Source organism: Pteropus medius, unplaced genomic scaffold (assembly GCF_902729225.1).
Source record: "Pteropus medius unplaced genomic scaffold, Ma_sr-lr_union100, whole genome shotgun sequence".
NCBI lineage: Eukaryota > Metazoa > Chordata > Mammalia > Chiroptera > Pteropodidae > Pteropus > Pteropus medius.
The window spans coordinates 27,730,464-27,802,552 of record NW_024354500.1 but is presented as its reverse complement, the minus strand read 5'-3'; the positions used below and the strand labels follow the sequence as shown (position 1 = coordinate 27,802,552).

The following is a 72,089-nucleotide window of genomic DNA, read 5'->3' as shown; positions in this document are numbered from 1 at the left end:
AATTCAATAACACATTAATGGTTATACACTATGAGCAATTAGGATTTAACTCTGGGATGCAATGGTTCAACATACACAAACCAATAGAAGGGATACATTACATTAATAAAACAAAAATTATATCAATGATGCACAGAAAGTGCTTGACAAAATACATCATCCTTTCATGATATATATATATATATATATATATATATATATATATATATATATATATATAAAATACTCAACAAATTTGGTACAGAAGGAACATACCTCAACTTATAAAGGCCATGTATGGCAAACTCACAGCCAACATCATACTCAATGGTGAAAGGTTGAAAACTTCCTCTAAGATCATGTACAGGACAAGGGTACCATCTCTTACCACTCTTATTCAACATAGTATTGAAAGTCCTAACTAGAGCAATTAGGCAAGATAAAAAATAAAAGGCATCCTAATTGGAAAGGAAGAAGCAAAATCATTAATTTCAGATGCTATGATCTTATGTATAGAAATCCTATCGACTCGACCAAAAAAACCGTTGGAACTAACCATCAAATTCATAAAGTTGCAGTATGTAGAATCAACACACAGAAACCAGTGGTGTTTCTATATACACACAATAAAACATCAGAAAAAGGAATAAAGAAAACGATCCCATTCACCATAATATCAAAATAAAATAGGAGTAAATTTAATGAAGTAAATGAAAACTATAAGGCTTTGATGAAAGAAATTAAAGAAGACACAAATAGAAAGGTATTCCATGTTTGTGGATGAGAAAAAATATTATAAAATGTCCATACTACCTCGAGTCACCTATAGATTCAATGCAATCTTTATCAAAATTCCAATAGCATTTTTCACAGAAATAGAAAAAAATCATCTAAAATTTGTATGGAACTACATAAGACCCTTAATAACCAAAGCATTCTTGAGAAAGAACATTCTTGAGAAAGAACAAACTATACTACAAAGCTATAGTAATTTAAAAAGCATGATGTTGGCATAAAAATAGACCAATGAAACAATACAGAGAGCTCAGAAATAAACTTCCATATACATGGTCGACTACAATTTGTCAAGGGAACCAAGAACACTCAATGGGGAAAGGATAGTCTCTTCAAAAAACTGATGACAGAAAAACTGGAAAACTACATGCAGAAAAATAAAATTGGACCACTGTCTTACACCACTCACAAAATTACTCAAAATAGATTAAAGACTTAAAGGTAAGAACTGATAGTGTAAAACTCCTAGAAGACTTAGGGGGTAAGCTCCTTGGCATTGGTCTTGTCAATGATTTTTGGATATAACACCAAAAACACGAGGAACAAAAGCAAAAATAAACTAGTGGGACTACATTGACTAAAAAGCTTCTGCACAGCAAAAGAAACAATAAAAAGTCAATCTATGAAATGGGAATAAATATTTACAAACCACATAAAGGGTAAATATCTAAAATAAGAACTCATACAACCCAATAGCAAATAAACAAACAATGCAACTCAAAAATGGGCAGAGGAACTGAATAAACATTTTTCCAAAGAAGATATCCAAATGGCAAACAGGTACATGAAAAGGTTCTCAACATCACTAATCATCAGGGAAATGCAGACTACAATAAGATATCACCTCACACGTTAGAATGGTTATTATCAAAAAGACAAGAGATGACAAATATTGGTGAGGATGTGGAGAAAAGGGGAGTCTTGTACACTTTTGATGGGAATGTAAATTGGTACAGCCACTGTGGAAAATGGTATATAGATCCCTCAGAAAAGTTATAAAAACTATTAATACATGGGATCTAGCAATCCCACTTTTGGGTATAAATCAAAAATGAAAATAGGATATCAAAGAGATATCTGCACTCCATGTTTCTTGCAGCATTATTCACAATAGCTAAGATGTAGAAACAACCTACATGCCCATCAGTGGATAAATGGCTAAAGATGCAATATACATATAAAATGGAATATTACTCAACCATAAGAGAAGGAAATCCTGCCATTTGTGACAACATGGATGGACCTTGAAGGCATTATGCTAAATGAAATAAGCCAGACAAAGACAAATACTATCATTGTATAGTATACAATGATATATATAATGATACATTACATGGTATCATTATATGTGGAATCTTTAAAAAAAAAATAAGTCAACAGAGTGTAGGAAAGTGGTTGTCTGGGGCTGGGGTTGGAAGAAATAGGGAGAGGTTGGTATAAGGGTACAATTTTCAGTTATAAGATTTACGAGGATGTAAAGTGACTATAGTTGATAACATTGTATTGTATAAATGAAATTTGCTAAGAAAGTAGAACTTAAATGTTCTCACCATATACATATATATATGAGGTGTGTGTGTGTGTGTGTGTGTGTGTGTGTGTGTGTGTGTAGAGAGAGAGAGAGTGAGTGATGAGTGTGTTAATTAGCTAGATGGTGTGGGGGGATCTTTCCAAAATATAAATGTATATCAAATCACAATGTACCCTTTAAATATCTTACAATTTTGTCACTTATGCCTCAGTAAGTTGAAAAACATAGTAACATAAGAGAAACTAGGGAGTGGGAGGAAGGCTAGGTTTCAGTCTTTGTGAAGACTATCCTTTACTGGTTTATTTTATTCAAAGGTATGGCTTTTGAGGAGTCTAGAATGACAGTTCCAGTTGTTTAAGAGGACCCTTTATCTTCTTGGGCTTTGAAAGGTTGACTAACTTCTTCCAGTTTGGGACTTGCCCAGTTTTAGCACTAAAAGTCCTGAATCCTGAGAAACTCCTCAGTTCCAGAGAAACTGGGACAGTAGTCACTCTAGCTTTGAACTCCACTTTCTATGTCATGATGTCGCTGAAAGCTCTGCTCAGCTTCTCAGTCTTTTGACTGGTTGTTGTGAGTCAGTAAATGCCTGAAGGATTAAAAGGATGCAGTGTTCCCGTATACATCAAGATCATTTCCGTGGTCAGGATTTTGAATTTGCGTTTCCCTCGCCTGCTGTCCTCTTCTGCTCAATCTTCTAGCAACTATCATCATTCAGGGCTCAGCTCAAATATCACCCCCCAAAAATGATTTAATGTACAGTGGCCCTATTCTCAGGGCACTCTCTATATTACTTATAGCACTTATCACTATCTCAAATTATTAATTTGTTTGATTACATGTTTATTGTGTGGCTTATCCTCATCTAAGCATTATATTCAAGGAAATAAGCTTCTTTATAGCAGAGACTTTGTCCATCTTGTTCTAGATACTCAGTATCTAGAACACTCTTTGCAATTAGCAGGTCCTAAGGAAATACTTATTGAATGAATCAATACATGAATGTCTCCTACTGAGTTGCATTTCCAAAGTTTTTCAAGACCTTAAGGCTGCCTCACTGTGAGTTGCCACAGTAAACAAATCCTTACCTATTTGTCCACCTCCTCCAGTAGAATGAAATGGAATTATTTAATGGAGTCCACTTACCCAATTGGTTTTTCACGGTTAAATCAAGGAACACGATACAAGACCCAGGAGTTTAACTTAGAATAATTTAAATTCTCTAAGAAATTCACAGCTCAACTGTCCATGAACATATTCATATGTCCTTCAGAAAGTCATGCAGAAATGGCTTTATGTTAATGATCAGTCTGTCACAGCAAAATGCAAATGATTACGAGTCACTTTGTTGAGTGAGTGTACTTGTGCTGTGGACTGTTGATGAGCTCAAAGGAAGAGGTCGTGCACCAGGGAACTCATGCTCTTGTGAAGATTCTCTCATCAGTGCTGTATCTCTGAGAGCTCTTAATAGCCAATGAGGCTCTAAAGGAAAAATAAGGAAAACCAGAACTGGGGGCTGGTTTGGGAGAAGATTATGCTGCTGTTGCGATGTTCTTTACAAAGTACATCTTTGACAATAAATAAGATTCCTAAAATACAATTTCCTTGGAATACACACACACACACACACACACACACACACATACATGTGTATATACATATAACACATATATACATATGTACATGTATATATATGTGTATACACATATATATACGCACATGTATACATATGTATTTATTAAGATGCAGAGTATTTTATCCACAGAGCAGTTGATATGGGGATCTGATGGTGGGCAAAACATTTTTAATTGAGTGCTCACAGAAGCCAGGTTAAGAAAGAAAGAAATATAGACATAATAATTATAGCTGTCATTTATTGGGTGAACCAAAATCCTTGGAGTCACCTTCAACTCCTTCTTTTCACACTCTACATTCAATCATTCTGCATATCTGGTTGCTTCTATCATCAAAATAAATGCCGAATATGACCATTTCCCACCACCTCTACTGTTCTGACCCTGTTTCAAGGTCTTACCAATTCTTGCCTGAATTGTTGCAATGACCTTTAACTGGTATAGCCTATTCTTAAATTTGTTGAACATTTAATGAAAGCTTGAACAAAGACAATATATTTTGTTTATGAATAGCAAGTTGAATAAAATTTAAATAGCTGTTTTTCTAAGCTTTTGCATGGTGAAAGGAAAAGCTATTGGGAATGGGGGATTGGGAGAGGCAGACTATGACCAGCCAGCCAAATCCTTGCATTTTTTTTTTGTAAATAAAGTTTTTGGAACACAATCATGCCTATTCATTTGCATATTAGGTATGGCTGCTCGCACTACAATGGCAGGGTTGAACAGACCAGAGACCATATGACATGCAAAGCTTAAAACATTTACTCTTTGAAAAAAACATAAACACCAAATTCACAGGAAAAAGAGATCAGATTTGTGGTTACCAGAGGCAGGGAGTGAGGGAAGGTGGTAGTGGGTAAAGGTCAAACTTTCAGTTGTATGTAAGTACTAAGAGTGTAATGTACATGATGACTGAAGGTAACACAGCTGGATGATATACAAGAATACTGTTAAGAGAATAGTTCCTAAGAGTTCTCATCACTAAGAGAAATATTTTCTTGTCTTTTTGTTGTATCTATATGAGGTGGTGGATATTAACTAAACCTATTGTGGTAATCATTTCATAACATATGTAAATCAAACCATCATGTTGTATACCCTAAACTTATACAGTAAAGAATGTCAATTATTTCTCAAAGGCTGAAAAAATATTTACTCTTTTGGCCTTTAATCAAAAAGCCTGCCAATCTCTGACCTATAGTATATATCTCATGTTCTTATAAAACCTTTGAAACTAACATGCTGTGCTTACTTTTCTTAGGTCTGGCCAGTAAATTTCTAGATATATTATTCTTAAGTTTCCAGAATACTTAGGTAAGGAAATTTTGTTAAAAGTCAAACTCAGATAAAGTTCTGTTCCCTAACACAACCCTAATGATTTCAGAAAGTATCAAGCTCGGTTCCAGCGATCTGGAAGCCAGCATCCTGTCAGTTGAAGTAATTAGAGTCCTCAGGCCACCACAATTTAAAATTCGTTTTCTGGCCAAATTGCAACAAATGTTCTAGGTGATTCTATATTCTGTTGCTTTTACAAGTTGGATTAGATTGTTTTCACTAAAATGCGCCGATTTTTAGAAGAACACCACTTCATTCTGGAAACTTTCTGTAGGGCACATGTTCATTTATTGTATGTCATGAGATGCCTTACTAATAGACTATCTACATTACTACTGTGGTTGCATCATTCAGTCCCAAGGCTTTAAATATCATATACAAATTATATATTCTCACAGGCCTCTACTTCCACCAGTCTCTTTAGCTAACTTGACATTTCCCTGCATCTTACTTTTGTCCAAAACTAAGCTCTCAACCTTAACCACTACCCCTACATCTGCTTCACTTCAGCAGGCTCCATCTAGTTATGGCAACTCCATCCTTCTAGTCTCTCATATTCTCTATCCAAACAGACAATCTTTCCAGCTTCAGAATATATCCAGAATCATGTCATTCTCACCATCTCCTCAGCAGCTACTTTCGCACCATCATCTCTTACCTAGATTACTGCAATAGCCTCCCAGCTGATCTCCCTGCTTCTGCGCTTGCCTCATTCAGTCTATTCTGAACACAGCCAGAGTAATTCTGCTAAAGTTTAAGTCTGATCATGCCTCCCCTCTGCTCAAAACCCTCTGACTCGCCCAGAGTCAAACTGGAAGACCTCACAGTGTCTATAAGGTCTAGGTCCCCATGACCACTCGGGCCTCATCTCCTTACTCCCCGCCTTGTTTGTCCTACTGTGGTTGAACAGGCCACTTCAGTATTCTTGGAACACAGTAAGCACCTTCCCTCTTTGCATTTGTTCTTCCCTCTGCTTCGAACAGGCTTTTCCTAGATAGTCCACATAGCTCACTCTTTCACTTCAGCTCTCTGCTCAAGTATCACTTTACCAAAAGGCCTGTACTGACCACCCTATAAAATAGCACCTCTGCTCCAGCATCATTCTCTATCTAGATTATCATTATTCTTTATTCTATTACCTACAACCACCCTATTTATACTTTTTCATTTTTAGGGTCTCAGAATAGGGACTTTGTTCACTGCTTTAAACCCGGTAACTAGTGCAGTGCTTTGAAGATTTTTAACACATATTTTTGAACGAATAAACACTAATGTCCCAGATTCTGTGTTAAATCTTCTACATATATTATCTTACTGAATTCTCACAGCAAATAATGAGTAACTTTGCCAAAGTCACACCACAGACAGTAAGTACACCAAGACGTGGTACTTCAAGTCACCAAGCTTTATCACCACTTCTGCTTCTTATGAGAAACTTATAAAAAGATCGCTAATGTTATAAGATGTTAAAAATGAACCACAGGAATTTCTTGGACTCGAACAGCATAGATTTAGCAATGAGAGGAGTGTATTTCCATCTAAGAGGTGCCTGAGGATCTGGGTGCTGTAACTCCTTTTGGTACTGGAAGAGCAGGGGTAGAGAATGGAGCTTGGGAGGTGAACAGAAGATATCCAGCACAGCAGAGAAGGACGAACCCTGGGTTTGCCAAGTATCCAGATAGATTCAAATTGCAATGCTATGTGAGACCTTGTGGCAGACACTGTTGCTGCAAGCACCTGTGACTCTCCTGAGGAGTTTCCCTGGACTCAAGAGGAGGCTTGGGCACTTACAGAGCAGGATGAAAGTGCCAGCAGAATGAATGCCTCAGAAGCCACCCTCAGCCAAAGAGGAACATGAGTTGGAATATGGCTCTTCCTGAGCAGGACAACCCTGCAGTCTGTTTCGGCCATCTCTTAGAGGTCTCGAAGAGGACTGAGTCCTTGTGGCTTCCATCAGTAACTTGCTTATCAACACATCTTCTAATGCTTCTTTCCCTTTCTTGCCTTAGTCCCTCACTCTTCTACTGGTGTTTCTTGAAATCATCTCACAAATAAACTGCCTGCCCTCAAACCCGAGTCTCAGAATCTACTTCTGGAGACCCTAACCTGAAGGAGACCTTGACAAAAATCTATAATCTATGATAAGCTGGAGTTCAGGAATAGTTAAAATTTAATAGTTAATAACACAGAATTGCACAATTGGCATAATTGTAAACCTACGAAGATGGGGTAAGTTTTCCTTCTTACTTGCTCTCTGCACTGTGAGAAAAAATAGGTGAAAAGCCTTGCAAACCACAGACGTTGTGTCCTTAAATTCTTTGAGTGGCATTGGGGAGCAGAGGGATGGGGAATGAACAATTACTAGCCCTGGGTTCACCAAGTGCCGGTGTCAGCTGGCAGCTTACCTCAAGTTGTCTGGAAGTACGAAAAACCTCCTCCCAGGCCCTCTGTGTTGTCATTCACTGGGCCAAAGGTAGGATGTGAGAAGTGAGGAGCTCCAACTATGTTTAAACAGAGTTCATTCATTCATTCAATGAATATTGACTGACCATGATGAAATGCCAGGTACGAGACTAATTGCGATGCAAGGTGCATTCACTAACACCACATTAGAAAATAAACTCATAAGAATTAAATTCAAATACAACAAGACTAGAAAATGGCCAAACTCAACCATTTATTTTCTAGGAACCCGTCTGCCAAGCATTCAGAATGGCTAAGGCCATTCTACACATTGTAGATGAAAATGATTTTATGACTACTTAAAGGTGATATAAATGTTTAAATTAGACTTTCTCTGTATTGAAATTCTATCGGTCTGTGAAACTATTTTGTAAAGACCAGAAATACATACATAACAATTTTAGTTAAACTTTATTTGTCAAATTTCCATTGATTTGTTAGTCATGCGTCATTATTCATCTTCCTGCTTTATCTCCTGGTTTTTAAAATACACCTAACTTCCAGCTTAGTTTTTAAAAGGCAAAACCACCTTCCTTTTCAGCCACGGCATGTATGGTTCAGTAATATCATATTGTACCTATCCTAGAACATAAATTTTTATGTACAGACTATTATTTAACTACATTTTACTCTCTCTTCTTAATTTCCAATTGTATGTAGATATTGCTTAATTTGAAGAAATTAGCTTTCCTCTCTAAAATCTATTTCTTTAATACCTGAGCAATTTCTTTTTTAACATGACATTTCTCTTTTTCAGAAATATATTTTAAAGCAGATTTCATAATTATAGAATTAAAATAATCTTTAAAAATATACCTTCTTTTTTTCCCACATAAAATGTCAGTCCATTACTATGGCATTAAATCTTGAAATATTAGATATCATGAGGTACATGATTAAATTCCATACTAGATTTTTAATGGGCATACTGATACATAGCCATCCTATTTTGTATCTTTAATTCTATTTATATAACATATAATATACATTATATAAAATATTTAAGTATAAATTATATAACATTATATAGAAAATGTATGTCACATATAAATGTGTGATATACAGTGTGACATACTATATTTTGTATGTTTTATATACATACTTTTACATATAACATTTATGTCGTATATAGGTCATATATATGGTGAATATGGTTTATACACACATATTTATAACTTCATTTTCAGATGTTTCACTTTATTGTTCATTTTTTAAAAGTCCTCTCTTCAACTCACTGCTGTATCAGGGGTAGGCGTGCTTTATTTACGGATCTGACTCTTTTGTTTACCATTTTAGGGCTGATGTGATCTGGAATGTGTTACATTCATCTACTTAGGTAGTATTCAGGTCACATCTTTCTTGGGAAGGTCATTTGGTGTTCAGTGGAGAAGATGCAGGTAATGTGCAAGAGATAGCAGTGGCCCACATTCTCATTTCCATTCTGAAATGCAATGTACTCTGGTTTTAGGTAAGTTACTTCAGCTTTACTTGACAGTACAAAGCTACGTGGTAGGAGTTCGGGGCACATAACTGAGTTTCTAGTTTTGCCACTAGAATTGACCTTGGACAGGCAACTGAAAAATGTCTCTCTACTTCGTTTCCTCAGTGTGAGAAATGAGAAGAATAATGCTGCACACTTTACAAGGGGAGCCTTCAGGAATTTTACTTTTGTAGAGCACTGTGAGATCCTGAGACAAGAGGTGCTGAGAGGGGTTGGGCTGCTACAGAGATCTAAAGGTGCCACTGCTTTTGCTATTTCAAAGGTGTTCTCTCAGAGTTACAGCAGTCTCTCACCATCAGGTATTTGAATGATTATTAAGAATAAGAAGTGGAATCTAGTAGGAAGAAATTGGGAATCTTGAGTTAACTTCTCATATGTGCCCCAGACCTGAGTTTTCTGTATAGCTATGTGATTCTCTGAAATTAATTAGCTTAATTATTCCCTGTAAAAACAAAAACAAGGCCTGGAAAGGACATCTGTCACATTTCTAACAAAGTATGTATTAGCATCCAGATGGCCACAATTTAGATAAGGCCAGCAGTAGTGCAAAGATGATGATGGCAAAATGGACTTTCTTTCTGGGAGCATTCCCTAGGGATGCGGGTTATAACAGGGAAAGTAGCATACTGTGAATTTCTGTAATGAACTGTGCAATAAAATTTGTATGATAAATTTGTGTAATAAGAACTATTATGGTCTTATTTCTGTAATAAGACTGTCACTATTGGTCTAGAGGTTTGGCCTATTCCCACTATGACCCTTAGAAAGTTTTTCTGCACTTCTGTATCTACTGATGATCAGACCAGAATAGATGTGTGAATATAGTTCAGACTGCATCCTGCAAATGGCCAGTGATGTGAGCCGAGATGAGCGGGTTATCTTGGTTTCCCTTCTGCAGGGCTTTCCTCAGCCTCTTCCAAACTACATATGCTGCTGCCAGTATATTTTCCTCCTAGAAACAAACCTGAGTCTATCCCTTGCTTTAAAACCTCTCAACTCCCAGCTGTTGCCCACAGGAGTAATTCCAAATTCATTTGACAGGCACAAAAGGCCATTTACAATTTGGCCTCAATCTAATTCACTTCTTTTCTTCCTGGCCACTGTAATCCTATGCCCTGCATTCTCACTTCAGTACATTTCTTATCATTTCCTGAAAGAGCAATGCCCTTCAGTCTGTCTTTATCCAAACTGTTCCTTTTGCCTGAAAATGCTCTTTGCCCGTTACCATCTTATAAAGTCTCATGGTTCTATACCCTGCTCATAGGCTGTGCAGCCTTCCCTGGAACATCCCTTCTTAGTTGCAGAGAGTTCTTCACTCCCTCTGGCCTCCTCAGCCCTTTCTGCACATCTCCTCTCTACAACTCACAGAGTAAAAATTATTTCTGCTCTCTTGAGGGTAAGAGAGCTGCAGTGTTCGCCTTCTTACTCCTGGCTCCAACTCTAGAGCCAGGCATTTTTTGTTTACTGAGTGAATGAATTGTATTTTAGGTTTGCAGGTTATAGGTGTGCTGTTAAGTCTTGTGGGAGATACAGCTTCCAAAACCAAGCTCCTGTGGACCTTGTTTTAGGTGACAGCTTTAGAGGAGATACTGGGCTCTCATGGGATCTTTCTGCCACACTCAGACAGGGGCCCACTGGATTCAAGTTTCAGTGAATCCCATGTAAGGCAGTCTAAAGGTGAGGCTCTGGTTAGGAGATGCTCAACATAGTGTTAGAATTGGAAGGGATCTTATGGAGGTCTCCATTCTAATCTCGGTTAACCAAATGAGAAAACTGAGGCTAGAAAAGGTTGGACAATGCTCCAGATACCACAAAAACTAGTATCAGAACTGAAATTTGAACCTGAAATTTCCCCCCCACTCACCAATGCTATGACAGTCGCTGCTCTTTATATCCAGCGCTAGCTCTTCTGTATAGCAGTTTCTCTGCTGCTCAGAGAGCACAGGGACGACAGGCAAAGGGGATGAATATGTTGAAATTCTCTTAATTCCAATAAGAGCAATTAGACATAGAAGAGAAATTGACTATGATATTCTTTTTCCAAATTGAGGCTCTGATGCAACAATCAGGCACTGTTCCTACTTTTCCATTTGGTGAGCTGCTCTGCTGGTCCACTTAGACCAAGTGAAGTCCTGGGGAGAAACTGTCCTTTGCTCCTAACACTTTCCTTGACCCTCAGATTCTTACGTGTGCCTTCTATGACTCTGCCTTTTCTCCATCTCGCACCACTCCTTCTTTTACCATTTAGGCATCTCAAAATCAAGTATTTAATGTGCTTTTTCTGATGTTTACTCATGAAAGGCCATTGCATTAGAGATTTAAGGAGAAGAGATGCAAAGGAAATCAATTAACCTATAATAAACACATCCTGTGTAACTTTCATTTTGGATATTCATACACAAATGTTTATATGTATAGACATTTAAAAGTATAGGCGTCTATTCATGCCAGCAAATAGGTAAATGAAGTGTGAAATAACATGAGAGAGGGGGCAGCTTTGAACTAAATGACCTCTAAAGATATTTCCAGGAAAAAAATTCTGTGATTCTTTTAAGTGATGGGATCCAGTTGAAAAAAGTCTAAAAAGTTTCCACTTGAGCTGTTTGTTTCTCTTTGGGTAATAGGAAATAAAAACTAAGCACACCACATTTAACTTTTCCTTTGAATGCATGGGCTTTGGAAGCCCATCAGTTTGTGCATGACACTGCCAGCCAGGCTCTCTCACATCTCTTATAAACACGCTCTGTGGTCATTTGTTAGCATGTTACAAAGGCCTTTTGGAAGAACCGTGCCCTTTGGTCTCTGCCACAGAGAAACCCCTCAGCGCTCCTCTCACAGTGGGAACATGCACAACATGCACCAGTTTCTCTGCCTTGGGGCTCATCGAGACCTGACACAATGGAAAAGTTAACACGTTTCCAGAGTACAGATTCCAGTCCAAAAGCAGTGTCAAAACTGAATTTACTTCAAAGACAAGATCAAGTGATACAGTATATATAATTGATTATAATTAAATATTGCTAATAGTTCCAGACAAACTGAGTAGTAAGTGTTTAAAGTGTTCAAGAGAAAAATAGGAAAAAGTCAGCTATAAGGCTATACAACAGTCCCATAATTTACACAAGATTATAAATTTGATAAACACTTATAGAATTTAGAAATGTCTTTTTGAATATTGAAACGTTCTTTAAAGGTTTAATAATTGCTCTATAAAAGAACATACATAGTAACGGTTTAAAAAATTCTTAAAATTCCAGAGATTAGGGAAATTTCTGTTAAACATAGGCTCCTGTACTCATCTCCTCCCAGAGACACACTGAATCTACAGCAACATATGGAACAATTCCCTCTAAAAGAAATTCAGAACCTAGCTGAGTGGCTCCAAGCATTGGGCAAATAAGGAAATAAAAACAACCCACATTGAAATGAGTAGGAGACTCTGAGGCACAATCTTGTCATAAACCCCACCTACCAAGGCATGGGAAAACACAACTGGGAAAAAACTCACAACTCCCGCTTTTCCCTGAGAAGTGAAGGGTTTGGACTAAACACCTCGCTCTGTTAGGCAATGGAGCTTGTGTCCACGAGACCCACAGGGCAAACCAAGATACATCTGTAAATCAATCATTGCAATACACCACATTAACAAAATGAAGGTTAAAAATTATATGATTATTTCTACAATACAGAAAAAGCATTTGACAAACTTTAACATCTATTCATGATAAAAACTCTTAAATTGTGTATACAGGGAACACACCTTAATATAATAAAGCCCACATCTAACATCATGCTCAACAGAATTCAAGAAAACAGTTTACTTACTGTTTACCGGTTTACTGAGAAGAAATGATAAAGGCTACAGATGAACATCCAGATGGAAGAGAAGCACAGAGCAAAGTGGGAAAGGGCCCAGGGCTTCTACGCCCTTTCAGGTGGCCACCCTTCCAGAAAATCCATGTGTCCACCAACCTAGAAGCTCTCTGATCCCCATATGATTGAGATATGGAGGCTTCCTCACACAGGCTCAATCAATTGTTAACTCTATTTCCAAAGTGGGGTGGGGCTGAAAATTTCAAGCTTCTAATTATGGCTTGGACTTTTTGGTAGCTAAGAATTCATCCAGAAGTCTGTCTAAAATCACCTTATTAGAACAAAAGACACTCCTATTACCCAGGAAATTCTAAGAGATTTAGAGCTTGGTGTCAGGAACCAGGGTCAAAGACTAAATGTTGGATCAAAAGATGCTGGTAGTGCTCCTATCACTTAGGAAATTACAAGAGTTTAGGAGATCTGTGCTAGGAACTGGGGACAGACCCCAATATATATTTTTCTATTATTTCACAATGGTATTGGCATAAAACAGACACCTGGATCAACGGAACACAACATAAATCCCAAAAATAAACCTAAGCGTATGCAGTTAATTAATTTACAATGAAGGAGCCAAGAATATACAATGAGGAAAGGGAGTTCCTTGAATAAATGCTATTGGGAGAACTGGACAGCCACATGAAAAAGAATGAAGCTGGACCCCTATTTTATTTATACACAAAAATCAACTCGAAATGGATTAAAGATTTGCACATAAAACTTGAAACCATAAAATTAGAAGACACAAGGAGTAAGCTCCTTGGCATGAGTTTTGGCAATGGATTTTGGATTTGACACCACAAGAAAAAAAAAAAAAAGAAAGAAAGAAAGAAAAAGAATGCAACAAAAGTGAAACAAGTGAGACTACATAAAACTAAAAAACTTCTAATATCTGATAAGGGGTTAATATCCAAAATATATAATGAACTCATAAACCACAATAGAAAAGAACAGTCTGGTTAAAAAATGGGCAGAGGGTCTGAGTAGACATTTTTCCAGAGAAGACATATAAAGGCCAATAGGTACATGAAAAGATGCTTGACATCATTAATCATCAGGGAAAAGCAAATCAAAACCACAATGAGATGCTAAGTTAAATAAGTCAGACTAAGAGAGACACAAATACTGTATGATCTCACTTATATGTGGAATCAAGTTGATTATTATTCGGCTACCAAATAAAAGGGAATGTTGCTATTTACAGCAACATGGATGAACTTTGAGTGTATTATGCTAAGTGAAGTAAGTCAGAGAAAGACAAATATTGTATGATCTCCTTTAAAAGAACAAAACTCATTGATTGGTTGTTGCGGGAAGTTGGGGGTGGGTGACATTGGTGAAGGTGGTCAAAAAGTATAAGCTTCCAGTTATAATTATAATTGAAGATGTATGTACAGCACGGTGACTATAGTTAATAGCAAGCACTGTATTGTATATATGAAAGTTGCTAAGAGTAGGTCTTAAAAATTCTCATCACAAGGAAAAAATTGTTAACTATGTGAGGTAATGAATATGAACTTATTGTGATAATTATTTCACAATGTACATATCAAATCATTATGCTTTGATTATAATGATCAAATTATTATGATTATAAAACAGCATGTGAACAGTTATAAAGATATTCAAAAGAGGTCTGAATTTTTCAACACTCTGGTTATTTGATTTAGTGTAAAATAGGTTTTAGGAGGAGAGGCTTGAATTAGCATTACTGAAAAAAATCTTCTTACATGGAAGTTACAAATATATCATTACTGAGCTCCATCTGAAAATCCTTTTACTTGTCTTTGGTCTTCCCCTTTCCCATTTCTCATGAAGGTTATATCAAACCTTTACCAGCTTCTATGTGCTCTCCCTTCTTGAACCTATGCCCACTTCAAATAGATGCCTTTACCACTTCATCAAGAAATGCACCAGATGTGAATTCAAACATCTTACTCTCAAGCTACAACTTCTTTTCCTACCCATCCATTTTTTTAACCCACCAGTCTGAGAAAACAACGTGCCTTCCTGTTTAAAGATTAAGTAGGAGTAAAAAAGGAAGGTGAGGAGGGTGGGAAGCATGCACCTGGCATGGGTAATGGCATGTGAGACGATCTAGATATGAGAAGCCATATGACAAGTTCAAGGAAGTGAAAGTTTGGCACATTTGTAGTGAGAGATCAGGCTTGGGTCTTGATCCTAAGGGCAGTGGGAAGCCATTGAAGTGTTTTACTCAGGGAAGTCACATGATGAGATTTGTCTTCTAGAAAGATCACTCTGGCTGCAGTGGGTGTCAAATGTGGAGAAAAGGAAGAAGGTGTCCAAATTGAAAGCAGGAAGACCAGTAATCCAGGCAAGAAATGACGTGGTTTAAACTTGGGAAATGGCTGTGTGGATGGTCAAAATACATTTAGGAGGCAGAACTGATAGAACATGATGATGATCGATGAAGGTGCAGAGGATAACACCTAGTGTTTTGGCCTTTTCAACCAGGGAATTGGTGTGACATTTACTGAGATAGAGAATACAAGAATTAAAGTCAGTTGAAGTATAGTAGCAAATAATAAATTCAGCTTTTAGTGTGTTAAAATTGAGGTACTTGTGGGACATCAAATAGAGAAACTCAATCAATAGTAAAATATGTGGAAAGTGTGTGCAGAATTACAACAGGGCTCAGGACAGGGCCACAAAGAACAGCAAGATGTATAGAATAGGCACAAGAAAGGAGCCCAAAAAAGGAGACTGGAAACACCTAGCAGTGACGTAAGAAGAATGCCAGGAGTGTGAGACAACAAGAATCAAGAGTTCCAGGAGGGAGAAATTGGTCAACATTGTGTTACGTGCTATCATGTGACATTTGACCTTGATGACAAAGTCCATTTTTTACCATGGGGGAGGAACATTTTCATGAATGAAAGGCAGGTTGTGGTTTGAAGGTCAGAAGTGAAAAAAATGAATGAAAAAAACAAAAGCTATTTCAAGATATTTGGCTGTGAAGGGGCAGAGAGAGGTGGGGCAATGTCTGGGGAGCTCAATGTTGGAAGTTGGAACTGAAGTCTTCATTTACATAATTTTTATTATTTATTCATTTATGCATAACAGATGCGCTACGCCATGAATAAAATAGAGGTATTCTCTACTTTTGAAGAAATGAGTAGAAAGAAGTTGATAATTTAAAGAGAGAAAGAATAACTGATAGTATGTGGCACCATAAAATGAAGAAGTGGATGGGAATGAGAGCAGTAGTTACAGTGGCAAAATAATGGCCCAAAGATGTCCTCGCCCTAATTCCTGATCCGATGAATATGTTAAATTATGTTATGGTAGGAGAGAATTAAAGTTTCTAACCAGCTGACTGAGATGAGGAGGCTAGCCTGGATTACCCAGTTGGGCTCAGTGTGATCACAAGGGTCCTTGTAAGTGCCAAAGGGAGGCAGAAGAGAGAACCAGAGAGATGGCAGTGTGAGAGGGACTTGGTCAGATATCGTTGGCTTTGAAGATGGAGGAACAGGGTCAAGTCAAGGAATTTGGTGGCTCTAGAATTAGGAAAGCTAGGAAATAGATTTTATCCTAGATCCCCTATGAAGGAATACAAGCCTGCCAACACCTTGCTTTAAACCCAAGAGACCCAGGTCTGACTTCTGACCTACAGAACCAGACAAGAATAAATGTGTATAGTTTTAAGTCACTAAATTTATGGTAATTTGTTACAGTAGCAAAAGGAAATTAATATGACTTTCAAATATTTTTGCCCACATTACTCCTAAATAAGTTTGTGAAAACTATATACCTGCTCACATATTTTCATGCAAGCATCTAAAATTTTTCATTGTAATCTTAAATAGTTGAAAAGGATATAATTTATGCTGTATATAAATATTTTAATTAAAAACAATACTGTTACATCACTCTTAAATGGAAACAAGGAAATCTAAATTTCACAATGATTTGATATTCACTGTCATCTATTTTTTAAAAATACAAATATGAGCTCTTCTTTAAAAGATGAAAATTTCCATTATAACATTTCTCCTTGAAATATTTTCATTTTAGTCCCCCCAAAGAATTGTATGGTAATATAAATTTATGTTTAAACATCTCATGTATCATTCTATCAAATTTCCTTGCAAAAAAAATATGTATAGAAATTGATACTTTATTTCTCAAAGACTGTATGTCAGTATAAGTTATAATTATAATTTTAATGCATGATTATCAAATCAATATATGTATTATATAGAATAATACCTATTCTAGAAAGTAAAATTTTATGAGAACTGCATTGCTTTGTGCAGTGGATGGTTTTCTTTTTTCTAATTAGGTTATGTATCCATAAATATGACATCACTAAAATGAAACAGGATTTGGCATCAACTATATTCCTATTTCTATATATGTTAAATGAAAAATATTATTTACATAGTAATCGCAAGAAAATAAAATCTTTTCATAACGTCTTTCAATTTTTAGAAATCCTTCCAAGTTACATACTACAATTCACAGTAACAAATAAAAAATTATATTTAAAAATTTAGCTGCTGACCACTGTCATGCCTACTTTTAATTTTGTTGAAGGAAAAGCATAGAAAAGTGCTGACCTACCAAAGTATTTTTCACCTAACCCTTAGAATTATTGCCTTTCTCATTTTCTGGAAAATATACCTAGAAAGCTTTATCAAAGCTTATCAAATGCCTCTTGATTCTGCCTGCTATTCTTTCATTGAGAGACTTCTTGTGTATAGATGGAACTAATATTAATTACATGGCAATTGAGCAAAAACTAACCCCACAAAATCGAAAGCTGTTTAGGTTAGGACTTTTCCCATTGGCTGTGAAAATTTAGTTGCATATATTCCTATATATGCAACTAAATTTTAATTTTCTACACCATTGCAAACTGCCTTAAGAATATGTGGAGGTCAGGCAGTCACACACTTGAGTATTATTATACATAGATAGGTGATTTCATTTTATAGTTGAAGATAATTATTTATACTTTTGAGAAAATTAAACAGCACCTGCCTCTGAGAGGGAGAAATTAATATTAATCTTTCTAAAGTTCAGGGCATTGCATCCTAGATTGATCTGTGGAACATTTTATCCTCTTTCTGTACACAAGGAAATGTTCTGCTTCAATGGTTCAGTTTAACCTGCTTTGTGGAAATTCATAGCAGAAAGAAAAATGGCATTAAGCCACCAGTAAATGTGGGACTTAAGTGAATTAATGATTTTTAATATTACTTACAATAGAATGAAAACCATTTCTATTGTTAACCCAAACTTAGTGTACATATAATAGCAATGACTAACTAGCAGAGAAGTGATTGATAAGGAGTAGCAAACAGGAGACTTGCTTATAAGAAAAAGGTAAACATAGATTCAATAACATTTTATTAGAGGTTAATGAAATTGTTTCTCTCACATACCTGAATAATACTCAAGATTCTGTAAAACATTAACTTACCTTTAAATATGTTTCTCTTACTTGAAGTTGTAACACTCGCTGGTCGAAGAACTTTCTCACTTTCTTCTTGAGATCATGAAAACGTACTTCTGAGGCCTAGATCAAGACACAGCTAAATTGAGTTCTCACCAAACACTTTCATTTAAAAAAAAATGCAGAGCAGGTGCCCCTCATAGCCATCTGGATTTCCTGGCATGTCTTCCACATCTCAAATGTTCTAGAACAGACAGAAAGATAAGCCACAGAGCCTTGCCTTGAGTTTGTCACTTGGGAAAAATAAGGCACTGTCTCCTTTGGTATTTTTCCTGTTCCCTCTGCTTTCTTTCTTAGCACTCTCCTTAAGGTAGTCCAGGAATGGAAGAAGGGAAGTTGTTACATGAAATTATTATCACTCCTTCTGCCCCATCTTACAGAATATTTGAATTCAGAAGATCCCGCCCCTCTTAGCCTGGGTTCCCCCAAAAGCAGAGTCTGAGGCCAAGGTTTGCTTACCAGAAGCAGGGAGACAGGAGAGTGAAGGAGGAAGAGGGAGAGCCGATAGGGAAGCTCTATCCAGTTGATCACTGCTACCGAAGCCTGGACACCACAGGGTCATCTGAGGAGCCTAATAAAAAGTGTCTCGAGACCATCTCTGAACAAAGGGGGAAGGCTTTATGTACCTGCATCATAGCTCAAGGACCGCCCTGCAGAGAGTTAACTTCCTCAAGCTGCGCAGATTACACCTGTGTGAGTTCCCATTATCCTACAGCACAGGAGAAGCTGAGGCCAGGGAGCTTCTAGGTTGTACCTGCATAAAGCTGGTCAAAGCCTGTGCAGAACTGGACAGGGGAATAAGAGGAGACATGGAGAGGACTGGACGAGGTCACAAAAGGTAGAAACAGAACCCAGGATTTTAGAGCTATGCTAAGCTCTTAACAGTAATATATAAGATAGGGAAAGACATGAGGCCCACTATGTGTTTCAGGTGCTTAACTCATTCAGGAAGGCTTTGCTGAGACTAAAATCTTGAAATGTTTCTTTGGCCCTTTGCAGGTTTTTTAATACACTAGAGAAATGTATCCAAGTACAATGAAGAATGCATGAGGTGAATGCCTCTCTTTTGTGAAGAAAGAGATTGTTTAGGGGAGGTGGAAAAGAATTTTTCTAATGCTTGGACCCAAAGTGTATTCTCAGGCAGGTCAGTTTCAGAGGTTCATATGGAATTTAAGGATCTGGAAATTGTTCCCTTTAAGACTTTTCCTGACATTATATCCAGTGTTCTTCCTGGGTTTCCATAGCCACTTTTGAAGTCATCCAAAGCCCAAGTGGAGAAATTAGCCTTCAGGAGGCAGTTCTTAATCATTTCTATACAGGGGAGGGCAGAGGGATTGTGCTGATTTAAGCTTTTAGGCTTAATGGCATGAAGTTGCCTTTCCTGATCTCTGGATGCTTCCTCCACATCTCCACCCTTCCTGTTCCGCCTTCTTTGTGGGATCTTCTTTGGTGTCTCCTTTTCAATATGTCCCAGAGTTTCATCCTTGGTTCTCTTCTCTCCTTAGCCTCCAGTCTCCATACTCTCCAGGCAGATCTCATTCACTTCCATGGTTTTAACTGCCAACTAATCACGGATGAACACCAAATCCTTTAGCTCTGAATTTTCTTCCAGAGTTGCAGATCTATTCATCTATCTGCTTTCTGGATGTCCTCCCTAGTGACATCTCACAGCCTGCTGGAATTCAACACGCATTAACTCTTTGTCTTTCTTGCCACTCCCAAATCTGCACTTTCCCCTAATTCTTTATCCAAGTGGTTGCAATCATCATCCACTCATTATAACAAGCTAGAAACTTAAAAGGCACCCTGGATTTCCTTCTGCACTTTGCACATCAGAGGCCTGTTGATTTTATTTACCAAAAACTTTTACATTCATTTGGTTTTCTCCATCCCCATGCCATTACCTTAGTCCAGGACTTCATTATATTTTTTTCCTGGATCATTATAAAAGCCTTCAATCTGGCCTTACCTCCATTCACGTCAGTCCTCTGTTGCATTCCCCAAATTGCTCCCCAAGGGTGATCTCACCAAAATGTAAATCAAATCATGTTACTCTCTTGCTTAGAATTCAATGACCTTCCATTGGCAACAGGATAAAATTCCAACTGCTTAGCATGACTTATAAAGTCCTTCATGATTTAACTCTGACTACTAGTGTTACCTAAAATAAACAATTATGCAAATACAGTTTTCTCTACCTGGAATGCACAATTATATTGTAAATATAATAGAGCTTCATTAACATCGCACTGTGTTAAGGGAACTATTTATCTGGTTTCTCCATTTTGAAGAACAGAATATTTTCTAATGTGAAATATTTCAAGCCCATAGGAAAGCCCATACTGAAAAACACCACCAAGCTTTGTCCAATCTTAAAACCTAGACGCATTTACTTCAGATATATTTATTTGTTAAGAAATGTCATTGCAGGTACAGTTAAGATTCTGATCCCCCTCCTTCCACCTCTCCCTATCCAGAGGTAGCCACCTACTGAATTTAGTATTTATCATTTTATCCTTTTAATATGTTGCTTGTCTCCATAAATTCTATATAGTACCGTTTTGCACACGTTTAAGCTTTATGTAAGTGGTATTTACATGATATACATCCTAAACTTGCTCAACAATGCTTTTTAGATTTATCCAAGTTGATACACAAGGCTCTAATTCTGAAAGGCTACTTAGTGTTTTACAGTCTGGATATACCAGTTTATCCATTCTGCTTTTAATGGATATTTAGGTTGTTTTCAATTTCTCACTATGATAAATAATGCTGCAATAAACATTTTGCATACAACTCTCCTTGTGTACATATGGGATGGGTTTTCCTAGGTTATATACCGAGGATGGAATTCCTAGTAGAAGGACATCCTAAATTTTCTTTCCTAGTTTTCTCTCAAAGTTCTTCAAAAGATGTTAGTGTAAAATTTTCTCAAAAGGCAACAGAATCTTAACTCTACTAGTCAGGTAAGGTCTAAATATGAATCTAGTCCATCAACAAAATATAACAATACTTAAGATTCTTAAACTAGCAACTATATGAAGTTTATAAGAGGACCTTATAAATAATCACACCTGTATTCAGTTATAAGAATTTCAGCACCTCTTGTGTGTGCGTGTGTATTTTATTTGTATAAGCAAGAAAGAAATTAAGTGGTCTCTAGCTCCTTCTCTCTGGAGGTAGTGGTCTTAATGGCATTCTAAAGAATTGGCTTTCTTTCTGAGTGCTAAGGTGCTAGAGATTATTTCTCTTCATTCATGCAGTCAGCCAATAAATTTTTATTGGGTGCCTACTACAAAGCTGGTACCATTCTGAGAGCTGGAGGTACACCAGTGAACATAAGAGAGAAAATCTTGGCCCTCGCAGAACTTATATTTTGGTGGGAGTAGTCAGACAAATACACACATAAACACATAATTTGACAGCTAGTAATAAGTGCAATTTAGAAAAAGCAGGGAAAGGGAAATAGGGAATGCTATAAAAAGTGGTTATGGAAGACTTGGCTGCAAGGTGATATTTAAATAGGTATTAAGAAGGAGAGAAAGTTAGCCATGCCATTGCATGAGGTAAGAGGGAAATTACAAAGGCTCTGCAGTGGGAACTGTTCTGCATATTCAAGAACTAGCAAGGAGGCCAGTGTGGTTGAGGCTAACCAGACAAGAAGTGGGCGAAAAGTGACAGGGAGTGAGTTCAGGTGTAGTAGTGTTGGGAGTGAACTGTCGATTCTACTTTGATTTGGGTGGGAAGCCTTTTGAGGGATTTGAGCAGAAGAATGCCATGATCTGATTTAAGTTTTTGAACAATCACTCTGATTACAAGAATAGACGTAGGGAGATTCCATACGGAGGCTATTACAATATTCTCAGTGAGAGATGTTTATGTCTTGGACCAAAACTTTGGCAGTAGAGATGCTGAGAAGAGGTCAGATTCTGGATATATTCTGCAGGAGATTTGGTGTTGGACTGAATGTGAGATGTAAGAGAAGGAATTGTGAAGATTTCTGCCATAAACAATGGAAACATGGAGATACTATTAACTGAGATGGGTAAGATTAGAGTAGAAACAGGTTGGGGGAAAAGTAAGAAGTTTCTTTTGGGATATAATAAGCCTGAGACTTCTAAGTATAAATGTTAAGTAAGCAGTGAGATATGTGAATTTGCAAGTTCATGGTTGAGATCTAGGCCAGAGGTATACACAGGAATCATCAGCATATAGATGCTTTTTAAAAGTGTGAAGCTGGGCGAGACTTCCTAGTAAGTTAGTTTGAGTAGAGCAAAGGAGAGCTCTGAGGGCTGAGTCCTGGGGCTCTCCAGCATTTAAGTGCAAGAAAATTGAGGGGGAACCCAAAGGGGACTGAAGGAGTGGTCTTTGAAATATAAAACAAGCCAAGAGACTGGCATCTCAGAAGCCCAAGGATGAAAGTGTTTCCAGAAAGAGGATGTGGTACATTTTATTAACATTGATAGATAACATTTTTAAAGATTAAAAATTGACTTTAGGTTCAGCAACGTAAAGATTATTGGTGACTTTGGCAAAAGCTATTTTCGGGGAGTGGTGAAGTTAAGCGTTTGTTTAGAGTAGATTCAAGAAAAAATGTGAAGAGAGGAATTGGAAAAAAATAGACAACTCTTAAGGGATTTACTGGGAAGGCTCTGTTAATGCTTAGGGTCTAAACTTGAAAGGGCACCCACAGTTAGACAGCAACTTTACACTTGGGATATAATGCCCTTCAGTGCTCCTGGGCAATCGCAGCTCTGGATATTCTCTCTGAATTACTTCATTCTCAGAGTCAGGTGTGTATACTCTTGTCTGCCTTACCTGCATGGTGAACTCACAGCCATGCTCCAACATCACACCTAAGCAGCTCCACATGTGAGAATTCTTCAGCTGGAGCAAATTATTTTGGATTATATATATATATTTAGTATAACCACATTGTAGTGGTATAATTTATCCCCAGTAAGCAGTAACTTTATGAAAACAAGTGTGACTTGCAGGGCCCCAGTGCTAAATACAGTGTCTGCCTAGTAATTAGTAATGTTCAGTTCATATCAGTTAAACTAAACTGAATTATTTTAAAGAAATACAGGGTTTGGGCCTTCTCGTCCATTTCCAAGGGGCTAACAGTGTACCGTACTACTTCTGTAGGGGAAGGAGCAATGCTATTCATCCTCAGGGGAGCCTGAAACGGGATTCTTGTAGCGAGTTTTTAATTTCTTATTTTTCTTTTCACAAGTACTTCCAGTCAAAGTCAGAAGGGGCCTCACTGACACACACTATCCAGAGACCTGCCTAGTGTCTTCATCATGCTGATGTTCCATCATGTTGATTTGTGGTGGCGCTGAAGTGGGCGACCCTGGAAGGTGCCTTTCCCCATGCACCATTAGGCCAAACTGAGGGCTCCGTTAGTTTTTCACTCAAGCAACTATTTTTCTAATGTGCTTTCACCAAACACTGATGTCATTTCATTCCCAGAATCATTTCAATTAGATTCCAAATAGTCTTTTATTGCACTTTGGAAGTCTTTTGAGATGACAAATTATTTCTATATTCAATCTGCTGTTTTTCCCTTTTCTCTGCTTCTTCATGGCTGAAAGCCCCTGTATGCTTTGTTTTGTGTGTTATTTGGCCAAGGGAGTTATCTGAAATATAGTTGATATCATTCCTAAAGAATATTATCCTTTTGCACTTACTCTCTTTGTTTATTCTTTGTTTTCTACTATTAATTAGCAAATTTATTTCCTGATAGCCACAATGAGGTTAGAATAAATGTACTGAGCTAGGTATCCAGCAAAGCCCAATGTATTCAGAGTGGTAACAAGAGACCAATTCTATTCTGATAAACACCATTAAAAGGAAAAGATAAATCAAATCTTATGGCCTTAGTCAGCAAGTTTTATTCTACAAAAGGAATCTAAGCTGAACCACAGCTGTAATTTGGAGTCTTAGCTCAAAGTGACTGCTTTGTATTTTTCTCAAGGGTTGAAAAATCAAATCTGTATTCTGCTGGTCAGGCACACTGTAAAGAGTGCCACCTTCACCTGGGTTGTTTGGAAGGCCCATAAGTCTTAGTAACTTGGTGGATTTCGATGCATAGCCATGAGTTCCACAGGGCATTAATTCTCCATTGCTTGTCCATTTGAAATAAGAAGTGTCGGTGAATACATTATACTCAGGGACCTCTAAATCCCACTTTAGTATGTTGTCATTCTTGAGGTCACGGATCTCCTTTGCTATCATTTAAGTATCCAGAGCACATTTGAAGTTTGCTGCTATTGTGTCCTTTTTCTTTTATCTTTGACAACTGCATCAGCTCTTACTCTTGAGGAAATTAACATTGCCTTTTGTTCACAATGCAAGATTATTTTGAAAGGTCAACGGATGTAGCATATCACTCTAGTATATTTCTACAGAGTAACATGCCTGCTATATTTCAGTGATGCCCTGAGTTAAAGGTCTAGCTTATTTATAGTGAATAGCCATGTAGAAATAATTATTATAAAGTGATTCGTTATTTAAAATTAACTAATTTCATTTAGAAGATTTTATGAGTGGGTCTGTTAGAGGAAATGTAACTGAACCATTGCTATAGAGTTGGCTCTGTTGGGATTGTGGAAGCTAAGCCTTTGTTCATTTAGTCGTCCTCAGGAAGTCCTTGAATGGGAAAGTCACTGTTACCTGTTTTCATAGGAAGTTAGCTAAATATTCTATTCACTTTTATTAGGTATTTCCATTTCAGTGATTTGGGCTAAACCATGGTAAACCTATTGTATTTCCTCCTACTTTTTCTTATAGTGGATATTATCTTATGCTGTTAATACTACCAATGTTTAGGCCAGAATACAAATTGTGAAGAATGAAATTTTAACCAGCAAAAGTAAAAAACATATGTCATAACCCATGAGGGTAGAGATAGGTAGAAATGAAGCTAGAGGTTGTAAGAAATCATGTTTTTTAGCAAGAAGTATCTCAGTTATATCAGTAGGAGACCAGCTAATCAGAAATTCATATGTGTAAGAAGTGCATGAATGTTTTATTGAGAACAATGTGGGTCAAGAAGGCCCTGGCTTGTCATATGAATGATGGATACAAACCAAGTGTCTAGGTGTTATTAATACCCACTGTTGCTTTCATTTTGCAAGCAAGCCTTCCTAATACTCCAACTGTATGATATAATTTTAGGAGACTCAAATGTAACAGCTCAAACCTATAGAATTAATTGCATTCAGCCTTAGTTCCAATTACTGGAACTGTAAGAGTTTGGCCTTTCAACAGTTTGTGGTATAACAGCACAGGGTGGATTATTAGACCACATGAATCTGCTAGTTCATGAATGCTAGCTAATATGGGTAAAATTCCTTCTGTGACACTCTGTTGAAAACTGGTCTTCATTTAGTCTACAAACAAGGTAAACATATAATTTATCATTTAAAATAGGAGAATGTTGAGATTAAGCCAGGGTGCTATTAATAATTAAATTAGGACATAGGCAACCCCATATTGTCAGAGATTTTATTAGAAATGAAATGGCTTTAACATATTCCTATTCTTGTGAAAATCTTCTCATAGTTTATAACAGAAAGTTGAACTCACCTAACACAGGCTTGACAAAAAAAAAAAAAAAAAAGGACTTCTAGTGTAGAAAAGACAAGAAAAGTTTTATCTAGGACAAATAAATGTTGGGCTAGGGAAAGAAATGTTTGCTTTGGTTTTATCTTAATAACCTTAAGTCTAAGCCTATTAATCCAGGTTGGAAGAAACAGACCCGTTCTTCCTTAATAACATGACAGTGACTCAGACTGTATCAGAGTGCAGTGGGAAAGAGAAGTTTGATGATACAGACTTCAGGAATTTGTCAGTTCAGCAAAGGAAGAGCCTATAGGAGAAAAGCAAAAGCTGAAGACAGGAAGGAGAAGTCAAGATGGCAACACAGAGATAAAAGGAACCGCTATATCTCTCCTTTGTTTTATCGTGAAGACGTGAAACCATACACAAGATTGACTTGCTGGTGGGTCTGGAAGATCTAAAACTGCTGCTTTCAGGAGAGGCCAAGGGTTTTTTTCAGCCCAGTGGGCGAAATAAACATCTATATTGGATTTTGATAGCAGATAGAGTGTGAAATTGTTCACTTGATATTCTTTATGTGGCTTTCTCTTTTCACCATATTTCTTTTTCATTAACTAGTGGAAAACATGCCTGACCTGTATGTTAGCTATTTTCAGCAGGGCAGTTTGGAGATTGGAAATGGGGGAGAGATTTAAGGGGTGAGTTTAGGCAGTCAGTTTAAGCCCTACCTGAATATTAGAATCACCTGAGGAGTCCAAGCCCCACTCATTTTGAGTCTTAATTGCTCTGAGCTGGGACATGAATAACTGTCATTTCAAAAGGTTTCTCAGGTAGTTCTACTGTGTATCCAGGCTCAGTGGATAACTCCACTGAGTTAGAGTATCTGACTATACAGCAATTGTCCATGAAATTACTTCATTGGGAAAACCAAGAGTGTTAAGCCTACATATGTTTACCTGAAGTTCTGTAGTTCATAACCTTGGTTGTTTAGGTTCAGGTGTACTGGTGAACTCCTCTCAGCTTTTGTTGATCTGACTGAGACTTCATTTTGCTTTCACTTTTAGAGGATAGTTTCATTGCATATGATATCCAAGTTTTTTCTTTCAATACTTTTAAGGTACCATTACATTGTCTTCTGGCCAGCATGGTTTCTGTCTAGAAGTCAGCTGTCATAATTGTCTTTGTTCTTTTATAAATAATGTGTTAAATTTTCTCTCTCTAGCCTTAAGATTTTCTCTTTATCATTTATTTTCAGCAATTTGCTTATGATATATCTTTTTAAAAAATATTTTTTCTTGGAGTTTGTTGAACATCTTGAATTGTTGCTTTATAGTTTTTATTAAATTTTAACCACTGTTTCTTCAAATATTTTTTTCCTGCTTCTCTTTTTATGGGACTTTAATTACATATATATTAGACAAACTGATTACTGATTTATTATTATTTTTAGTAGACTATCTTTTTAGGATAGTTTTAGATCCACAGCAAAATTGAGTGGAAAGTGCAGAGAATTCCTATACACCTTTGCCCCTATACAGGTTCCACCTCCCCCACTATTGTATCTTGAACCAGAGTGGTACATTTGTTTCAATGAATATTCATTAACATATTATTATTATCCAAAGTCTATAGTTTACCTTAGGATTCTCTCTTGGTGTTGTACATTCTGCATTTTGACAAATGCATACTTTATAATGACATGTACTCCCTTTGATGTTATACATTGCATGGGTTTTGACAAATGTACATTTTGTAATGGCGTGTATCCAACATTGTAGTATTGTACAAAATAGTTTCACTACCCTAAAAATCTTCTGTACTTGTCTATTTGACCCTCACTATACCCTAATCTCTGCCAACCACTGATTTTTTAACTGTCTCTATAGTTTTTCCTTTTATAGAATGCCATACAGGTGGAATCATTCTGTATGTAGCCTTTTCAGATTGGCTTCTTTTACCTAATAATATGCATTAAGTTTCTTCCATGTCTTTTCATGACTTAATAGCTCATTTCTTTTTAGTGCTAAATAAAATTCCATTTTCTGGATATACCACAGTTTATTTATCCATTTATCAGCTAAAGGGCATCTTGGTTACTTCCAATTTTTGACAATTATGTATAAAAGTGCTATAAACATCCATGTGCAGGTTTTTGTGCAGACATAAGTTTTCAACTCATTTGGGTAAATACCAAGGAGTACAGTTGTTGGATAGTATGCTAAGACTATGTTTAGTTTTGTAAGAAACTGCCAAACTGCCTCCCAGTGGGTTGTACCATTTTTCATTCCTACCAGCAATGAATAAAAGTTTCTGTGCTCCACATCCTTGTCAGCATTTGGTGGTGTCAGAGTTTTGAATTTGGGCATTCCAATAAGTGTGTAGTGTCCTATTTTTCTATTACTTTTTATTTCTTTTGAATTTTCAGAAACTCTATTAGGGATACCAGCTCTGCTATAAAATAATTGCAAATATTTTTTTCCTCATTTATCATTGTCATTTGTCTTTTGATTTTGCTTATGGTGCTATGGTTTTTGCCTTACAAAGCTTGTTTATTTTCAATGTTTCAAAATTATCCATTTTTATTTTATTGCTTTTAGACATTGACTCATGGTTAGAAACTTCTTTCCCTCTCCCAGGTAACAGAAATTTACTCACATCTTATTTTAGTACTTCTGTCATTTCTTCCCTCCCTTTCTTCTTTCCTTCCTTTTTTCCTTCTTCCTTCCTTTCTTTTTAACATTTTTCTTTCCTTTCCTTTCTTTTTTCCATCTCTCTGTCTCTCTCTCTCTCTCTATCATCTATCATCCATCTAGCCATCTACATATTTACATATATAATTTATTTGAAGTATATCTTGTATGTTGTATAGAATTAATGATAATTCTTCCAATCATTCAGTTTCTCTATACCATTTATTAATATTTTTATATTTTCTCCCAATGATTTGAGATATTATCTTTATCATCAAATAAATTTACATATGCACTTGTGTCTATTTCTGGATAGTTTCTCTTGTTCAGTTGTTCCGATACTATATATTGTTTTTCTTGGATACCAAACAATTTTAAATATAGTTTTATAATAATATTTTAATACTTATTTGAGTTAGTTGCCGTCACTTTTTCTTCTTCTTTAGGGCTTCTTGGTGATTTTTTCTTGTTCATTTTTGAGAAATGCATATAGATTTATTAACAACTCAATACATTTACAGGGAAAGTTGGAAATTACATATAATTTATATTTATTGATCACTCTGTGTCAGTCATTGAACTAAGCACAAGTGTATCAAACTTGAGGGAATGTGCTGAAGTTCAGTGCAATCATTATTTCTAGTTCACTAGATAGGTACTCACTAACAATAGAGGGCTTATCTGTAATGTCATATAAGAATGCTTGAGAGGTGATCAGTATGGAGCAGTTGTCCTATATTTTTGTTTTCTTTTTAATTATGGTTAAAAGAATAACAAAATTTATCATTTTACCCATTTCTAAGTGTACAGTACAATGTTAAGTATATTCACATTGTAGTGCAATGGATCTCCAAAATTTTTCCATCATGCTTTTTATTTTTCAATCTTAACTTTATAATCAACTTATATGTATCTGGGGAAAAACTGATTGATGCAAAATTAATGAGAATTGATATCTTTATGATATTTAATCTTCCTACCGAAAAATATTCTTCTCCTTTTACTTGTTCAAATCTACTGTTTTATATTTTAGAATATAAAAATTTTCCTCATATAAGTTTACATGTTTTTTGTTAACCTTATTACTAAGGAGTTTTCTTTTCTGTTGTTTCTATAAGTTGTGTCTTCTCTCTCATTATATCGCCTAACTGGTTATTGTTTGTACATATGAAAGCTATTGATTTTTATATATTAATATTAGTTTCATTTCTAAATTCTCTTATTATTTCTAGTGGTTTTCTCCATCTATTCTCTTGGGCTTTCTAGATATACAATTATATCATCTGCAAATAGAAATAGTTTTTTTTCTTTGAAAGTTTTATACCTTTGCTTCATTTTGCCTTTTGTATCTTATGTCTAATGTTTGTCCAGTATTTTAGGTCTATCTTATTTTAAACTCCACAAATTAAATATTACTTTATATCATACCTTCAAAACAATGGTATGATGTTTTAAAAACTATTTAGGATTAATTCTTACTTCAGTGTGTTTTAAACACTTTTTCTTAATGTAAGTACTTAAGTTTAATATAAGCATTTATTATATTATTATTTGTATATGGATTTCAGATTTTTATTTCTTCCTGGTTAAAGATTTCTATAACATATGTTTATTAACATATAGTGAATTTATTCATCCTTAAAAATGCTTCGTGACTTAAAGAAGTTACTTGATATCTTAACTTCTTTCTCAACTGTAGAAAGCCTTTAATTCCAGACATAACCTTGCACCTTACACCTTTTTTGCCCAATATTTTAGGTTTATCTTATTTGAAACCCTAACATTTAGATATTATTACTCTATATAGAGATATTTCAGATTTATTATTATGTTATCAATATCTTTGCTCACCATTTTTATATTTTAAGCTTTTTTTTCTTTTATTTTCTGAAGTATTTCCTATACAAGTTTATTAAGTGAAGATCTTTTGATGGTCATTTTCTTATTTGTAAAATAGACTAATAATAATAGTTCATAGAAAAGTTTTGATGGTTAAATTGGATAATCTGTGTAACACTTGATGCAGTGCCTTACACATACTTCATGGTCATTGTTGGTTATTATTCTGACAAGATGGGAACCAGACTGGAGTTGGGAACAATGACAAAATCTGTTTTAAGCATTCTGACCTTTAGGTGAAGATGAGAGATCTCATGGATTAGAAAAATTAGATTAGGATTCAGGTGAAAGGGTTGGGCCCAGAGGAAGGGCAGGGAAATAAAGCCTTTCGTGGACATTTTTATGACTACTATAGTACTATCATCTTCTTTTCTCTCTCTCCTGTCAGACTGTGACTATTTTATGTCTCCTAGATGTGGCTAGTGCAATTTAGAAACTCAATTTTAAATTTTATTTGCTTTTAAGTACATGGAATTGTATCTGCACATCGTAGGCTTTTAAGAAATATCTATGAATGAACAAACTGAACTCACCAAGAGACCAAATGTAACAAGAGAATAAAAAATTAAACACTTAAATATTTTAGAGAACTGTGGCCAATTACTACCTGATCATATACTTTTTAAGTAATGACACAGTTCAAATGAACACTTTGGCATACTTTGTGAAATAGATAAAAGGCATCAGTTTTATGCTAAAAGTTTGGTGTATTAGAGGTACTCTGAAATATTAAAAATAAAAGCATTCTCGAATGGGTGCTGTGTTTTAATTCCAATTAATACAGTCTTTTTGTTTCTTCTCATTATTTGTATTTTTAAGACAACCCCTATGCTTTTGAAAGTTTGAAGACTATAAAAGTCATATGAAAGGCACAAAAGAAATTACCCAGCACTCCTCCCGCCTCCTAGCAAATTTTCCTCTCTCAAGAGGTACACATCAGAGAATTCTATTAATGGTCGACAAGGAGGCAGTCTAGTCAGTGTGACGTGGCTTCTCCATTTGGTGACACTTTTCTATAGCATTCTTCATCCTATCTCGTTTGACACTTTGGAACAGATGCCAAGTCCTTTCTTGCTCTCTGTAAACAAGGCTGTCACTCACAGAGCATTCCTCTTACCTCAGGTAGGAAATGAGGTTAATGACTTTGGAAATGGAAAACAGAGCAACCATCAAAAGGACTTTTAATACCAGGAGAATTACAGGAGAGTAATTGAATCAAATAAAATAAGAATATAAATAGACCGTATTACAAGCTGCATTTGTTAAAAGGTTTCATATCAGTTGATGTTTTGGGTTGCCTGGGAAGAGTGATAAAAAGAAATAAAATAGGTTGAAAATTGTTACCCTTGAGAAGCTATTTCTGATTTTTTGGCAGGATTCCCCTGTGGCTGCTGATACCCAGATAGTATGTCTCATTCCTGCCTTCTTTTCAACTTCAATTCTGCTTTACAAGTGAGACTTCTGATAGTTTTTACCCCCTTCGAGTATCTTTGATTTATCATTTAATTTTAGTGGTTAAAAAAATGAGACAAGCTTCTGCATCTGACATTTTTACTCTTCTGATAGTTGGCCTTTTAAGGTCAAATACTCTCAGAAGAATCAAGAGCATTTGAGGGGGTACAGATCTTGGTCAATCTGAATCAAAAGGTGCTGGAAACAGGAATTAATAGAAAAGAATTTTTAAGAAATAAACACAACCTGATATATGCATATACAATATGTGGCTGGTGGAGATGGGAATATAATAATTTTGCATTATCATGTTTTGTAAACTTTTAAAATGCAAGGCATACTGATAACATATATACCTTTTGCAAAAGAGCGCCCTGTTTGCTTATAAAAATATTTTCATTTTGTAATTCTTCCCCCCCCGCCTTTTTTTTTGATCAGGTTTTTATTCAAAATTAGGTGTCCAAAGTGATTTGACAAAATAAACAAATTTAAGTTCATGCCACAGGCTTTTCTTCTGTGGTGGGTTTCTTTTCTGCAGGCTTATTCTCAGCTGGTTTCTTGGTAGCTACAGACTATTTTCCCACCAAAGGCTTCTTCTGCCTCATAATACTAACAACCTCCTTTCCTTTCTTCCCTACTACTGGCATGTTGTCTCAAACCCCCCTCTCATCTGATTTGGCTTCTAGCTCTGCTGCTGCTTTATCCACCTGGGGCTTGTGGTTCTTGGCCTGGTGAAGAATGATGTTTAGGCACAAGGTTGCTGCATATGGGCTTAGCTTCAACATGATTCTCAGGTTTTTCAGTGGAGTCTTTTTTAGAACTCTGCAATGAATCTTCTTGCATGGTACTTGGCGGGCTCTTTGAATCTCTGGGCTTTTCAAGATTCTACTAAGGTCTGTATTGAGCATCTTGTACAAGAGAAGGTTGTAGTTACTCTTGAGAGAGACAGCTTTACACCAAATGCCACACATTATCTGGCTTGCAGAAAGCATTTTCAGTCCCAACGCAGAAATTGCCCACACGCCCACCAGGAACAAGTTTCAAAATGTTGTTTTTCCAGAGATGTTTCTGAAGGCTTTGATGATGCCGTTGTCCTCATTATAGATGATGCAAGGTCTTTTGAACTGGATACGATGCCAGTTTCTCATTTTGCCCTTGCCAGCTCTAATTCACTGAGAGCCATGAGCTTTTTTGATGTACTCCAGGCTTTAAGTTACTTAAGAAGCAAAACAGCTTCCTTGGTCTTCTTATAGTCTTCAACTTTATCTTTAACCACTAAAGGAAGTTCAGGAACTTTTTCAATCCGATGACCTTTAGACACGACCAGTGCTGGTAAGGCAAGGCAACCAGGGCTGAACAGATGGCATATGGCTTCTGTGTTGTGTTCACTCTGCGGTGCCAACAATGCCAGGTTTTTATTGGTGCAAATATGTGGCCCCCATGACACATATTGACAAAAGCATCCTGGCCAGAACAATGAGTCCCAGTACTTCAAAATCTGGGAATTCGAGTCACAGCTCTGCCAGTACCCCATGAATCAGTACTGATCTGATGACCTGCTAATTCACTGAAAACACGGGGCTGTCTATTGTTTCTGTGCAAGTTGGTGTGAGCAAAGTTCACAATATCTGGTCAAATGGGAGCCTTGAACGCAGCAGGCAAAGTGATATTTTTGCCAGATGATTCCCCTTTTCAGAGTACACTGATATCAGTGGACAAGCACACACCACGGTAGGGAGAGGAGATGGCCACACTCTTCTTAACCTGATGGCTCCCACATAAAAACTGATTTCGTAACTCTTAAACTGAATAGTCTTTGATTCTATGACTCTCACATAGCATCATCATCATTATTAATTCAACGAATTCTAACAAGAGGTTTGGTATATTCAGAACACTTTTCTAGACAGTGAGTTTAGAATGAAGAATGAAGACATGGTGGTTTGCTTATGGAGTTTACAAGGGTAGAGATGCAGTAGACAAATAAATACATTTACAATGAATTTGGATTACAAATTAGAGGGAAAACTGAAAAAGGGAGCTATTGCCGTTTTACAAGTGAAAGATAGTGGTGGCTTATACTAGGTTGTGGCATTGGACATAAAGTGCTTGGATTTAAGACACATTTTGGAGGTAATCTCTAGAGCAGCAGTCCTTGACCTTTTTAGTGCCAGGAACTGGTGCTCCTATGAGAATCTGATACCTGATGATCTGAGGTGGAGCTGAGGCGGTGATGTTAGCACCGGAGAGCGGCTGCAAATAGAGATGAAGCTTTACTGGCTGCCCTGCCACTCAGCTCCTGCTGCGTGGCCCGTTTCCTAACAGGCCATGGACTGCTACTGGTCTGCAACGGGGGAAGGGGGAGGTTGGGGACCCTTGTGCTAGAGGACTTGCTGTTGCATTGAGTATGGACAAAGGATAAGGGAGAGGGAGAAATTATAGGTAACACTCCAGTTAGTTTTGGGCTTGAGTATCTAGGTGGATAGGGACACCCAGAGGATTAATTTGTTTGAGAATAAAGAGTTCTGCTTTAGACATGTTAAATATAATATGTATGCATGGCAAGTAGAGATCCCAAGATGACAGTTGAATAGCTAAATCTGGAGGCATAAATATGGGAATTTTGGCATTTATGTGGACTTTCACTTATTGGGAGTAACTTTCAGGAGAAAGATGTCCTTGGACTGAGCCCTGAGAAACAGAAACATTTGGAAAGCAGATGGAAGAGAAGGAGTTAGGAGGCTGAATGGAAACAGCCAGAGGAGGAGAAGGAAGACTATGAGACTGTGGTGTTTAGAAACCAAGGGAGGAGAGGACTTTAAGGAGTGATTACCAGATTGAATGTGAGATGAATAAAATGAGGATAAGAAAATGTCCAATGGAAATGAGAAAATATGTGGTATTTAGTATTAATTGATAAAAGTAGTATCAGTGAAATGATGGAGTCAAAATCCAACCAGAATGAGTTAAGGCAAAAATTAAAGATAGCAAAACAGAGAAACCAAGAATCAATATGTTCTTTGAAGAGTTTTGCTCAGGAAAGAGATCAGAGAAATGGGACAGTAGCCAGAAGGGAATATGGGATTAAGAGAAGGTATTTTCAGAGAGCTGGTATCAAGGCATATTGATATACTTCTGGGATTGATATAGAGAGGGGGAAACTAGTGATCTAGGAAAGAGAGAGTAGAAAATTCAGAAAGTAAAATCCTTGAATATTTAAGAGGAGATGAGGTACAAAGGATATTTGAAGATATTGACTATAAATAAGAGCACGGGTAGGGTTTCCATTGTAGATACAGATGTGGATTAGTTGGTAGATTTGATGGAAGGAAAGTGAGGAAGTCCTTGTCTGATTGCTTCTATTTTCTTAGTGAAGTCACTGAGAATGATGATATCAGTAGAGGGGAGGAGACTGAGAGCCAAGTGCTGGAGTTTTCAGTAAATGAGGGGAAGAGGCCAGAAGGACAGGGGATGTCAATAACAGTAAACTTTCCGTGACTATATTATTTCTTCTCTTCTTGCATTTTGCTTCTGTAATGTAGAGGATAAAATATGCTGATTTCTTCTCCAATTTTCCCTCTTGTCTGGATCTCTGTCAGTAATATTGTAAGGCTCTTGGGAAATTGGATCAGAATGGATTTAGCAACATGGGTGGAATTGTTTGCAGATAGCACAAAGAACAGGAGGTAGTTTCCACAGTACCAGTCTCTTTCAATAAATGTTTGGAGTATCCACCAGAATAAACATGATATGATTGGATTTAATTATATTGGTAGCAAAAGCAGTAACAATTGACCTAAGAAGTTATTCTACTTTAAAATGCTATACCCTGCTTTCATTGAGTAGCAGAAAACTAATCAGATAGAAAAAAACCCACACAATAATGTTGATATTTAATTTTCTTTTCCTTAAATGGAGAAATGTAAATCAAAGTTTTGCTTATAGTGGTTAGGGTTTGAATTTTAACTCAGTGCAGCCTGGAAAATCATTGTAAATATTTAACATTTCCCCAGAAAAGAAGTATCTTTTAGAGTGGAAAGAGCATAAATGGCGTATTAGTTATATTACTGCATAACAAACTTCCTCCAAACCTGGTAGCTTAAACCTATTTATTATCTCACTATTTCTATGAGGCAGGAATTCAGAAGTAGCTTAGCTGGTTAGTTCTGGCTCATGGTCTCTGATGAGGTTGTAATCAAGTTGCCAGCTGGGGCTGTAGTCGCATCTGAAAACTCAACTAGGGGAGAATATGCTTCCAAGTTAACTCGTGTGATTATTTGTAGCCTCAGTTCAACACATGCACCTCTCCTTAGGCTGCTTGCATATCATCATGACATTCAGCTAGCTTCCCCCAAAATGAGTAATGGAAAATAGAGGAGAGGACTACATCAGGGTGTAAATACCAGAGGGAATAAATCAGTGGGGTCCACCATGGAGGCTGGCTATCACAGATGGTGTGTTAGGTTTCTACAACACACAATATCTTCATCACTTGGCTGTGTGATCTTGGAAAAGTTAGCTAACATTTTTGAGATGCATTTATCTCATCTGGTGGGTCTCTATTAAGCTTTATTTCTTTAAAAAATTATTGGCTTATTCCCTAAACCTATTTGCACAGATGGTTAAAAAATAAAATTACAGTTCTCATCTACCTTCTTAATTACTGTTTAATGTTGCCATCAACAAATTTGGCAAGGTTACACGAGATTTATAAGGGAATACAGTAGAACCCTTACTTGCAATCTCATTTTTTGTGGTTTCAGTTACCCACCATCCACTGTGGTCCAAAAATATTAAACAAAAAAATCCAGAAATAAAAAATTCATACATTTTAAATTGCATTCTGTTCTGAATGGCATGATAAAATCTTGCATCATTCCACTCCCTCCCTCCTAGAATGTGAATCATCCTTTTATCTAGTGTGCCCAAGCTATACATACTATCTGCCTGTTAGTTACTTAGTAGCTGTGGTTATGAGATTGAATATTGAATATTGCGCTATCACAGTGCTTGTGTTCAAGTAACCCTTATTTATTTTTATAATTGTTATATTATTAGTTATTGTTGTTAATCTCTTACTGTGCCTAAATTATAAGTTAAACTTTATTTTAAGTACAGATCTATCTATCTATCTATCTATCTATCTATCTATCTATCTATCTATCTATCTATCTATATATAGTATATATAGCATTTGATACTATAGTGGTTTCAGGCATCTACTGGGGGTCTTGGAATGTATCCTCCTCTAATAAGAAGGGATTACTATATATACTAGTTAATCAGTCATAGAGAAGAGTTCTAAAACTTTGATATTTTAAAGTAGAAGATTCAAATAGACATTAGAGAATTGGAAGAGGTCATATTCAGGCTACTAATTACCTTTTTAAAAAATAACAACTGTTTCTCAATAATTCACCCATTTAAAGTGTACAATTGAATGTTTTTTAATACAGTCACAGAGTTGTGCAACCATCATCATAATTGATTTTCGAACAGTTTTATTCCTCCAAAAGAACCCCTATAACTATTAGCAGACACTCCTCAATCATCGCACCCTAGTTATAGGCAACCAGTTATCTACTGTCTCTATAGATTTGCCTATTTTGGACATTTCTTATAAATCTATCATGCAATAGGTATTCTATTCTGATTATCTTATTTCAGTTAGTGAGTTTTCAAGGTTCATCCATGTTATATGTATTGATATTTTCTATTGCTGAATAATATTCCATTGCATGAATACACCACATTCTACTCACTCATTCAACAGTTAATGGACATATGTGTCGTTTCCACTTTTTGGTTGTTATGAGTAATGATGCTATGAACATTTATGTACAAATTTTTGTGTGGACATATGTTTTCATTTCTCCTGGATGGGTACTTAAGAGTGGAATTGCTGGTTCATATGGTAACTCTATGTTTAACATTTTGAGGAAATGCCAAACTGTTTTCCAAAGCAGCTGCATCATTTTGCATTCTTCCCAGCAATGTGTGAGGGCTCTAATTTCTCTCTGTCCTTGCCAACTGTTTTGTCTGTCTTTTCTATAATAGTCATCCTAGTGAGTATCTCCTTGCGTTTTCCTAATAGCTAATAATGTTGAGCATCTTTTCATGTGCTTATTGGCCATTTGTATATCTTCTTTGGAGAAATGTTTATTGAAATCCTTTACCCATTTTTAAATTGGATTATTTGTATTTTTATTGTTCAATTGTAAGAGTTCTTTATATATCCTGGATCCAAGTTCTTTATAAGAGTTGGTGTCCTATGGTGGTAGAGAACATAAAATTAAGATTCAATATCACATGCTGCCTTGACATCTGGAAATTTGGAAGGGCATTGAATGGCCTAGGTTCTCATTCACTCCTCACTCTGCTCTCATTTATAAGGTCCCCTAGCCAAACAACTCTCCTTAACAGAACAAATGTGGTTCTTGCTTATTCTTGAGTAGTAGGTTTCAATTTCCTGCCAACCCATAAATAAGCCAACAACAACTTTTTTTGAGAACCAGGGGGTGTCCCACCCTCTTCATACTACAAAGTTGGTCTCCACAGCTCCTGGCTGTCCACTCTTTCCTTAGTGCAACTCCCATGTGGCCCTACATGGCATGGTGTCCTCTCCCAGGCTGTGAGTGTACATGACTTATAAATTACTGTCAATCTCATCTGTTTTGTGTTGACTGTATGTTTGGCCATCCCTATAACTCTAGGGCAGGAATCCTTCCCTCACTAATGATGCAAAGAGAAGCAATCAAAGCATATAATTTGAAAATATTTTTCCTTTTCTGTGCCATCTTTCACTTTCTTGATGGTTTTGCAGGACAAAAGTTTGCAGGACAAAAGTTTTTAATTTGATAAAGTTCCATTTATCATTTTGTTTTGTTTTGGTCACTTATGCTTTTGGTGCCATACCCAAGAAGACTTTGCTTAACCCAAGCTTCCAAAAATTTACTCTTATGTATTCTAAGAGTTTTATAGTTTTTGTTCTTATATTTAGACCTATGATCCATTTGGAGTAAATTTTTATTTGTGGTGTAAAAAATGGTTTCAATTTCATTCCTTTGCATGTGGATATCCAGTTAGTTGTTCAGCACCATTTGCTGAAAAGAGTATTTTTTTCTCATTGCATTATCTTGATGCCCCTGTCAAAAATTTCTCAATATCTTTTGAAAAGTTTTTTTCTGTATTTAGAGAAATTTTTATTTTTGAGTCTTATATCCTCAGTGTAGAGTCAAGTTTATAACTTCTCTTGCAGCTAAAATGTGGCATGTGTCCTAGGAGTCAGCCATCAAATGTACCCATGAGAGACTATGATACAGATGGGAGCAATATGAGCAAATGGGCCCAGGTATAGCCTCCTGCTTGCTGGTGTAGTGGTGTCAGTGAATACAGTGGTTGTCTATAGTCTTGATGGTGCTTTAGCAATAGTGATTGTTCTTTAACAGGCCAGCTACACCACAGTTTTTGACACTGTACCCAAGGTCAGCCTTGGGCCTTGTTCTCTAAGTTTCCCAATTACACTTCCATGGATTATCAAATATATTTTTATTTTATCAGCCAGTGTTTACATCCTTACAATCAAAAGTCTGACTGAACACATGCTAAGAAGAGATAAAGCAGAATTCCAGGAAATGACCTACACTTTAATTTTGCATATAGAATGGCTTTTGAAATAGAGATGTGGAGGACATTCTTACAAACAGTAGTACCTCTTTTAAGCCAGTCTGATGCAAATGTCAGTGTTCTGTCCACTGCTAAATTAAAGACAAGTAGTGGGCTCCCCAATCCAAATTTGCATGTACATTTTATACTTTCATCTCTGACCAATTCTGTTCCATTGTCTTCCTTCTCCCGATTCTTACCTCTATTCCATAGTTAGGCGTGTATGTTGTTCTTGGACCTGGTTGCATAGTAGACTCTCTGGTTTGACTTGCATCTCCTCCTTGAGGAATGAGACCCAGACCAATCTCTTTCTGACTTATCATATCTGAATTAGCCTGTTGATTATCTCCTTAGGATCTAATTCCTGGTTCCAGGTAGCTAGGCAGGTTAAAGTTTGTACCTGCCTAGCCCAGGTCATACCATTTTACTCTAGTTCTTTGGATTCAGGGGCATGATAGTTGCTACATGCAGTAGAGATAAGTCATGTCTCATGGAAAACATCACCTGAAGGAGGCAGAACACCTACATTTGAGGAGAGATAGTAGCTCTGGTGAAAGGTGGTAAGAAAGCAGTGCAATAAGTCACTCAGCACTTACAGAGCCTCTTTTCTATATTTTCCTTGAGGGGGATCTCTAGTTCTACTCCAATTTCTTTGTCTTGGAAAAAGTATTGGGTAAACTAGACAAATGGCTTTACTTCTTCATGGAGGTGCAAAATCCTTAAGAAGCAGAGTCCACCATTTGTTAATGAATTTAAAGGTTTGACTTTTTTAATGTCCTGTCTGTGAGAGGATTAGACTAAATATACCACCAGAGTCTTCTATTCTCTAGAAATACCATATTCCACACTTTTATTTCTCTTCACCACAAAATTCTTACTCCAGGGCTCTAGAGCCACTTGTATTGGCAACCTTAATAGCTATGAAGAATAATCTGGGGATCAGCTGGGGTGGGGTGGGAGTGGAGGAGGAGATTTCTCAAAGGACCTTATGAAACAGCCAGTATTGTCCTGTAGTGGTTGCTGGGTAATGCACACTAATGGTTCCTTATATGGAGATGTATTGCATAGTCTCTATCAATCCTGGAGAATTGAATTCTACTGTCATTTTTCTTTTCGCCTCATAGATGATCAGGTTAAATCTTCGCCTATGTTGTTAAAAACTAGAATCAGTATGAACAGTGTCATTGAGAAAAGTTAGACATTTTTGAGAGCATGAACCAAGAAAAGTAGATTGGTAAAAGTAGTGTGAAATGGTCTCTATCAAAATCATTACGTTTGATAGGTTTTTCTAAGGCATTAACCTCAGAGATGTCTTTGAGAGATGTTTTCAAGATATAGCACTCTTATAAAAGAAGACAGCACAGTCAGTGGACTAAAAAATGGAATGGGAGCTAGAAAGACCACATTTGAAATTTTATTTCCATACTGAATTTGAGGTACAGTGGCAAAGTCACTTCGGCCATCACTGCCTCAATTTTACTATCTGTAAATGGGAACATAGCTTCTTGTATAGTTTAATAGTTTATCATTTCATCATATTACAGAATCATTATACATTTATTCAGGAAAAATGCAGATGGGTGACTTTTGGAAGATGGTGGGCTAGGGCAGGATTTGCTTCCTCCCAGAACCACATTAAAATTACAACCAAATTATAGAACAATCACCTTGGAGAACCACCTGAAGTCTAGCTGATCATAACACATACGTCTGAGGATATAAAGAAAAAGCCACATCAAGACCAGGAGAAGAGGTAGAGACGTGAAATGGGCTGGTCCTGCACAAGTGCGTGGTGGTTGAGTACCAGAAGGGAGCATGTGGCTGCAGAGGCCCTCCTGAAGGAACAGGAGCCCTGGCTGCCGAGGCCCCCCTGAAGGAACAGAGGCCCTGGCCCCACATAGAAGCTCCCTATCCAAGGGTTCCAGTCCTGAGAAGAGTTCTGATAAGTTCTTACTGTAAAAACCAGTGAAGATTCTGGTTGTCTGAGTGAGACAGAAGGAACCTGAAAACTCAGATGCCCCTCTTAAAGGGTCCGTGCATAAACTCACTAGCATGCAGACACTCGCCTTGGGTTCCAGTGGAGGGTCAGCAGTTCGGGAGGTGCAAGAAACATATGAGGAAAGATTGAGTTGTGTGGCGCTGGGGCAAGGACTGGAGGGACAACTACCATTGTTCCTTTGTTGGTTCCCTCTCCAGGACAGTCACCTGACAGGCACTTTCTTACTTGTGTTGATCCCTCCCCATGCCTGGCCAATTCTGAAGCTGCATTGGCCCGGTAAGATCGGCTACTCCATCTTGTGTCTTCTTGGGACCCTGCCCCATCCAACCCACAAATTCTCCATGGTGGGCCCATTGCCAGGAGGCAAACCCCACCCTGCACCTTCCCTGGGCCGGCAGGCAGTGGTCTTCAGCTCGCCAGCCCACACATTTTGTGGGAGACTTTTGGTGGTGGGTCACTGGTTCTAACCTGAGCTGCAATGTCTCTTGGGTGGATTGTGGGGGTCTACGGGCCTGAGGTGGATGGTGACTGGCCTGGCTGGGATCTGTGACTTTTGTGGGAGCCTGCAGACTTAACAGTGGAAACAATTCTGAATCTGCATTGGCCTGATGGGATTGGCTTGCTTCACCCCGTGTCTCCCTAAGACCTCACCCCACTCAAACCACAAATTGCCTGTAGCAAGCTCGTTCCTGAGCATCCAGCTCCATCATGTGCTTTCCCTGAGTAGCGAATTTGATAGGAAACAGTAGCCCCCAGCTTCACAGCCCATGCACAGTCCATACATACTGGGAGAGACTTTTGGTAGTGAGCCATAAGCCCTCCCCTGAGCTACAACATTTCATGAACAGATCTCAGGCATCTGTGGGCCCAAGGTGGGCAGCGGATGGCCTTACTTACTGTGATCTGAGAGTTTTACATGGAGCCACAGATTCAGTACTGGCACGAAATCTGAATCTATACTGGTCAGGTGAAATCTGCTTGCTTTACCCCATTGACTTTCTAGGTCCCTGCCCCACCCAGTTCACATATGACCAAAAGGCTCTTCTAGCTGCAGATGGTTAGCCTCAGGCCTCGAAATTTACTGGTCCTTTTGCTAAGCCAACCCAGGCCCAGTACTGGGGGTAACTGGACCTCAGCTCATAGCATGGTCTCTCCTACTTGCCTCCAGATCCAGCATAGGCAGCAACCATCCCTGATTGCTTTGTAGCTCCTACCAGGTAGCTCCACGCAATCAAAGGCAGCAGCTGATCTTGGCCTACACAGGAGTCCCTTCCAAGGGGCCACAGAACCAATATACCTGGAGGCTGGTGTCAGATCACAATAGAGCACAACTGGACTAGCCCCATAAGTGGCACACCCAAAGCTTGCTCTCAACAGGTACACAAGCCTGCTGGGGTGAATCCCACTCTGAGGGGCCAAGTCCCACACAGCAACTTGTAACCTGTGAGTATGGCTAGTCTCTATAGACAGTCAGCCCAAGAGTCAATCCCATTCACTAACATGCTAACAGCAATCAAGGTTTAGCTACAGAGGGGAACACACATAACCTCCACAAGGAACGCACCCATAGCCCCTGGCTCAGGTGATCAGGGAGACTGTGCCACTGGGCCAGAGAGGACACCTACCACATAAGACCACCTGGCCAAGGCTGGGAGACATAACAGGTCTTCTTAATACATAAAAATGAACCCAGAGAGGCAAGTAAAATGAGAAAACAAAGAAACATGTCACAAATGAAACAACAGGAAAAAACTCCAGGAAAAAAAAAAACTAAGTGAAATGGAGGCAAGCAACCTACCAGAGAGAGTTCAAAATTCTGGTTATAAGGACGCTCAAAGAACTTAGGGAGAAAATAGATGATCTGAATGAGGACTTCAGCAGTGAGATAGTAAGCATAAAAAAGAACGTAGAAACCACACACACACACAAAAGAACCAGTTGGAAATGAAGACTACAATAACTGAAATGAAGAATACGGAAGAAATTATCAGTAGATTAGATGAAACAGAAGATTGAGTCAGTGAGTTGGAAGACAAAGTAGCAGAAAACACCCAATCAGAACAGCAAAAAGAAAAAGAATCCCCCCAAATGAGAAAAGTTTAAGAGACTTCTGGGACAACATCAAGTGTACTGACATCTATATCATAGGGGTACCAGAAGGAGAAGAGAGAGAGCAAGGGATTGAGAAGTTATCTGAAGAAATGATGATAAAAACTTCCTTAACCTGGCAAAGGAAATAGATATCCAAGTCCAGGAAGCACAGAGAGTTCCAAACAAGAGGAACCCAAACAGACCCACACCAAGACACAGCAAATTAAAATTCCAAAGGTTAAAGACAGAGAGAATCTTAAAAGCAGCATGAAAAAGGCAGCTAGTTACTTACAAAGGTACCCCTATAAGAATGTCAGTTGATTTTTAACAGAAACTGCAGGCCAAAAGGGACTGACATGAAACATTCAAAGTACTGAAAAACAAGAACCTAGAACCAAGACTACTCTGCCCAGGCAAGGCCATCAATTACAGTGAAAGATGAAATAAAGAGCTTCTCAGACAGGAAAAAGCTAAAGGAAGTCATCACTAGCAAGCCAGTATTACAAGAAACGTTAAGGGGATTTCTATAAAAAGAAGAAAGAAGAAAAAATCCATAACTATGAATAATAAAATGGCAATAACTATGTACTTATTAATAATCACTTTAAATGTAAATGATTTAAATGCCCCAATCAAAAGACATAGAGTAGCTGAATGGATAAGAAAATGAGACCCATACATATGTTGTCTATAAGAGACCCACTTCATATCAAATTTAATTGATATTTTCAAAGCATTTGACCCCAAAGCAGCAGAATATACAAACTAAAAGAGATAGAAAAAGATATATCATGCAAAGGAAAATGAAAAAAAAAAGCTGGAATAGCAATACTTATGACAGACAAAACAGACTTTAAAACAAAGGCTATAATAAGAGACAAGGGCAGTATATAATGAGAAAGGGATGGATACAACAAGAGGACATAACCCTAGTAAACATATTCATACCCAACTTAGAAGCAGTTATATATATAAAGTAACTATTGACTGACATAAATGGAGAGAGCAATAGTAATATACTCATAGTAGAAGACTTTAATACTCCATTGACACCAATGGCCAGATCTTCCAGACAGAAAATAAACAAGGAAACAATAATCTTAAATGATACACGAAACCAGATGAATTTAATTGATATTTTCAAAGCATTTGACCCCAAAGCAGCAGAATATACATTCTTGTCAAGTGCACATTGAAAATTCTCCAGGATAGACCACATATTAGGGCACAAAACAAATCTCAATAAATATAAGAAGATTGAAATCATATCAAGCATTTTCTCGACCACAATGGTTTGAAACTAGAAATCAACTACAAGAAAAAAATTGAAAAATACACAAACACATGGTGGCTAAGTAACATGCTACTAAACAATGAATGGGCTATCAATGAGATCAAGGAAGAATATCAAAAGATACCTAGAGACAAATGAAAATGAAAACACAAGACTTAAAATCTATAGGACACAATGAAAGCAGTCTTAAGAGAAATTTATAGTAGTACAGGCCTACCTCAAGAAACAAGAAAAATTTTAAATAAAAAAAATCTAACCTTACACTTAAAAGAACTAGAAAAGTGTAGCAAACAAAGCCCGAAGTGAGTAGAACGAAAGATATAAAGAGAAGAAATAAACAAAATATAGTCTAGAAAAACAGTACAAAAGATCAATGAAACCAAGAGCTGCATTTTTAAAAGGATAAACAAAATTGTAAACCTTTAACTAGACTTGTCAAAAAAAAAGAGAGAGGACCTAAAGAAAGAAAATCAGAAATGAAAGAGAAGTAACTACAGACTCCGCATAAATACAAAGGATTATAAGAAAATACAATGAGCAATTATATGCCAATAAGTTGGACCATCTGGAAGAAATGGACACATTCCTAGAACATACAATCTCCCAAAACTAAGTCAAGAAGAAACAGAAAATCTGAACTGATCAATTACCACCAACAAAATCGAATCAGGAATCAAACCGCGCCCCCCATCCCGCCGCCAAAAAAACCCAAAAGTCTAGGACTAGATGGCTTCATAGGTGAAATTTACCAGACATTCAAAGAAGAATTAATACCTATTCTTCTCAAACGATTCCAAAAAAATTCAAGAGGAGGGAAGGCTCCATAACTTTTCTTACAAGGCCACCATTACCCTGATTCCAAAACCAGACAAAGACATTACAAAAAACAAAGAAACAAACCCATAGGCTGATATTCCTGATGAACATCGATGAAAAAAAATCTTCAACAAAATATTAGCAAACCAAAATTCAACAATACATTAAAAATGTTATGCAGCACATGATATTTATTCCTGGTATGCAAGGTTGATTTAATATCCACAAATCAATTAATGTGATACGCCACATTAACAAATTGAAATATAAGTCACATGATCATATCAATAGATGCAAAAAAAGCATTTGACAAAATCCAGTATCAATTTATGATAAAAATTCTCAGCAAAGTGGGAATAGAGGGAACATACCTCACCATAATAAAGGACATATATAACAAAGCTACAGCTAACATCATATGCAATGGGAAAAAGCTAGAAGCATTTTCCTTAAGGTGAAGAACAAGACAAGGATGTCCATTTTCACCACTTCTGTTCAACATAGCATTGGAAGTGATAGCTACAGCAATCAGACAAGAAAGATAAATAAAATCCATCCAGATTGGAAAAGAAGAAGTAAAACTCATTATTTACAGATGACATGATACCATATAGAGAAACCTAAAGTTTCTACCAAAAACACTTTTAGAACTGATAAATGAATTCAGTAAAGTAGCAAGACACAAAGTTGATATTCAGAAATCGGTTGCATTTTTAAACATCAATTATGAACTATCAGAAAGAAAAATTAAGAAAACAACCCTATTTATAATTGCATTGAAGACAATAAAATACCTAGGAATCAAATTAACCAAGAAGGTAAAAGACTTTTTCTTGAAAAATTATAAGTCATTACAAAAAGAAATTGAAGAAGATACAAATAAATGAAAGCATGTACCATGCCCATGGGTAGAAAAAATCAATATCATGAAAATGTCCATAGCACCCAAAGTAATCTATTGGATCAATGCAATCACTATCAGAATCCCAATGGCATTTTTCACAGAACTATAATAAATAACCCAAAAATTTATATGGAAGCATAAAAGATCCTGAATAGCCACAGCAACCTTGAGAAAGAACAAAGTTGGAGGCATCACACTACCTGATATCAAACTATACTACAAGGCTACTATAATCAAAGCAGCATGGTACTGGCATAAAAACAGACACAGATCAATGAAACAGAATAGAGAGCCCGGGAATAATTAATCTATGACAGAGGAGGTAAGAATATTAAATATGGTAAAGATGGTCTCTTCAGAAATGGTGTTGGGAAAACTGGACAGATAAGTAAAAAAAAATTGAAACTGGACCACCTTCTTATACCATATACAAGAATAAACTCAAAATGGATTAAAGACTTCAATGTAAAACCCCAAATCATAAAACTTCTAGAAGAGTACATAGGCAGTAAACTCTCTGATATTGCTATTAGTAATTTTTTTCCTGATATATCTCCTCACGCAAAGGAAACAAAAAGAAAAAAGTAAACAAATGAGACTACATTAAACTAAAAGGTTTTTGCACAGCAAAGGATACTATCAACAAAATGAAAAGACAACCTACTGGATGCGAGAAGATATTTGACTGTGATACTTCTGATAAGGGGTTAATACCTAAAATTTATAAAGAATTCATACAATTCAACACTAAAAAAACCCCAAACAATCCAATTAAAAAATGTGCAGGTATTTCTCCAAAGAGGAAATACCGATGACCAATAGACATATAAAAAGATGCTCAAGGTCACTAACTCTCAGGGAAATGCAAATTAAAACCACAATGGCATATCATCATACACCTGTATGAAGGGCTATCATCAATAAATCAAAAAAAAAATAAAAGTTTTGGCAAGGATGTAGGAAAAAGGGAACCCTCACGCACCGTTGGTTAGATTGTAAATTGGTGCAGCCACTATGGAAAGCAGTTTGGAGGTTCCTCAAAAAATGAAATAGCACTACCTTTTGACCCAGCAATTACACTTCTGGATATTTATCTAAAGAAAACCAAAACACTAATTCATAAAGATCTCTGCACCAGTATGTTCACTGCAGCTCTATTCACAATAGCCAAGATATGGAAGCAACCTAAATGCCCATCAACAGATGATTAGATAAAGAATTTATGGTATCTATACACTATGGAATAGTAATCAGCCATAAAAAAATGAAATCCTACCATTTACAAAGACATGAATGGACCTAGAGGGTATTAGGCTGAGCGAAATAAGGCAGACAGAGAAAGATAAATACCATATGATTTCACTTATATGTGGAATCTAAGAAACAAAAGGAACAAACTAAAGGAAAACAGACTCACAGAAATCTAGAACAAACTGGTGACTGTCAGAGGAGAGGAGGTTGGAGGGCTGGGTTAAAATGTGAAGAGATGAAGAAGTACAAATTAGTAGTAATGAAACAGAAATGGGGACATAGAGAACAGTATAGGGAACATAGCCAATATTATTATAAGGGCTGTGTGTAGAGCCAGATGGGTTTAGAGTAATCAGGGGTATCATTTCATAAATTATATAAATATATAACCACTGTACTGTGTACCTGAAACTAATATAAAATAATAAAAAAATAAAAGAAAAGAAGGACTTACATATGGATTTAACAAACTGAAGAAAATGGAAAAAGGAAAACAAAATGCTGTTGGGCAAGAAGAACGCAAAATACATCCTCAATCCTCCTTTCCCTGTCCAGAGGAAATAATTATTTCTCTTTGGTGCATAACCTTTGAGATCTCTCGATTATCTTTGCATCCTAAGTTTTGAGGACCAGCCTTTAGCAATGATTGATGAACACTGAAAATTCAATCAAATTTAACCACATTTCAATCCATCGCCATTCTCTTTTTTCTTGAAGTAAGGTAAATTCAATCATACCAAAAGATCAGTATATTTGACATATGAAATACATTTGTGTTACCTCACAAATTGTTAACTTGTACCACATGAAGTAGGTAAAATTTCGAACATGGATATATATATACCTAAGGCAATGATAATAGCAAATGTTGATCTTGTGGAACCTTGTATAATATCTAAAAATGTTTTTCAATCAACAGTGTATGGAAGAATAATACTTGCTAATGGACCATCATAGGCAGGAGTAAGAGCAAGATCCTTTGCTGATGGAAAAGCCTCTTAAATTGAGTTCAAGGATTGGGAAAGACCCTGATCTCTTTGTGACGCTACATAAGTCAAACCAGTGATGACCATGATGAACCAGTGACCACCCATGGGCTGGTCAGTTCATTTGAGCCTTTGTTGCCTTCAGGGATTGGTATATATCCTAACATACACAGGAACTTAGAGGGCCTCTCTGGACTGGTTTGTTGTATGGGTCTTTGTGGCAACTGAGGTCCTTCTAGTATTATTCTAGTATTATTACCTCAGAGTGAGGAGAGAATGACTGAGGTCTGGATTTCTGAGATGGCTCCTGTTCCACTGGCTGCTCATGGACTGGGAACTGGTTGCCTGAGGAAGAAGCATGGGAGGGAGATTTTACACACAATCCCTTCTTGTGCATTGAGTTTTATACCATGTACAAATATTATCTATTCCAAAAACAAATACAATTTAACGTTTAAAAAATTACAAAATACAAATGGCAATAAAAAATCTGGCATTTCAGGTGGAGGTTAAATTGCTATGTAGAATTTTAAAACCTTATATTCAGTTTAGTTTGCTTGGAAGCATCAAGAAATATGACAAAATATTTACATGTGGAAGATGCTACTTCCTATAAGATCCTGGATTAATGAAAAAAATCTAGGGATGTTGCTTTTATAGCTGACTGTATTCCATACAGGTGCTACGGCCACAGGATTCAAATCACCATAACCTAACCCACGAAGGAATACAGAAAATTATCCTCTAAATCAGCTTAAACTAAGCTTTCTTCCACTGAGTGAAATGTGTTCTATGTTATCTTGTTCACAATTAGAGTTTTTCTAATCCTAACCATGTTTTGTTATTTTTAAAATTTATAATGAGTTTTTGGGCTAATAGACAAATTTTGAGACTCTCTGAGAGATAGCATTTGTCTCTTCATTCATTAGCCTATGTACAATAGCATTTGAAATGTCATTTACTACACAAACAAGTAATTTATGAAATCTGTAAGATTCAAATACATGCAACTAATGGTACTAGATTGGAGTCTGTAGTTCTTCCACATAGTAGTTACATCGTTACTTAACACAGCATTAATGTTACTGCACTGAAATAGTCTGCATTCATCTAATGACATACGTTTATTTTCCAAGTATTTTGCAATTCAGTTTTAATTTGGGCAAGGAATGAGCTTGCCTTCTAGAAAACAAACTTAACATAGGCTGTATTCTGTTAACTTTTCTTTGTTTAGATATTTCTTTTATAGATCTAGGCATGTAAACATTTTGAATTTTCTACCTACTTATTATTACTAAGATATCATGAGGGTTATCCAGAAGTTAATAATTAAAAGAACATATCAAATGAAATTGTTTTCATGTTAATAACCCAAGGACAGATGTAAGTACATTTACTGAGTACTCTTTGTATCCATATATCTTCGCAATACTAAAAATAACTTGATTTTATTTCTGAAAAATTTTTGACCACTTCCTTTTCATTATCATTGTGGCCCTCTTGTTCAAGCATTCTCTTTCTCTATGTTCTTGACTTTCATTCTATTCTCCTCTAGGCCAACTAAATCAGCTGGAGGCTTATAAACTGATACTCCTTGTTAAGTCTCAGTACAATTAGAGAAGACAGAGTTTTCAACACTCCTGATTTTTTTATTTCTCATCAAACTGTGTGAGGCTGATTAAATTATGTAGTTGACATCTATGTTCTTAAAACAGAAGTGCATTTAATGGGATGTAGCAATCGAATAAAACTTCATCTTTATTTTTGAGCTGTTTTTTATGGTGAACAATGGCAAACATACAGTAAAAATGCATAAAGCTTAATACGTTATTATAAGGCAAAAGAGCATTTAACTATCATCCAGGTAAGCTAATAGAATATTGCCTGCACCCCATAACCCTCTCATGTCTTCTCTCCCATTTACAGCTCCCTTCCTTCCCACAAATTAAGCACTCTTCTGACTGTTGTGGTAATTACTTCCTTCCTTTATTCTGTAGGTTCACCACCTCTGTATTCTCTCAAACTGTAGTTTAGTTTGGTCTGTTTTTTACCTTCATATAAATGTAGTTTATAAACATTTGGGTCTGGCTTTGTATGGCTCAGGTTCCTGGCAAGAAACAAATAGCATATGCAGAAGAAGATTTATAAGAGTTTCATAAAGAGACTATATACAAGTTGTGTACAAGATTAAAGGAAATCAACAAGGGATGTCGCAGACCTCAGAGCTAACAATAGCAGGGAAGTAGGGAGCATTTACTACCTATAGGCCTGCAGGGACAAGCAACTACAGGAACCCTATGCTCCCTATTGCTGTTGGGGAGAGCTACTCAACAGCTAATGTGGCCTTTGGCAGAGAAATGTAGCAACTGCTAACTATGCCTTGGCAGAGAGCGTCCAAAAGAACAAATATACCAAACCTCTCTCCTTCTGCCCTCTCATCTGCCTCTTATTGGTGGGATCTGACCAAAAGCCAGAGGAAAACTGGCCCATTTGAAGAAATCCATACTAGTCAGGCTCCTAGACACAATGGAGAGTGGACCTGGAGGGGCAAATCGAGCATGTCCAGAACAGGCTTCTTTTTTTTTTTTACTGTATTTTGAGAGATTTATTCATATCATTGTAGATAGTTGTATTTTCTTTATTTTCACTGCTATACAGTGCTCTATCATGGATAAGTATCATCTATACTTATCCATTTTATTGTTGATGGACATTTGGGTTATATCTTGTCTTTGGCTATCATAACTAGTGTTTATTCATTGAAACACATTGGTAGGTATGTTTTCTACTGAGTGTTTATCAAGGCACAAAATCATTGGAAAATATGGCACATATAAAGTCATTTTTAGTAAATAATGCCAAAGTATTTTCCAGAGTTGTTCCACTGATTTACACACCCACAAGCAGCATGAGATTTCTGTTGTTCCATAGAGTTGCAAATCTTAGGTCTTGTCAGTCTTTTAAGTTTTAGCCATATTGGTATGTGGCGTAGTGTTATGCAATTTGCATTTCTTTCATGAATAATGAGGCAACACATTGTATATTTCATGGGCTATTTGGATAGCCTTCATGTTCTAGTTTCTTGTCCATTTTTCTTTTGAAGATTAATACAAAGACATTGTTGCCTGAAAGTTTCTTAATATGAATATTTATGTATATGTATGTATATAATATATGTTTGAAATTTTTGTTTAGAGATTCATTTTCCTCTTAGAAATACTGAGGTATGTTTCCTTTAAGCTTCAGCAGTTTACTATTTGCTTTTAAAATATTTTATAATTTTTGACTTTTACTTTTTAATGTTTGGGTCTTGTCTATTTTTCTGTTGTATTGTCTGTATTTTCCTTATTTATATATAGAAAGATTAGGAAATATACATATTGATATATCTATGGAAGGAATATAACAAGTTATCTAGTCTAGAGATTGGCAAACTACAGCCCTTGGGACAAATCTGGTCTGCTAGTTATATTTGTAAATAAAGTTTTACTACAACATAGCCCCATTTTTTTTTGATTATGTAATATCTGTGGATTTTATGCTACAATGGCATAGTTGAGTAGTTGGTCTCAGACTATGTGGCCCTCAAAGCCCTTAATATTTATTATTTGGCTCTTTACAGAATAAGTTTGCTGACCTCTGTTCAAGTTCATCCTCTTCGTTTGCTAGATGATGTATTATTAAATTGTACCCTTGAAACCCATATAATTTTATTAACCAATGCCACCTCAATAAATTTAATAAAAAATAATTAAAAAAAAAAAGAAAATTGGTCACCACCCATAGTCACATGACTGTTAGTGGCAGAGTGTGGATTAGGTCACAGATCTCCAGATTATTAGACTAGTGTTTTGGTTTTTTTTTTTCACTCCAACCTATAATTAAAAGTCTCCCCCTGATGCAACACGAAAGACTATGTCATAAGATGAGGCTTACTTTGGGCAGGATGGGGTCTTAAAATGGAGATAGATAGGAGCCCAGCCAATTAGATAGCAGGTCAGCACAGACTTGGTGGGCACAACCCTCTTGTCTTTCATAGCCTTCCTCTCTATCATGGATAAGACCCTGAAAATAATAACTCTCTTTTGCTCCTAAGCAGTAAAGAAAAAACATGAAGAATGAGTCTCTTCTTGTCCACAGCTGTTTCCCCCATATGTAGTACCAATAGGATGTTAGGTTATGTTGATTGAAAGTACTAGACAATTTAAATTTGTTATTTTCAACTTGGAAGTATTGTGTTACTGTTTACTTGAAAATTAAGATTTCCAAAGGACCTTGATTATTATTTACCATCCTTGTTGTCATTATTCACAGCTCCCTAGGCATAGAAAACATTCAATTAAATTTTCAAGCTGTGCTGGTTGGTGATGGATACAGGGAAAATTTCTATTGAAAAAAAATGACCTCAAATTTATTTTCTCAATATTGAGGCCTCAGCTTTCTTCTATTTGAAAAGGCACAATCAATTATTAAAGAATGTGTTAAATTATTTTACATTTTTTCTTACTCATGATCCTTAATCTCCCACAGTCTCACTGTTTCTAATAAAACACAGGAATGTTCAGATGGAAAGACTGATTTGGGGCTTCAAGTTTGTCCTTGTCCTCTTGTTGTTTACTACTTACTGCATTGTTTGCGGGTGTTAAGTGCCAAGTATCATAAAAGAGTATTTATCTAGCTAGACATTACCATAAATGAGGACCTTTTTGTAAGAGGGATAAAGAACTTAACAACTTGGTATCTATAAACCTAAACTTGTCATTCTTCTTTTACTACTCTGTAGGATAATTCTTTTTAAAGTTCACTTCAAGTCCTTCCTGCTTTGATATCTTTGCAAAGCTTTGACTTCAGTTGAAAACTTTTAGAACCAAAATTAGATTTAATTTTTTAAAATTTTATTTATAGAGTTAGGGAACAGTTTTTTTCTTTCTCTCCACGAGTACTTTTCTTTTAGTTCTGATCTTGTATCTCTCTATCTTTCTTCTTAGACAAATCAGGAAGAAGTATCTTAGTAATATAGAAGTAGGTACAGAGCGGGTACCTGCATGGTTTCATAGAACTACCATTACATGGCTTCATCATCCTCTGAACCATTTTCCTCAGTTATTTCTTAAGGAAGATGTGGAAAGAGACAACTTGAGATGTTTGCCATGTTACTGTTTTCTAAACTTGCAGTTCCATGTTATCCCATGGTTCCAAACAGCTGGCTGGATGCTTAGCCTCAAAAGCAGAGAGAGGGGGAACAGGTAATATTAAGTTGAACATAAAATTAGCATCCTCTTTTCACTCTTTGAAACGCTACTCAAAGCCAACAATCTGAGCGTTTGATTCCTTATCGACTATGTAATAGGAAAGTCACAGGCTCTGTTCACCTATTACTAAAATAAGGACACAGTTAACGGCAATATTCAAATTTCAATCTCTTAAGGTTCCAACTCCTTGACCAAAGACAATTTAGTGAGTTTTCCTCCCCATAGTTCCTGCTTGTTGAGTTCTGAGAATCCCCAGTGGCTTATATGTCTCCACAACTCTTAGTTCTAGTCATTTCCCAGAGCTGCTGTTGGCAGAGGTAGGATGTTACAGCATTTCCTGTAGAACTCACAAGTATCCTTAATCTTACGGCCCTACCTCATTCAGATGTTTTCTTCTCCTCTTAGCACTGATTCTGCTGTGGCCTCAATCACTTCTGAACCTGGGCATCAAAAGAGCCCAATGCCACTTTGTCACTCAACTGGAGGATCAGAGATCTGTAAATGGACACATGCAAAGGGAGAAGAACGATGTTCCTTTTAGGCTGTACACCAGCACCAGTTGTACATGGGTCTCCCTAATATTATAGCTCTCCTACCTGACTTGATCTGGCAATTAACATTTGGGTAATCAGCCCTAATTAAGATTTTGCTGGCTTCATGAAGGATTTCAACCATTTGACCATATGATCATGATGTTATGAGTTGAGAGAAAATTTCTTCTCTTTGAATGATGTTTGGTCAGAGCCCATAAGTGTCAAAGCTCTTTTAATTTGTAAGTGGCCTTTCCCTCGCCCTGCTATTCCCATTGTCCCTCCCCATCCAGGGGGTTCACATGTATTCAGAATAGCTGGTTAGAAGGAAGTAAAAGTATTCATTACTTTAGAGGCAAATTCAAGTGAAGTCTGGGGATGAACTGAGGCCAAAAGCAAGGCTAGACCTTTCACTCAGAGGGAAGTAAATGCTTAAAAAGATGTTACCTTTGATTAACTTCTCTCTGTATCTCAAGATCCTGTATTCCTATGGATTCTTTTCATGTATTTTCATTACAGTCTTAAAAAAGGTTTGCATCAGCATGTTACCTTAAAAAGTGGTGTCACTTTTGGAGAATTTACTTAGAAGGCAGCTGTTTTCCTTTCTCATCCCTTACCCCAGTTACTTTGCTGTATGCAGAACAAACTCCTATCTATCAGATTTGGTGCTAAGTCTAACTTTCAGACCAAATTCCTTACACCTATATGACCAAAATTTCTTGATTTTTAGTGCCATGGACCTCTTTGGCAGTCTCAAGCTTGTGGATCTTTATCAGGAAAATGTATTTAAATGCATAACATATGATACATAAGATTATAAAGGAGGCTAATTATAACGAAATAGTTAACCAAATATTTTCTTTAAATGTGCTTTGTACATTTAACAAGATCCAGTGGTAGGTCTAATAAACAATTTTGAAATAATGATAAAATATTTTGAATTAACAGCAACAATTATGATATGAAAATACCTATATTTTCTATTGGTGACAAATTGCAGTTACTGCTACCATTGCTCTGGTTTGTAATAGAAGGAAGTGCTATGTTGCAGTTAAATGCTAATGAAAATAAAGATGCCTTTTTTTCTTATCCACGTTTTTGGGCCCCCTGGATTTGGAGTTCACGGATTCCTGGTTAATATGTGACCTCTGTGCAGGGTTCCCATAGTCTTTCCTGTAATTTGGTGTTGGTTAAGGTTGCTGAAGTCCATTTAATATTCTGTGATAGCTTTGGCCCTTGAAGGGAACCAGAGTTTCCTGCCCCAATTAAAGCAGGAATTTTAGCTCCTTGGAGAACTAGAAGTTACTATTAAATAGATAGAAAGGGGATGCTACTTGGCTACACTGCTGAGAAGAATACAACCCTCAAGGACATGTGAGGCCTGGAGTAGTGAGGAGGAGGGTTGCCATCCACTTCTCTCTTTGGCAGCATCTTAACTCATTTGGATTTCCTGTAAGGATTTTTAAGCCTTTTGGTGCTTATCTTAGGTCTATGAGACCTTCCATTTTCCCTTACATAACCCCTACGAAACTGGATCTCTCGATGTTTTCTCATCTCTCCTTGTGCCTTTCCACCTCTGTGCCTTGGTGTGTGCTGCCCCTGTTCCTGAAGTAATCCCCTTTCCATTACCCTCTGCCACAGAGTTGGAATCCGGTAGGACTGTTGATGATTTGTTTTATTTCTTTTCCTTCATTAAAATTTCTCCTCCCCCCACCACCACCACACATACAACATATACATACCAGAATAGCTACCATTTATTTGTATTGTGAGTATGCACTAATCTTATTGTGGGAAAAATATTTAATATTTATTTTAGAATATTTACCAATCTTTTCAGGCTCCATTTAAATCCAACTACCTCTTTGATGCCTCCCCTAATATTTTCAATCCAAAAGGGATTCCCAGCCTGAATTCTCATTGCCTCCTCTGTGCTCATCATATTCTTCCTAGCATTAGTGTAGACACATTTATTGAATAAATTGCTTAATGTGTCTTTTCTTCTAGACTGTAAGTCCTTTGAAGAGAGTGCTTATGTGTTTATTTATTGCCATATTCTCCCCAGTACTCCCCAGTATCTTGCACATAATATTCTATTTATTTTATCATATTCTAATAAGCTAATTATTTAATATGCCACATAGTAAGCACTTAAGAAAAAAACACGTGTGGCAACATTTTGACTATAAGTGAAGATCGGTAACACTTTGGATGAAATAATATAAATTTCTCTTGATAAAAGCCACTATTTACTATAGTAAGAGCTGTTTATTAAAAGGTGGGCATTTCTACCCATCTTTCTGCATCAGAGTGGCCTCAGACCATAACTTTCCTGGCTCTGTACAACAAAGGGAGGGTTTTTTGTTAATCGAATTGGTCAGGCCATTTGTTGGGCTCCATGTTAGGAAGAAAGACATACAGGTAGGGCTGTAAGCCACCCCTACTCTGGGGACACCAACCACCTTAAATTGTGGCGGGGACACATGACAGGTAAGGGGAGGAAGTAGGAGCTGTCTTGGATCTTTGATCTAAACTGTATTTTCCAGTCTACCTTTTACAAGAGTCATTTAACCAGGGGTATCGAATGACTTCTCAGCTACTTTTTAAGTTTTACTTTGAGTCTCAGTCTTATGTTAGATTTTGCGCATAACATCCTCAGTCCAGATTTTCTCAGGGAGTGTATTTGAACAAGGCAGGAACTGGTTTTTTATTGGATCTCTTCCCATAATGTCATCAGAATTTTGCCAAAATCTCTCCTCCAACTTAAACATCACAGAGAAGTACAATGGGAAGTTGACCTCATTCTGTTTATTATATAGGCAGATGAGTTTTTTGTTTTATCTTGGATTTTAGAGCATAATGAAAAACTACCCAATTTCATAATATTAATGGTAGAAAGTACTGTTTACTAGCTGGAGACTCTCATGGAAGGTTTGGGCCAGATTTGTGCAGTGAAAAGAGATCCAAATGACATAAACTTTTCATGGTGGCATTTCTCCTCCATGTTCAGTAATGAGGGAAAGCAGACTGGGCTCATTGGTGTGTTTGCTCTACCCTGATGAGGTAATGAGAGATTCCTTGAGTAGAGTTCTGTATCCAGCTCTGCAACTGGCAGTGACGGGATCACTGTGGCATTTCCAGGTGACTATGCTTTTTGTGTATACCTCGTTTATATGCAACAATCTCTACATTATTTCTGTTTATATTCTCTTTTGCTGGAGCTGTCACTTGGTTTTATAACTTAATCCCACTGTGATATAAATGATTGGGATGATAATCCTCCAACATCACAGAAAAATGCAAGTACAAAGTATTCGTGGCATGGTTTTATAATATCTCAAGTGTTTGTAATTTAATCTTTGTATATAACAAACCATATTTTGTGTTTCCCTCCTCTTTGGAACGTTATCCCTTCAGCAGCAGGTAATAGTCATAGAAGCTGGGGACTAGTTTAACCATATGGCAATATCTAGGGTTTAACTCAGCAGTTAAAATCTTGAGTGAAAGTTTCTTCTAATTTCTTAAATATTTTATGTCATTCTTTTTGTCCAGCAGTACATTGTATAAATCAAGTGAAATAGAAAGGAGATTGTGGTAAGTTAAAAATGAGACATTGATCTCCAAGGACATAATTTTTTCACCTGTAATAATTTGTTTTAAAGTAAACGAGCTTTTAAATAAGTTTATAGGCCTTAATTACTCCTAGGGAAAAAACTATTTTGTTGAATTTATGTTCCTGTCCTTTTCTTCCAACATGAAATTGTAAGCGGTTTTCAAAATACTAGTGAAACTAGAGAAGCAAATAGCATGCTAGACATAAATAGACTTGGTCTTATAAGCTATTGTACACTAAGAAAACATTATTTGTCCATAGTGGAAATGGCTAAGTGGGAAAATAATGGACTTTTGCACTGGACTCTAAGAAAAGTTAGCCATAGAGCTCCAGACTTGTATATCCATGTCTCCTGTTGTATATCTCAAAGGTAACTCAATTTATTACACTAGAAACCAGACGTTAGTCTCTTGCCTAGTCATTACATTATATTCCTTCCTTGGTGAAAGGTATCACCCTTCAACCAGTGAAATGTGGAAGAATAATGTATTGAAATGTTGAATTGTGCCTTTTCACCTCATGTTTTTCCTTTCCAGTTTATTTAAAAATGGTGTAACTCTTTCATACAGAAAGAGTCTCTCAATGTGACTCCAAGCCTCAGGGATCTTGACTGCGCCTGAAGTAGAATGGCCTGGAGTCTAAGGCTGGTCTTTGGATATAGCTTAAGCCAGTTTCAAAGAGAGGAGTTGAGAAGGGGAAGGCTTTAGAGGATCAGGAGAGAAAATGGAGAATAACCCAGCTAGAAAGAGAGGAGAGAAGTCTGTGAGGATTTCTGCAGGGGACATGGGTGGCACCTTCCTGGCTATGCCCCTAAAAGTGGATGGCCCTCTGAAAAATGACTGTATGTCCCTAAAGAGGCTGTATTCCACTCCATCAAAGTTCCTATGACCTGGAAATAATAATACTGCAGGAGCCAAAGGGATGAAGGAGACCAGAACAACAAACAGCTCACTAGTTACCAGGGTGGAGAGAGAACTATTAAACAAGGAGGGGGACTATTTGACGCAACTCTGAGGAAGAGCCAGTATGGCTGGAGGAGAGAGCAAGGTGAGAGTAGTGCAAAATAAACTGGAGAGAGAAAGAACCTCTTTTGAACATAGGCCTGTCCTGATGATCTGCTCAGCATGCAGCTTCTTAAAACAAGAATGCTGGGGTAGCTTCATCTATCATCCCCCTTAAGAAAATGATTCTCTTCCTGAAAATAAATTCCATGAGGACTTCTCATCTACTCCTGTCTTCCCTTCTTTCCTCCTTCTTCTCTTCCTTTCTTTTCTTTCTTTCATCTATTGAAGTATGCCCACAACCGATACTTATAGAGGTCTGTGTGGGAAACAGTAGTATTAAGCTCTACCACTTAATAATTGTGTGACTCTGGGTAAGCTACCTAATCAAGCTAAGCCTCATTTTACTCATTAATAAAGGGAATAATACTGGTCTTAAGAGTACCATTGAGAGGAATTCTGTCTGAGAAGCACTTATCACAGAATCTGGCTCAATAGATGGGAATCATCATCATGGTTTGTTGTGTCTTCTGACAGGCAGTAGACACTGGGGACTCAGTGGTAAACAAGTCAAGATTCCTGATCTCATGAATCTTTCATAACACATTTTGCTTTCACATCAGCTTCAACTCTCTGTCTACTAGCTAGGCTCTAATACACTCATTTCTGAATAAGTATATTCTTATACTCTTATAATAAAATTTCCAAAGAATAACAAGTAATTTTTAAAGGCTTAAATAAAAATGAACCTATTATGAAGTATTCTATTAAAGCAGGAGGAAATTTTCAGTAGGTTGAAAAAAATATTACCTGTGCTTTTTTGTTGTTGTTCTTGAAGTTTACCATAAAACATGAATATGAACTTTTAACAGAATTTGAACTTTTGAATATGTATAATTTTTTTTAGACTGTAAACTGAAATAAAATCACTGGTAACACATAGGCCTAAGGTAGATGACACTTGGCTATTACATTACTCTGTCCTCTCTGTTTGGAGATTCTTGCATTATTTCATCCAAAATCCCTGTGGTATTTAATTATGTTCCACATAGAAGTAAGTTTGCCATGAAGCTAATAATATTTAAGTTCTAAGACTCCTTACTTGCACTGGATCTTCTAAGATTCTGTTCCTAATTTTGTTACTGTAATTTTCTATTATTTTTCTTAAGAAATAATTACTTACGTTCAGACTCCAGGAAAGCTGGAACTGTTCCTGGTTTCCCACAAAGAGCTTCTTTCACCTTGGTGGGAGGTAGAGCTATTGTTCTTACTATGTTTTCTCTAAAGTGAAACTTGTGGCTCATGTCAATGCGTTTATCCCCTTCCTCATGCATCTAATGATGCTTATATTTCACTGCATCATCTGGGAATCTCCCTGTGATGACCAAAAAGTCATATCACACACACACACACACACACATATATACACACAATTACAAGCAATTCTTCAAAATATTTTTATTGTTTAAAGTACATAGTAAAAACCTAAATATCCCTTTTCAGGCCTCCTCTCACACAATTCTATTCTCCCAAGAGAACCACTGTTAACCATTTGTGCCTATCTTTCCAGATCTCTTTTTCTATATTTGCATATATGTAAACTTGAAACATTTTAAACTAAAATTGTATATTGTTAATAAACAATCATACTATATACATTGCTCTGCAAAACTTTTTACTTAGCAATATATCTAGGCTATCTTTCCAATCAGTACATAAAGCTCTAACTTATTCTTTTTAAATCTTAGGTAATTTTCATTGATTTTTTTAAATTAGCCATTCACCAATTGATAACAATCAAGTTATTTCTCATTTTTACCACTACAGATATCACGGTAACAAACATCTATGTACATAGATTTGTGTAAATCGTTCTGTGAGATAGATTCTTAAGAGAAGAACTGCTGGATTTTACTTGATTATTGCCAAATTGCTCTCTTGCAGTCTGTACCAATTATATTACCACTAATGATATATTTCTGTTGAATTTACCACCAGGAGTGGAATTATGGGGTCCTAGGTAATGCATATATTTGTTTGAATTTAGATTGTGCCAAACAGTATTCTAACGTTGTTTCACCAACTTACATTCCCACCAGCAATATGTGAAAGTTCTAATTGCTCTATAACCTTGCCAATATTTGGTATTGTCACATTCTAAAATTTTTGTCATTATGTTGGGTATATTGTAATATCTCATTTTTATTTTATTCTTCATTTTCACATCTACTAAAGTAGTTAACCACCTTTCTAGATGTTTACTGGCCACTGGGAACATTTCCTTGTAAACTTTAAGTTTTTTGCTCATTTTTAAAACAAATTAGGCTCTCTTATTTTTATTGATTTGTAGGATACAAATCTTCTTATACATGGATTGTATAGATCCTCTTTCAATTGATTGCCTTTTCATTGTTTTAATGATGTCTGTTGATGAGCAAGTTTTTTATTTTAATGTAGTCCAATTTATCTGTCTCTTCTTTTATGGTTACTGATATTTGTGCCCCATTTAAGAAATCTCTGCCTACCCTTGAGGTGATGAAAATGTCTTCTATGTTATCTTCTAGATGTTTTATTGTTTTACATTTCACATAGAGATCTATAATCCTCCCAATGTTGATTTTAGTGTATGATATAAGCTAGGAGTCAAGATTTATTTTATTCTCTATGAATATTCAATTTATGCAGCACCATTTATTGAAAAGACCATTTTTCACCCACTGTTCTATAATGTCACTTTTTTCATAAATCAAGTGACTGTTGGTCAACTATCTCATCTATTCTGTTGGTTTATTTCTCTATCCCAGTGACATTATCATACTTTGTATGTAGACAATCATGTGGTCTGTGAATGCAAAGAATTTTTTTTTATCAGGTATGGATGTTGGATTTTGTCAAATGCTTTTGCTGTATTTATTGATATTATCACATGGTTTTTCCTTTTCAGTCTGTTGATATCAATTACATTGATTTTTCCCTGCTAGAATTGTGATTGGGATTTTATGAAATCTTTATAAAATAAGGAAGCTTAACATCTTTACAATAATAAGTTCTTCAATTTATGAATCCTGATAATGGTTTGCAGTTTTCTGTGTGGTGGTCTTGGACATTTTTCTTCCTCTCTCTCCTACCCTCTTCCTTCCTTTCTTCCTTCCTTCTTTCCTTTCTTCCTCCCTCTTCTTCCTTCCTTCCTTCTTTCCTTCCTTTCTTCTTTTTACTTCTACTAAAATAGACTGCGTAGGTAGTTGTTTTTAAAATATGTCCACATATTTTTGGCACTCCTTACATCAAAGGTGGGATAATGTCCTCTTCCGCTGCATCTAGGCTTGGCTGAGCGACTTGATTGTAACCAACAAGTGCAGTAGAAGTGATGCTGTGTAACTTTTCAGTCTAGGTCAGAAAAAGCCAAATCTCATCATAGACATTCTCTTTTAAATTATGACATTAAATTATCTTTAGTAATTCAGCCTTTACTATGGTGCCTGGCACTAGACTCTATAAATATCTTTAAAATACTTTTAAAATAGTGTTGTATTAGACCTCCATGTATAAGGTTGAAAGTGGTGAAATCAGGATGGGAGTAGATGGGAGAGAGGGAGTGGAACAACCTTGTGAAGAAAATGTTTTTATTATAATTCTATGTATGGGAAAACTAAGGCCTGAAGAGGTAAGTTACTTGTCTATGTAAAGGGAGAGTCATATCGCTAGCCTGCAAGCCATATCTGGTTTCAATGTTCTTGTTCTTTCCTCACTATTATTAGAGGCAGGCAGAATACCTCACCAAGGAGTACAAGATTGATATGCCATATTTTCCCAGAGGACATTTTATTCAAGGGTAATTAATTTAAATTTCAAAATATGCATGATATATTTTGAAGTAAAAGAAATAATTTTCCATCTTTTAAAAAGATAAAATACAATAATTCAAAGAAATATTATTTTTGCAACTTCTTATTTGGGGCTGTAACTCCAAAATCATCAATTTACATTCTCTCTTTTGGTAGGAATTTTCAAGATTCATTATGATGTGCCTTATTACTTCTGATCCACGGAAAGATGATTTTTTTTTTTTTTGAGCCATGATTTGCAGGGCACTAATTATGCAATTCTAAATATTATTAAGTCCTTTTTGGTTTCTGATATCTGCCAAATACTATGCTTATCACCGTTCCTTATGTAGATTTATAACATCCCTGCAAAGTAGGCAATATTACATCATATTCTAAGTGAAGTATCTGATCCTTAGAGGCTAAGCAATTTACCTACATTTTAAAAGAGCAAAGATTCAATATTAGGTCTGTTTGTCTCTAAAGACTGTGCTCTTAACCCCTAATATTGTTTAATCACAGGATTTCATGAGTTAGAGTTCTCTGTATAAGTCATAGGGGTGGGAATATTAGTTGTAGATACAGGCAATACTTGATTAGACTCAAGTATAGCCTAATTGTGATTCCAACATGGTTGAAAATAGGACCATTCTGTACAAGTTAGATCTCTGATCTCCCTGGATAGAATTTATAATTGCTTCAGAGTGCACTTATCAGCTCCTCTCTGATTGGCCAGCTTGTTTATGGTGAGGTATCATACCTATGCACACATCTGCTCAGCCATCTGTAGTGTAAAATGTTGTCAATCATTCTTACTTAAGGGAAACCATTGGATTTTAGTTTTGGAAAATTACTGTCCTATAGAAGGATAAAACAGGATGCCAGTAGTAAAGACATTTTAACAACATGTCTTACTTTAGATGAATTCCTGATTATATGGATTGTAAACTTAGGATTTTAAAGTACATGCTCTCTCAGCCTATGAAAGCAGTTCATTTTATGCATCTGAATCACTAAGTCATATGTTTTCCTTCCAAAGACAGACTATGTTATCAAGTCTGATAGTCAAAGCTCTCAGACCAAATGAAACCTATTTTTGGTAGTTGTGATTGTGGTAGAGAATGGTGGCTGGTGAAAAGGGGTATAAGGAACCATAACCCTGCTGGTAATTCACCGGTTTCTTAGAAAACCCACCAGTTTAGTGAAGTAATAAGTCTTCTAGTTGATGATTTATTTTTTTAAAAAAAGGCATGAAACTATTACACACACTATCTCCACACTCCCTCTACTGTTACCAAGTCAATGCACTTTGGACAACTTTATCTCCCATATACATCCAATCAATGCAGATTGACTTCAGATTTATTTGAGTCCTACATCACAAATGTTGAAGGTAAGTCTCCATAGGGAGATTTTATTTTAACTTCTAGTGATGATTCTCAAAGCTGAAGGAACTAGACGGGGTCAGGAGACCTAGGGCTGCTTCTCATTCCAGATGTTCAGTTTGGACTCATTTGGATGTATTTTCATTATTTCCTGGCTACCTTTCTAGGCAGAATTCACAGCTTGAAGTTATATAAATGGAAACTACTTCTAGTGACATGATGTGACCTTCCTCCTCAAAACTGGCCCTTTTCCCAGTCACAATGAATAGGGCTGTCATCTGCCCAGTGGCTCATGCCAGAAAACTAGGAGCTATTCTGTTACCTTCTACTTCCCCTGGCTATATTAAATCTATTACAAAGTCCTTTTATTTAATCTGGAATAGACCCTTAAGTAGCCTCTCTCCTTGCTTCCTCCTCCAATCAGTATCCTCCACACTGTAGCCAGAGAGATAGTCTCAAAAATTATCGATTAATATATTATCTCACAAATATGTTTTTAGAGCCTACTATGTGTAAAAGATACAGTAGGGAAAAAGATAACGAGATGAGTAAAGTTTTTTCATCATGAGAATGCAAGACAAATTATATCAGGCTTCTCTCTCAATTCTCTGCACTCTCAAATTCATATTATAACACTTTGATAGATTTCTAGTTGTTTTTAAGATAAAAACCAAAATATTTCTAATAATTATTTCATAATCAGGTCCCCATCCTTCTAGATTCACCTTTTGTCAGCATTCGCTTCACTCTAACCACCTGGCCTTATTTCTGTTCCTTAATTATGCTATCTGCTATGCTACTTCAGGGCCTTCGCACAGGCTATACTTTTTGCCCAGAATACTTTCAGTCCCACCACCCACCATTAGCCCTCAGATCTCAGTTCGAATGTCTCTTCCTCAGGGAAGCCTTCCTAGATCCGCCAGACTAGGCCACATCCTTAAATTCTATAAAAGTTTCTTTTGTGGTATTCATCACAGTTATTCTTGGGATTAACTGATTAATGACTTAACTCCCAGAAGTTTCTAAGCACCAGGAGGTTTTTGCTCACCATTTGTAACCCTAGAGGCCTAGAAGCATACTTCATGGGTAATAAGTGTTCAAAATGATATTTTCTAAGTAAATAATTGTTTGAACAAATGGACTCTCACTTGGGCCTTCACTTCTAGTCCAATCTTGGGTTGGCCACATATATTGATAATTTTTGAAAGCATAGGTTCTTGCAATGAACATGGCTAAGAAGCAATTTCATCTTTTCCAATTATTAGCAAGTTATTCACCCTCTGAGGCACTCAGTTTTGGTACCAATATCAAAGGTTGTTGTAAGGATTAAACGGAACAATGACAAAAACCACTTAGCATAGTGATAGGCATGCGATAAACACTTGATATGTGATAGTCAAATAGTAACAATAAGTCATTATTGCTTAACATGGCCTATGTCTGCACTCTTAAAGTAACAGTACTTGGTTTTTCCTGCTGTCAGTTAGTTATATGTAGACAAGGTGTTCCTTGGGGAGAGAAGGACTTCAGAAATCCCAAGTATCATTCTTCTTATTATTTTGAATTCCACTTCCATTCAGAAGGATTAACTGTTGGAGCAGAGACTACTATCATCACCTAATATCCATTCTCTCCTTCTGTTATAATAATAGAATTTTTAAGGACACACACTGCCAAGAAGAAAATCCACACTTATCAGCCTTTGTGCATCTGGGTGTGTCTGCTTAACTAAGTTCGGGCCAATGAAATAATGTTTGTGGCAGTTCTTGAAACATTCTCCAAGATATAGCTGGTGTATACTCCCTGCCCTTTTTATTATTTTCTCATTCCTTCTACCTTTTTGTTGAAATTCTGGGATGATGGCTAGACCTGGAGCTGCTGTCTTGGATTATAAATTGACCATGGGAGTGGAGGCCATGCAAACAGAGATTCAAGGTAGAGCCTAGATTTCCAAGGCCTTTTTAGGTTTAAAACCCACTCATTGGAGTAGAGCCACCACACAACTCTGGACTATCTCCCTCCTAACTCAGAGAGAAGCAAACTTCTGTCTTATTCAAGCCACCGATATAAGAATTTGCAGCCCAAACTAAATTTTAGCCAATATAGCTTTGTACTATACAAGACATGAAAAGGAAAAGAGATGCCTTGCCTTCTTTCCAAGCCCGGTCAAGTGGTGATTCTGACATCTGTTTTCCTCTGAGACTCATAAGCACAATGTGGTGATCTGGTTTCAGTTCTATAGAGACCAGAAGAATCTTTCTTTCTATGCCTTTCCATATCCAATCCGAATCAGAATCCTAGTACATTATGTAGCTTGTTCAGCCATTCATTCAGACATCAAATATCTGTCCCTTATGCACTGTGGAGGAGGCCCTGTTTTAGGTTCTTGGGTCATGTCAATAAGCTAAGCAGCTGAACTGAGATTTGAATAGATTTCTCCTGTTTATGAGGACCTCCCTGCTTTCTGCAGGAGAGACAGTCATATTTCTAGATATAATTTCAACTTCAGTATCTTTTTGGCTTTAGGGAGAATTCTATGTTGATGGGGAGACATACAGTTAACACAGGCATCTTCTTTAGCTTCCACTGTTTGTATAGACAAACGAAAAATATTTTCTTTTTTTATGACATTTTATGGTCAGAGATTTGGTCATCGTAGGTTGAGAGGAAGTTTGGTCATAGGTCAGAGATCCTTCCATCATCTCATCTGGACAGGACTTCTTCCTCTATCCTTGCCAGAATGTAGATCAGTCACTCTGGGGTATAGTGATGGAGAAGCCATGTGGTTACAGACAAGGTGGCAGGCCAGCAATTCCAGGTGGCTCACCAAAGACACACAGGCAACATGTTTTCTCTTTCAGGTTCAAATTTTGGTCTGCTCTTGATGACCTTGGGCAGAATATCATTAAAAAAGGACCACCGCTTCTTCTTGTTCAGCCATTGCCAGTCCATGCCGGCCCCAAAGGGGCCATACTTATCTTAGCATTTTGGTACCCAGCGTTAATCTGGGTAAACTGGTGTTCTTTTTCATTCTAATGGGACCAAATTTTCTCCCCTCTTGTTGCCCTTAATTGTTATTTATATAGTAATTAGGATTCAAGTATGGCTGTACAAAATTCTCAAATAATTCTTTATGTTTCCATTCCTAATTCAAGAAGATAGTATACCTTGCCTTTCCTTGCCTCAGAGAAACTTTGTTTCAGGGGATTCCTGTTCTGTTTTTCAAAAATTTAAACTATTGAGTAGACTAGGATTGCTGGAGAGAGGAAGATTGTGTGATTACCCTCCACACCTTGACCATACACAAGATATGGCAGGAATCAGGGAGGCTGTCTTGTAGAATGCCAGAGAACATGGCCCCATAGAGCATCCAGGTGGCTGTGTCAAAGCCTCCCAAGTTCTTGAGTGACATAGAAGCAGCAGACCAAGGAACCTGATAGGACCACATGGGTAGATACAGAATAATGTAGAAATGGCCCCTGTGGAGGAATAACAAGAGGCCTCATCACTCTCGGGCCCCTCTATGATCTTAGGACTGGTACTGTGTTAAAGAGTGCGCATGGAGAAGCCCCAAGAATGAGTCTGATTAAATGGAAGCTTGCAGTTCAAATTAAGGTGAACAACAGAAAATCAAAACGTGTCATTTATTGCATGCTTGTGTTTATGTATTGAAGTGGATTATAGTGAATAAAAGCATGGGCTCAAAATTGGCTTGGTTGTTTACTGGCTGTGTGACTTTAAACAAATTAGTTAACAATATGATCAGTTGTCTCATCTATACAATGGGGCAGTTGTAGCATTTACCTCATATCTTTGTTGTGAGAATCAAATTAATTGATATAGTGCTTTGTACCTAGTAAGCATTCTATGTATTAGTAATTGTTAAGATCATCCGTTTATGGAAGATATGCTTTTCTTTCTGTTGGTTATATTATTGTTTTTAAATTACTAAGAGGCAAATACTTTGGAAAAGAATTTTAAAGCTATAGTATTAGGAAAACATTAATCATCAAAAAGCAATAAAAAGTGAGTTACAATCTTTGAGGTGATTTAAGAAAAACTTAAGAAATGGTATTGAATTTGCAGCAATTTCACATTTTCTGAGAAAAACTTTTGTTTGGTACAGTAAGGACTACCCATCGTAAATAATGCCATGTGCTGTAACATCCATGTTTGTTTAATTTATGGCCAAACATTGCAGAAGCTGCTCCGTCCTCCCCTTGCAAACCAATTCAGGAAACACCTCTCATGACCTCATCTTCCATGGACACCCTTGCCTTCTGGTATTGGGGATTTTTAGTGAGAACCTAATGCCTATGCATGGGTAATACAGAATAAACACCAATAAATTCTGTGGCTAGATTGATTATTCCTAAAACCTCTACTGTAGTCAGTAGAACACCCATTCTGCATTTTGGTTCAATGCTCATGAAGTCTAATTCATGACTTGTAAACCCTTGTTTCCTATATAGATTCTTAGCTATATGCATCAGGGAAGAGCATCTCAAAGTTTATAGTACACTTGAACTACCTGGGAGTCTTGTTAAAATGAAGGTTCTCATGCAGTAAGACTGGGGTGTGCCTGAGATTCTGCATTTCTAAATAGCCCCCAAGTGATGGCCACAATGATGATCAAGGACCACACTTTGAATAATCAGAGCCTAGGTTCCGACAGGAGAAACATACCAATCAGAGTGTTGTGAGGGTCTGCGAGAGGTTGCCAAGGGAACCTATCTGTTGATTATCCTTTCCCTGCAGAACTCAAGCAATGGATATGTAACAACCTGACAGGAATTTTTCAGATGCAGTTTCCTCTGGAGTCTGGACTGACTAAATGACCTCTGACAGTTACTATTCTGTCTGCAGTTTTGTGATTAGATTACAGACTACTGGGTGTTATGATATTTGATTCCATACACATTCATGTGCCTGTATGGTGCACAGCATTCTACCAGGATGTTGGATAAATTTTAAATCAATAGATTGCCAATATTCCAATATTTTAAATTTTGCCGGGAGTTCACTGCAATATTAACTGGCTGAGTGGAAGGTTAAAACCCTGTGAAATTTTTCTTGGTGATTTTATTTGACATTACTCTGTAGCAGCGATCTCCAACCTTTTTACTACCAGGGACCAGTGCTCTTATGGAATCTAATGCCTCATGATCTGAGGTAGAGCTGAAGTGGTGATGCTAGTGCTAGGGAGTGGCTGCAAATACATACGAAGTTTTGCTGGCTCGCCCCGCTGCTTACCTCCTGCTCTGCGGCCTGGTTCCTAACAGGCCATAGACTGGTACTAGCCCAGCATTAGGGACTCTTGCTCTAAATTATTGGGTAGAATATGTTTTTATATATCAAGAAACTGACATGTGAAAATATTGATGCACATCTATTTGTTAGCATTATAATTGACACAGAGATGAAATGTCTAAAGAGTGGACTCTTGAAAGTATCAAATAGAAACTGGCATAACATATACAAACACGCCATAGAATTAATCATTGAGTGATACACAGCTATTCACTATAAACTATTTCTCTCACCAGCCAAAATTAAGATCTTTATTTTCTCCTACCCTAATTTATCAAGAATCCTGGTACTGCAAAGAACTTATATAAGAGAATTCCAATTTTCATAATTAATGAGTAATGGAGGAGTATGGTGGAGAAGGAAGAGAGATAACAAAGAATAAGTTCTTTTCCTTCTTAGGAGTTTCAAATTGTGTTGGAGAGAACACTCGCCTGTATGGAGCCATTAGTGAACAATTCAAGATGCTATAGTACAGTGGCTCTCAAACTTTGATCAGTATCAGAATCGCCAGGGGAACTTGGTAGAAACACTCAGGCCTTAGTCCACTTCAACGAGCCTGTGATCTTGGCTAGTTCTTCAGGCTAGATTCTGATGCCCCGCAGACTGTGAACCAGTGTAGACACTTTGTATACTGTGTAGCAGTTGAGATTCCAGAGGAGTAATGGGTTGGGAAATGGGAGGAGACTTCAAGTATAAGATATAGCTGAAGAGGAGACTTGCAATGAATATGAAGAAGGAAAGGTTGTCAAGGAAGGATTTTCTGAAAAGGCATCTTGAGCTTAGAGTTGATGAGACTCAAGGGATAAGCTAGATGAAGAGAAGGGACGAGGCATTCCATTCAGGGAACAGCCTGGGTAAAGCGTGGAAGCAAGGAGAAGCCCACCTTGCTGGGGAAAGTGAATAGATGGAAATATCTGGAACAGAGGGTGAAGGTAAGGAAATGGAAGAGATGAGCCAGAGAGTGAAGGAAATGATATGTAAACTCAGAAGCTTGGACTTCGTCCTGCGTGATGTGGAGTCATTGCAAACTTTTATGCAGAGGAATGACATGATCCCACTTGCAAGTGAGAAAGACTGTTGTGTCATTTTGTGGGTAGAAAGAGGGAGCCAGGTTAATAGGCTGTGGATACTGCTTAAGCAAGAAAGGATGAAATCCTGAACCAAGCCTGTGAAAACAGAAAGAAGGGAAATGGGAGATAAAAAGGAGTCAGTGCAGTATGATGAGAAAGATGCACAGGCTCTCGAGTCAAACAGACCTGAGTTAAGATCCTTTTCTTGTACAAAATTAGCTCTGTGGCCGTGGACAAGTTATTAAACTCCTTGGAAGCTGTTTCCTCACATTTAAAATGAGTATGTTAATCATCACAACATTCCTAGAACGTAGGAAATCATGAGACAATGTATGTAAAAGGTCCAACACAGTGCCTGATGTGTAGAATGGCAGAAAATGGTATCTATTATTATTAGAAAAATATACATATTGGGGCTCATTGGTAGGCATAGGGCATAAATGAGAAAGAAGTAAAAAGCTGTCTGCTCTTAATCCTTAATATATTTCCTAGCCCCCTGATATTGATCTCCATAGCTGCTATGTTGAAGACTTAGAAGATATTCAAGTTTTTAAATTTAAGTTCAAAATCGTCCTCTTTAGACCTGATTTTTGATTCGAGCTCCATTTTTAAGGTATTTATTAAGCACTTACTATACAATAAAGGGTGAATGTTTTACATGCAAGGCTTTGTTTTAATCCTAATTATACAAAACATATCTACTCATTTTATTCCTGTCATAAACTGCCTTGTTTCTCCAGTTTTCTCATTTTGTGTGTCTGTCACACAACTTACAGAGAATCTTTTATATCCCTGAGAGACTTTCGCTTATCTGTAGCTTCATTTCTTGGCCAAATGCTTGCTGATCTTATAACTTAACCTAATTCTAAATCAGAGGAAATAAAGAGAGAGATGAAGGAATAGA

At 36.8% G+C, this 72,089-nt stretch overlaps 1 pseudogene; it reads right to left on the bottom strand.

The window, feature by feature from the left end:
* Window positions 1–32,847: 32,847 nt before the first annotated feature.
* Window positions 32,848–60,930, bottom strand: LOC120595056 (60S ribosomal protein L4-like; annotated as a pseudogene).
* Window positions 60,931–72,089: the final 11,159 nt, after the last annotated feature.